This window comes from Arachis ipaensis, chromosome B1, assembly GCF_059453495.1.
Source record: "Arachis ipaensis isolate K30076 ecotype BB chromosome B1, ASM5945349v1, whole genome shotgun sequence".
Classification (NCBI taxonomy): Eukaryota; Viridiplantae; Streptophyta; class Magnoliopsida; order Fabales; family Fabaceae; genus Arachis; species Arachis ipaensis.
The window spans coordinates 119,187,117-119,259,205 of NC_142436.1; the positions used below are offsets into that span (position 1 = coordinate 119,187,117).

General features: G+C 37.3%; 3 protein-coding genes across 3 annotated transcripts; all 3 read left to right on the forward strand.

Annotated features, from left to right (window-relative positions):
* The first annotated feature begins 8,397 nt into the window (after positions 1 to 8,397).
* On the forward strand, positions 8,398 to 9,332 carry LOC148578112 (uncharacterized). The gene is made up of 2 exons (XM_088501293.1): positions 8,398 to 9,222; positions 9,294 to 9,332. Exons 1-2 carry the CDS (start codon positions 8,398 to 8,400, stop codon positions 9,330 to 9,332), a joined length of 864 nt encoding a protein of 287 aa, XP_088357419.1.
* Positions 9,333 to 15,948: 6,616 nt separating this feature from the next.
* Positions 15,949 to 16,883, forward strand: LOC148578113 (uncharacterized). The gene is made up of 2 exons (XM_088501281.1): positions 15,949 to 16,773; positions 16,845 to 16,883. Exons 1-2 carry the CDS (start codon positions 15,949 to 15,951, stop codon positions 16,881 to 16,883), a joined length of 864 nt encoding a protein of 287 aa, XP_088357407.1.
* A 6,616-nt stretch (positions 16,884 to 23,499) lies between these two features.
* On the forward strand, positions 23,500 to 24,434 carry LOC148578114 (uncharacterized). The gene is made up of 2 exons (XM_088501282.1): positions 23,500 to 24,324; positions 24,396 to 24,434. Exons 1-2 carry the CDS (start codon positions 23,500 to 23,502, stop codon positions 24,432 to 24,434), a joined length of 864 nt encoding a protein of 287 aa, XP_088357408.1.
* Positions 24,435 to 72,089: the final 47,655 nt, after the last annotated feature.

The window sequence follows — 72,089 nt, forward strand, 5'->3', positions numbered from 1 at the left end:
AAGATTAAACACCAGTTCACCTCGGTGGAAAATCCACAAGCAAATGGACAAGCCGAGGCAGCTAACAAGGTCATACTGGCAGGATTGAAGAAAAGGTTGCAAGATGCAAAAGGAGCTTGGGCTGAGGAGCTCCCCCAAGTATTGTGGGCTTATTGTTCAACGCCACAATCGTCCACAGGGGAAACACCCTTCCGACTTGTCTATGGCGTGGAAGCCATGATACTAGTAGAAATCAACGAGCAAAGTCCAAGGGTGATCTTCCATGATGTGGTCAGGAACATACAGGGGCACAAAGAGGAACTTAAACTACTCCCTGAAATCCGAGAGCAAGCCCAGATAAGAGAGGCGGCATTGAAGCAAAGGATGACTACCAGATACAACAAAAAAGTTATTAGGAGGAGTTTCACCCCAGACGACTTGGTCTTAATTAGAAACGACATTGGAGTCAACAAATCTGGGGAAGGGAAGCTCACTGCTAATTGGAAGGGACCATACAAAATTAGTGAGGTCTTAGGAAAAGGTTATTATAAGGTGACTGACTTGAATGGCACCGAGTCACCAAGGTTGTGGCATGCTTGTAACATGAAAAGGTACTACAGTTAAAAGCGAACTCTACTCCCTAATGTACTCTTTTCCCAACTTCATGGTTTTTTCCAAAAAAAAAAAAGGGTTTTCATGAAGGGGGGTTTTTAATGAGGCATCAAAGTAGAGACTAAGGGGCTACAAATTATCAAAAACCCTTAGTAGCAATAAAGTACCTTTGTAAATAAATAAAGATCTTTTACAATATCTCTTATAAATTCCTTTTCACCTTTTTCTATGAAACGCACCGACTTAAGATTGACAAAGCATGAAAATCCCATGAACCGACCTAGATGGTTGTCAGGATAAAACGACGAGGTACAAGTCGGTGTAAAGAGGTTGCATATCATAACAACTTGGAAATTGGCCGACGTAGATGTCGGAAAACCAATGACAGATGAAATACATCGCAAAAATAACCTAAGTCAGGAAAACTCAATGAAATCCAAAATTGAGTATAAAGAACAACCCAAAAAGAGATAAGAAAATACATCAAAAACCAATAGGCAGAAACTGTCTTAAAAACTTTGGAAAAAAGTTCAAGTTAAAAAGCCTTTTCAAAAAATGAAAAAAGGTTTTCAAAAAAACAAAAAAGATCAAAAGAGGTTTCCAAAAACCTAAGAAGTAAGCATGCAGGCCAAACATGAAAGATAACCTAAAACCCTTATCCAAAAAGGGGTATTTTTAATCTTGTTTATGGAAAAAAAAAGGCCACCAAATTGTCAGCAAATCACCACCATAAATAAAAATATAAAAATTATTTAAAAAAGGGGGGACCCACATGCCGGGCCCCCATATAGCCAGCATAGTTTAATTGGAAGAAGGAAGGTCACCACCAGAAGTCGGAGCAGTAGGAGTCGGAGCAGCGTCAGAAAAAGTCGGAACAGGCTGGTCGGGAACTTCAGGAGGAACCCCCGAAGAACTCGGAATGTCACCCCGAGGAGGAAACTCCATTATTCTCTGCCCCCGAGTTTTCAACTCGGAGTCAGTTTCATGTCGGGGAGGGGAGATAATCGTGCCATTTACTACAATTTTATCAGGATCTAAGGGAGAAAGGTCCAGGTCGGGAGCAATGACCCCAATCTGTTCCTTAAAGATCCTCCACGCCTCCTCCGCTCCCTCAGCAATGGAGTCCTCCAAGTCTTGGAAAGCATCCCGGCAACCAGAGAGCTCCTTTTTCAGGTCCAAATTCTTCGTAAAAAGCCTGACATAATTCTGCTCCGCCTTCTCCTTAAGGCCCTCCGCCATGGCACACTGGCCCATAAGCTTCTTCTCCCTCTCCCGAATCTTATCCTTCTCCTCCTTTAATTTGGTAATCTCCTCCTTCAACCTCTTCTCCTCCTCCTGATATAAAGAAATCCTCCCCTCAAGTTCCTCAATTCTTAGGATGGAACCCAAAGAACTGAGGGGAGTATGTTCAAAAATATCCAGGAGCTTGGTACAAACCCCAGCCGCCCAAACGCTTCCCTGAAATATAAGATTTAGATGGTTCCGAACCATAGCATCATCCATACTAATAGTTGAATAAGGAAAAAGATGGGTTCGGACAAACTGAGGACCATCAAAACCAGCCCCGAAAGAAGAGCCAGAAGTTTTTCGTTTCTTCTTCTCGAGTTCAGGGGAAGGTTGGGGCAGAGGAGGAGGAGAAGGAAGAGAAGAAGTAGAGGAAGAGGATACCATAATGGGACGGGAGGAAGTTCCCAAATTATGAGGAGGAGAAGGAGGAGGGGGAAGATCGCCAGTAGCCCTTGCAGCGTCCACCCGCGCCCGAGATCTTTTTTGGCTTCCTGAACTTTCTGGTAGGAGGAGGCAGAAGCTTTCTTCACCATTTCTGAAAAGAAAACAAAAATTCAATTCACAAAGAAGTCGGAATTTCAGAATTAGAAAATAGGTCGGAACAAATCAAAAAGAAACTATATCTACCTAATTGAGTCTGCACAAAGGTCGGAGACCCCTAGAGGAACTTTTTTGTATCCAAATAAGGGGTCCTCCCCCAAACTTCTCGGAGGAACCCGACAACAGCCTCCTCGACCTCATTTAGGTCATCCAAACCATACTTCTTCACAGGAGAAGCCTCCAGCCAGTATAAAGGAAAGCGGGGAGCAGAATTTTCGTCCAGAAAAAAGGGGTGGTGACCCTCTACAGCTAGAACTTTAAAAAAAAATTTTGAAGTCGTGAAAGGATTCATCAAAAAGGTTGAAAACTCTCCGACCTTGGATAGCCCGGAAAGACACCCATTGTTGTTTATTGTTCTGCCCACTAAAGGGCTTAGTCATATGAAAAAGATAAAATAAAATCCTCAGAGAAGTCGGAAAATCTAAGGCCTCACTGATAAGTTGATAAACTTTCAAAAAACCCCAAGAGTTAGGGTGAAGTTGAGTATGAGCGACACGGCAGTGACGTAAAACAGAAACCGCAAAAGCAGAAAAGGGTAGAAACACTCCCAGTCGAGTGAAAAAACTCTCATACATAAAAAAGAAATGGGGGTCCTCGTCAGAAGCCATCCCAAAGCAAACCCGGTCTTCCAGAACGGGGCAACCAACTCATATTTTGGCTCATCCTCATCAAGAGCACAGATCCTATGACGCGTGCGAAGATCAGTGATGTAGTCAGTATCTACCAAAGGTTCTTCCCCAAGAACTGTGACATCCACCCACTGAGCCAGGGACTCTAGAGAAGACATTCTTTTCCTATATAAAAGTAGCGAAACCTACAAAGGAAAAAGGAAAAAGGATCAAAAAATAGGGTGTCTGAGGGGTCTGGGACCAAATCCTCAAACAAAACAGAGTCGTTAAGCCTATAGCCAACTCTCTTCTCAAAATAAAAGCATGCCAACAAAAGCATTTTCGTAAAAAAGAGAGCAGAGAAAAGAACTAACCTTTGCTTGAAAAAGGGATGGGCAGTGGCGGCTCAGAGAAAGGAGAAGGCTCAGAGGAAATCTCGCGAATAAAGTTTTTCTTTTTCCTTTGAATAAGGAAGGCAAATACGAAGGTTTTCAGAAATGAAATAAAGAAAGAGAGGGAAAGTATTTATAAATACGTTAGGGGCATAATGGTAAAAACGGGGGCCGTCATTCAAGAGGTGCACCGTTACCAATGTAACTGATCCCCGCGTATGAATACACAAATTCCTAACCGACGCGACGTTTGATTAGACACGGCTGTTGGGTAACCTTGAAACACGACGGTTCCAAAAAATCACGTCGGTTCCTCAGCAAGTCGGTTACAAACCCGAGTTGAGATACTCGACCCCACCTCTTAAAAAGAGATTGGACTCGAGTAGGGGCACTGTTCATACTCTGGCCCAACGCCAGGGCCCAGGAGCAAATAAGAGGCCCAATCCAAAGGATCGACTCTCATCCTTCACCGACCTTCCCCTCAAGAAGTCGGGGACGAAGATTAGCTGGCAGATAACACTCACTCAAATAAGTAACTGCCCCTAAAATCTCTCAACTCATTTTCAGGAGCCATATCCCAACTTTCCTAAGATAAAGGGACGGTTATTCCCCTCCAAAGGTGGAACTACTCCAACGGTGGTTATTGGTTCACCACTATAAATACACTGACACCCCTCAGGTATTATTAAGTCCCAATACTCTCTAGACCTGCTTACACCCTTGCTGACTTAGGCATCGGAGCGTCTTTGCAGGTACCACCCCCTATTCTCTCACACTCACAAGTCGGACGGAGGTCCCAAAGACCCGAACCCGCTCGAAGGCTTCCTTCACTACAACAAATATGGGCTTTAGCAACGCCAAATTTGGCAACGCCTTAAAACCGTTCTCTTAGATAGTTTTAGACAACGATTTTTTATAGTGTTACTGTTGAATTCAATTTTTCATTATTTTATAGCAACAAATTAAAACCGTTCTCTTTGACTATTTTAAAGAACGGTTTTATAACCGTTACCATGATTTATTTTTAAGCAACGGTTTTTTATTGTTGTTTAAATAATTATACAAAAGAAACGCATAAAAACCGTTTCCAAAATGCTACACTTTAAAACCGTTCTATTAGATGGCCTTAGACAACGGTTTTTACAGTGTTGTTGAAATTCAATTTTTCATTACGTTATAGCAACAAAATAAAACTTTCTTTTTGACTATTTTAAGGAATGATTTTATAACCATTACAACAATTTTTTATCGAACAATAATTTTCTAATATTATTTAAATAATTATACAAATTAAAAGATACATATAAAAATAATTATAAATAATTATACAAATTTAAATAATTTTTTTTATAAATACTAAATTTATAGAACACTTAAAAATTATTGTTATAAACATATAACCCAATATTATTTATAAAAGAAATAAATTTAAAATAAATTTATAACAAATATTATATATTTTTATTTCATTTTCATTCTAAAATTTAACATAATATATTTTTAACACCTCAAAAAAATTTTAACAATCTTTCTTCAAAACAAAATATCAATCTTTATTACATTATTTGTAATTTTAAATAAAAATAATTACTTAAGCTTAATTTATAAATTAAGCAATAAATATTTTTATATATTCCTAAAATAATTTTATTATAATAAATTTAATTATAAATTATTATTCTACTTTATAATTTTGTTAAAATCTTGGTACTATCTTTACCTTTATCTTTTTATAAAATTTCTTACTCTATAATCCCTAATTATTTTCCCTAATTGCTATCCCTAGACACATGCACACTAAACAAAGTGAGAGAGACGGAGAGTGCAAGAAGAAGGGAATGGAGGAGAGGACGGCGCCGGCAGAGCTTAGAGACACCATTGCTGTCGCTGCTCGCAAGGAAGAGAGGGAGACCGATCATAAGAGAGAGCGACGCGAGGGAAAGAGAAAGAGAGAGAGAGAGACAGAGCGACGCGAGAGGGAGATGATGCCTCATCGCCATCGTGCTTCCGCCGTTGTCGCTGCAAGGGCTCGTTGTGGGTAGCGCTGTCGTCGCGGGTAGTGTGGCCGTTGCAGTAGAGGAAGCCCAGAGAGAGACGAACGAGGAGCCGAAGGACACGTCGGTGGGTGTTTCTCTTGCCGCCGAAAGTGTGGGCCGTTTGCCGTCGAACCATACGCCTCTGCCAGCTTGCTCTCCATTGGTTACGCCACTACCGGGGCTGCTGCTGCTCCATCGTTCTGTTTTTTCATAGCTGCAGTGAGTTCCTGATCTAAAACCTTTATTGTTATTGTTGTGTTATATGCTTGTTAAGGGTTTTGGGTGTTAACATTTCAGCGTTGAACCACTGTAACTATGAAGCTGTGTTTGATGGTGTTGTTGCTGCAGGAAGTTGTCAGTGTGGCTAATGCCGCTGCTATTTGTTCGGTTCAAGACTGTTACTGCTGCTGCTGCTGTGAGTTAAGACGAAGGGGTCAGGCTTAATTTCTTTGGATTTCGACACGTTGAGGTAGGGGATTCGTTTCCAAACTAAAGATTTTAAATCATGAATGCCAATAAAGTTTATCGAATAATTGCAAATAATTTATGATTGTCTAGAATTACTAAATGATGAGTTTGAGTTGGGTTTGTAACAGTGAAAGTGACTGAATTTGATGAATATGTGATTGATTTACTTATTGTTTGGGAATGTTGAAATTCTTATTGTTAGCTGATTGTAATGAGAATTTGTTTAGTTTGTGGCTATGAATGGTGATGGATTTGGAATTATTTGTTAAATTAAAATATGATAAGTTGATTTTGAAAAAGTTGTTGGTAATTGTTAAAAAGAAGATTGGTGGATTGTTAAGATAAAGGGACCCTTAAGGGTGGTTAAGTCCACTTTTAGGGGAGGTTATGTCCGAATTTTTATAAAAATATAAAAATTTAGTTATTGATCAAGATTTTAGCTTTAGTACTTAGAGACAATTTAATTAGTTGAATTCATAAGTTACAAAAGAGCTAAAGCCAAATGAAGTAATGTTCAAAAATTCCCTAAGATAAACTAATCCCTTCTTAATTTTAATTTAGTACTGCTTCATTACTAAGTTAAGCCCCTCATTTATGGCAAAGATGAAAACTCTTTTAAGATTCTTCTAGAAGCATAAAACTCAATTTAGGATCTACATTCTTAAGATAATCCATGGTTATACTAATAATTTCCTAAGCGATAGAAATTCACATGCCAAAGAATTTGTATTGTTACTATTATTATACTTTTATTAAGGTTCAAGCGCTTGGTATCTTGGTAGTTACGTTGAAATGCTGGTTGTTTTATTTTTGCTTGGTGTTTTGATCAGGCAAGTCAAAGCAGAGGTCTTTACTCCCTTTGTGAGAACATCCAGAGAAAGCTCCTGAGCTTGAGTTAGTACCTGACTGCTTAGATTCAACCGTCAAAACTGAACTCTAGCATCATGCTAATCCAAACTGATCTTTGGTAATAATTTTGTTGTTAGTTGTTTTAACACTTATCTTTATCTTTAAAAAATTAGTTTGGAAGTGTTATTATTTTAATTAGTTCTGTTTTAGAATTAGGTATACACAGTAGCTATACTTTGAGATTGTGGGAGATGGTGCTAGACTTTTATATTAAGTTAGTAGAAATCATAGTGAATCTATATGCTTGAATTGAATATGCCACTCATGTCCTTTGAGATTGTGGGGGATGGTGCTAGACTTTTATAGTACGTTATTACTTATAAACATGCTTGCATTGCATAAGTAATATACTTTTTGCTAAATAAAAATATTACAAAAATATTACTCAAATTAAAAAGGACTTTAGTTAACGTTGGTGTTTTCCTATGTGCATAAAAACAGACTCTACAGTGAAATCAAACAATTTCAATTAAGATGCTAAACTGAAATAAACTTGTTGCATTGTATTTTACAAGTTAAATATTATTTCTTAGCATATTAAATCACAACCATGTCAATGGTGTCAAAAAATCTCTAGTTAGCATACATTCTAGTATGATGTGTAACAGCCCAGACCACCCGCTAGCACGATATTGTCCGCTTTGGCACACAAGGCCTCACGGTTTTGCTTTTGACGATAGGGATGCTAGCCGAAGCCCCCCACACTCACTCGTCAAAACGCGTCATGCTAGGGAGAGGTATCCACACCCTTATAAGGCATGCTTCGTTCCCCTCCCCAACCGATGTGGGCCTTACAATCCACCCCCCTAAGGGAGTCCAGCGCCCTCGCTGGCACATCGATCCGGGTTCCGGCTCTGATACCATCTGTAACAGCCCAGACCACCCGCTAGCACGATATTGTCCGCTTTGGCACACAAGGCCTCACGGTTTTGCTTTTGACGATAGGGATGCTAGCCGAAGCCCCCCACACTCACTCGTCAAAACGCGTCATGCTAGGGAGAGGTATCCACACCCTTATAAGGCATGCTTCGTTCCCCTCCCCAACCGATGTGGGCCTTACAGATGTAAGACCCAGAACTTTTGAAAAGTCTTATTATGATCAAGTCTCAAATCCTACAGTAATTTATAGCCTTAATTTCAGAGATTATTTTATTAAAGATAATTAAGGCAAGTTTTGATTTATTGGATTTGAGATGAGTTATAATTATTATCCAATTTTATAATTATTGGATTATTTTCTATATTTAAAGTATAAGATTGATAGTTATGAAATAATAAGGATTTTATATGATTTGGATTAGATAAATAATATTTTAAATATTATTACTGCTATTTTGGAAAATGAAGAAATTAAGTATACTATTTCTAATTTTTAGATTTGGGCATTTTATTGAAAATAATTTGTGAAATTGGTGAGCAAATAGTATTTTCTATATATAACTAGTGTTGGATTTAATTTGGGTTTCAATTACTATATTATTCCCAATTTTATGTGAAATTACCATAATGCCCTTAACCCTAATTTTCAAAAGTAAAACCCTAACCCTGAAACCCTACCCGGTTACCCGTTGTTGCCCATACCCCAGCAGCCACAATACGCACGGTTTCCTTTCTCCTTTTCATGAAAGGAAGGAAACAGAAGCAGAAAGTGAAATTGAGGGAGAAGGAATGAGGGGTCGCCGGCGTGAAGGGGGAAGGGAAGGGAGTTCACCGCGCCGCCATCGTCCTCAGCCGCCTCACTGCGAGCTATGCTTCGTGGCCCACACCCACACGGCTTCCCTTTACCATGAAAGAAAGAAATTGAGGCAGAGAGGGAGAGGGAGCTTGAGAAGGGAGATCGCGCAGAGAGGGAAGGGCTGCGCTGTGATCGCCGCCCAGCCGTCGCACCGTCTTGGGGTCCGCCGTCAGGTCCGAGTCGAAGGAAGGAAGAAGCCGCTCTGTCAGTGTCGCGCAGAGAGGGACTCGCCGCCAGCTCCGTCGTCCTCACTGCTGCGCCATCGTCGGGTCCGCAATCGTGGAGGAAGCACAGCGCCGCCGTGGGTCCCTTTTTGTCGAACTCGAAGGAGAAGGAAGGCCGAGAATGGGCGACGCTGGGAGAGAAGGAGACGCGAGCTGGAGGAGTTGCGTCCAGTCGCCGCCGACGCGCCACTGCCGAGGGTCCCTTTTCCTGCTAGATCTGCCGCCGTGAAACCCCGCAGTGCCTCTGGTTGCCGGAAAACGGTGGTGGATGTTGGTGCTGGGATAACGCCGCCACTGCTGCTGGCCGTTTCGAGCTGCTCCGCCATCTCTGCCGCCGGAGAACGCAGTTTAGTCGCCGGAAAACCACTGCCGGTAAGGGTCCTTGCATTTGGTCTTCATTCCTTTCTATTCCTGGGTTTTATCGCTATGACGTTGTTGTGCAGCCGCGGTTGTCGGAGTCTTTCATCGCCGCTGCCGCTTGAGGTGGCTGACGGAGTCGCTGCCGGGTTGATATGGAGCTGCGGCTGCTTCGTTTCGCTAGCTCAGTAAGTAAATTATGTTTCAAAAAGCCTCGCGTTGGTATTCGGTTGTGTTTGATTAATGAATATGAGTTTTGGGTAATGTGGGGTCGAGTCCTGATTATTATATGTTGCGAATAGTGTTGCGATGGTTGTTGCGAACGTGACTGGGAGCTGAGATTTTAGTTGCCGTCAGTTCGGGTTGAGGTGGAAAGGACTCTGTGACATGTTTGAGTTATGGATTTGCGTTTTGAGGTAGGGGCGCTTTCCAAAAACTATAGTTTATTATTGGAATTATTACATATGGATACTGGTGCGAGATATTGTGTATTTGGTGATTGTATCTGCCTTATGTATTATTTGATTGACTCGAATGACTATGGATGTTGGTTTGGTTGAATTGTGGTACGGCTTTGTGAAATGTAATGTCTGAAGTCGATTCTTTAAAGATTTGAAATATGAGTTTAATCCGTTGAGGATTAGTTTGAATTGAGTCAATTATTTTGATGATGTGAAAGATAGAATACTCTTGAAAGTCAGCCTGGGTCGCTTTAATTGATTTGGTTTTGATAAATGATTTAATGCTGAACCGATTCTTTAAAGCTTTAGAAATGAGTTAAATCGGTTGATATTGAGTTGATATTTGAAATGGTTTCCTTGAGATATGCCACTGAGGCGATTGTTGGATTTAGCTTGCTTTTGAATTGATTTCTGGTTTTGAGCTGTTGAAAAGGAATGAGAAACGGTTTAGTTGGGACCCGAACCGGGTGGCAAAAGTCCAAGTTTTAGGGGAGGTGCTGCCGAAATTTCTATAGAATCCGAGTCCTTATTTGAAATGTTAATTGGGGAATTTTAAGTTTAATGCCTTTCCTATCTATTTTGAGGATTGTGAAATTATGGCTTCTTTTATTACCTTTACTTAGAACAATTAAGAAAGCAATGAAGTTATGCGTTGAAAGAATTATTGAAAAGAGAATCATGATTTCTCCTTATTTTCCAAGAAGAACAGTATGTCTTTGGGGACAAGTCATTCGAAAGAGAATTTTGCTTTGAGGCTGTTTTAAAAGGTAAAACGGGTTTATGTTTTTCTCTATTAAACACAAAGATTGTCCCTTGGGAGAGTTTTCGTGATTTTAAAAGGAATTGGATTTCGAGTGATGAGCCTCATTATTTCGACGTTTTAAATAAGATTCAAAGTATCTTTTGAACTCTAAGTTTAACACAACAAAAATGATTCTCTTATCAGTTTGAAACGCTTCAGATTTAATTATGGAATTGAAGCCGGTTTTGTTTAAGTAAAGGAAATGGTTTTGAAAGAAGTAAAGATTACGTGACTCGGTTTGGCTTAGATCCTATTTTCTTACTCAAATCAGAAAGCCAATGTTTTAATGATTTTAAATGAATTTGGTGAAATGAGATATGTTATTCTCCCCTAAAGACTTGGGACTATGTCGAGAAACTTTGTTATAAAATCCCATTGTTGAATGGATGATTTTGAATGTTTCAAAATAAATCTTTAACTTGCCATGGTTATGGAAGTTTGGAAAGAGGATGCCGAGAGTGGCATTGTTTTCAAAGGGGAATTTACCTTGAGTAAAAGTGGCTTATGAGCCTAAGATGATTTGAGAAATGAGATCTTTAAAGCCAAGGCTGAAAAGAGTTGAAACTCGATTTCAAAGTGAAATGAATTGAGAAAATAATTTATGGCTTAAATGCCGACTTTATGAATTTAATGATGTTGAATGGTGGAAGTGCTGTTTTGTTGTGAGCCGGAATGGCTGTGTATGATTATACATATTGGTTGGTTTTGGATTGAACCGTGAGCCGGAATGGCTGTGTATGATATGAATATTGGCTGGTTCTGGACTGAACCGTGAGCCGGATGGCTGAGATGGATGTTGATCCATGGATGAGATTGAATGCATGTTTATGCTGAATCATTGATATATATGAATGTTGCACTTCCACTATCTGAGATACGAGTTTCCCTAGGTAGTAGCAGTGGCTAGCCACCACGTGCTCCAGGTCGAGACTTGATACTCTGTTGACCCTATGTCGTAAGTGTGGCCGGGCACTGTGAAAGGCCCGGATGAGCTCGCCCCCATAAATATTCACCAGTGATGGTGATGGATAAATATTCACCAGTGAGGGTGATGGATATGGATCATGATTATGATCAAGTTTATGATGAGTATAACTCGAGTTGGGGATGCACGACAGAGGGACAGTCCAATGGTTAGCTACCAGGACTTGTCGGGTTGGCTCTATAACCGACAGATGATATCATCAGCCACTAGGGACAGGCATGCATCATATGCATTTGTGTGACATTGGTTGGGTGTGCATATTATACTTGGTTTGCCTATGTGATTAATTGCTAACTGTTTTACTTGTAATAACTGTTTGTTTGTGCTTGAACTTCCTATCTGTGTTTGCATCTGGGACTCTGTTGGATTGTGGTGATTGGTTGCTGGTTGGATTGTTTGGGCCTAGGGCCGTGGTTGGAATAAGATGAACTGATGGTTGATTTCGGTTTTGTGTTTCTGGTTTGGAATAAAATATGAAAGGCTACTTTGGTTCAGCATAGATAAACCGTTTTGAAAGGCTTTTGAGTTTTTGAGAATTGAACTGTTCCTCTTTCAGAAAAGATTTCCGATTCCTCTTTTATTGTAAACTGTTGTTTTTGAAAAGAGGCATAAGACGGTTATTAATCACTGGTGCGATTATCTTCATGTATCCTATTACAGTAATTCCCAAAAACCCTCTAATGAGAACCCTTTCGAGGATGATGTTCTCACCCCCCTACATTTTTCCCCTTTCAGGATATGGGCGCAGAAGTTACGAAGAGCTTATTTAATTGTTGTTATGATGCTCTATATTGTTTTAGTTATGGTTTATTGTACCCTCGCCTTTATCTCGATATAATCTGTAAGAGGGATAGGAATTGTATTGTATTATGTTTGTAATATTATTTATATATATTTATGTATATATATATATGGATGTACTCTGTATGAGTTGTTGTAAGTTGAATGGTATTTATGGATGTACGTTATCGAATGAAAGTATCTTTGGGAGCGGTATTGCGGTTTAAAGTTTTAAACAGGCTCATATTTTAGTATTAAATAATATAAGTGTCGTCGTAATGTCCGAGCTATCAGAGTCGCACAGCCGGAAGTGCGAGCTTTGGTAGTTAGGGTGTTACATTATGGTATCAGAGCAGTTCTTCCTGTAGAGCCTGAGGAATGGACTGACTATGCTTCAGTTGCATACTCTGAGCGTTCGTCATGTATTAGGTCTTGTCGAATGACGAGAATTAGAGCTTTATGCACATGACAGTCTATTGATTAACGCTGTTAGTCTTGCATTGCATAATTCCTGATATTAAGTTCGGCCGGCTTAATACTAGTGAAATATGTATATGAAAGCACCGATGGGTTATCATAGATGAAATCCTAGTTTTGAGTAAAGCGAATTGCGGGTTTTGGAAAAGTTGGAAACTACTTCTCGAGGCTATTCAGTTGTGTGTCTTGAATTCTGTTCGAGTTGACATGTTCTTTCATATCCTAACTTGAAGTTCTTATTTGCTAGACCTTTTGAAGAGTAATTTGATGTCTTCACTCTATTCCTCTATCCATATGTATTCTTGTTTGACCTTAAGTGCATATGCTGGTTTAAGATCTTTGTTGCATCTATCTTCCTCTGTTTGAGTTCTTCTTGATTCAAGTATTCTTTGATATAGCCTTGAACCTGTCTTAATGTGCTGTGACTTTTAACTCCGGATTCTGAGTCCATTCTTTGAGAAATTGTTGATTCAGTTTTTCTCTTACTTGACAGTGATTACAGCTAATTTTGAGATTTTATAAATTGCTGTTGATTAGATATATGCTTTTCTATATATGAGACTTTGAAATTATTTATACAGTTTAACAACTATTTCTTTCTAATACTTTGCCTGTACTTTTACTGGTTTACGCAATTGTACTTATTTTAAAAGTAAATTTTGACCTTCTAGTAATTTTACTATAGTTCCAATGGACATCTTTATTTGATTGTGTATTTGGATATTTTCTGAAATACTGGAAAGAAAGAATTTTTCGCTTTCATTCCGGTTGAGTTTCATTTGATAAGCTTTACTTAACTTATTTTGAATTGAGTTTGGTTTAGCATACTACATAGTTTATGCCATTGTTGTTCTTTTGAAAATGTTGGATTCATAGCTTTCTTCTTATGAACGGACTGGTTCCTTCTTAAGCTTTTCACCTCTATGAATGTCATACGTGATTCTGTTTTTAACTAATCTTTTACATCTTGTGAACATTACCATTGATCTTGGTTTGTCCCCTCTTGTGAATCTCATCCTTATGTGGGTCAGTTTGATTCGTTTCAGGATAGTACATTGTTTATTCTCCCATTATCTCTACAAGAGTTTTTAGTTAAAGATTTATCATTGAAAAATTACAAATGATTGAGTTGTCTTTTCTATGACTTTTGTATTCTTTTGGATCAATTTAAAACTTGTTTGATATTTCATGCTTAGTGGATCTTGTTTGAACTACTCTAATTTAAGATCCTTTCTTGCAAGGCTTGACTCCTTTTTAGTACATCTTAAACTTCTTGAATGTTCTTATGAGAAGGGGATTTCAAGAACACTTTTGGTTTTGGAATTTTTAAAGAAGTTTTGAATTCTCTTGTAAGAAGTTTTAAACGGAATTTATTTTCTGTTTCTTGATTTAGATTGAAACCATTGTTCAATATTGATGAAGTTAATTTAAAAATCGGCATGCGCTATTTTAAATGAGGTTTTGGAAAGTTTCCTTGTTTAGTGGAAATCGGTTTGTTTGTAACGCACCACTTATTTCCTTACCAGATTGTAAGCAAATTTTATCTCGGAGTTTCTTTTCTAAAAAGAGTTTAACTTCCTCTTTCGTACTTGCTATAAATGTTATACATGCTTGTTTGAATATGAAATTTTGAGAATTTTGAACAAGCATCTGATTATTTCCGAGTTTTTATGAACTGCTTTTGGTTAAGTTGTGCATTTAATTATCTTTCTAAAATATTTGAGGAAATATTTTAGCTCTTAGCCAAAGTTGTGTGCATTTGTTTTTGGAACTCTACAAAATCTACTTCAACATGGAATTGTATTGAAGTAAAGCCACATTTATGCTTTTGTTACTCTCTTGAAGGACATTTGTTGTTTAACTTCTCTTTCAGACTGCGAAGTGATATTTTTACAAGTTTTCGATTCTTTTAAGAACAATGTATTCAGAAGTATTTTTAATCATGCCCTTGAGTTTTGTGAGCTTTGCCTTGGGTTTGAGATATTCTCCTCTATAAACTTCATACTTCATCGACTCAGTTTGAGTTTGTTTCAAGCTGATGCGCTGGTTATCTTCTTGTTGATCCTATTGAACTTCTTTGATCTAAGGGTTATCTTTGAAGTTGTCAATTGAATTATGTCTAGCAAACTTTATTGCTTGAACATCCATGTTTATCTGGGATTGGATATATTCTTTCAAATCTATGACTATTGTCTTTGACATCCGTCTCTCCTTTCTAAGATCTCATATTCTTCTGAGTAGACTCGAGAATTGTTTTGGTATCACGTGCGACTTATAGACGTAGTAACGCGATGCGTTAGTTCTTTAAGACGTGATATGTATATATGGAAGGTAAAGCGGTAGGTGTGTAACGTTATGATGAGTTGTGGGTGTTTTATCCCTTGCAAACGAGCTTGCGGGTGTTAGGCTTATGTTTGGCTATGAGGTTGAAAAGTGTTTGACGGAGTTGGAAAGTTGAAGCCTTGAGGTGGATATGAGATTAGTGTGCGGAGGTTGAGCACGTCGTTTTAACTCCATCCTGTTTGATAGCCTTTGATGCCTTGCCCTTCTATCACATGATTGACCCATGTTATCTTTTGCATTGAGCCTACCTTGTAACGTTTGCTTTGCAATCACACTCCTACCTTCACATCCTTATGCTTATGACAGTCAAAGTATTTGAAAATCGTATATATGATTATATTTTGAGATATTTTTGCTTCTTCCTTAAATGTGTTTAAGGATGAACTGTTATGAGATTTCTTTCGTTTTGTATCAATTTTCGAGGGCGAAAATTTTTATAAGGTGGGTAGGATGTAAGACCCAGAACTTTTGAAAAGTCTTATTATGATCAAGTCTCAAATCCTACAGTATTTATAGCCTTAATTTCAGAGATTATTTTATTAAAGATAATTAAGGCAAGTTTTGATTTATTGGATTTGAGATGAGTTATAATTATTATCCAATTTTATAATTATTGGATTATTTTCTATATTTAAAGTATAAGATTGATAGTTATGAAATAATAAGGATTTTATATGATTTGGATTAGATAAATAATATTTTAAATATTATTACTGCTATTTTGGAAAATGAAGAAATTAAGTATACTATTTCTAATTTTTAGATTTGGGCATTTTATTGAAAATAATTTGTGAAATTGGTGAGCAAATAGTATTTTCTATATATAACTAGTGTTGGATTTAATTTGGGTTTCAATTACTATATTATTCCCAATTTTATGTGAAATTACCATAATGCCCTTAACCCTAATTTTCAAAAGTAAAACCCTAACCCTGAAACCCTACCCGGTTACCCGTTGTTGCCCATACCCCAGTAGCCACAATACGCACGGTTTCCTTTCTCCTTTTCATGAAAGGAAGGAAACAGAAGCAGAAAGTGAAATTGAGGGAGAAGGAATGAGGGGTCGCCGGCGTGAAGGGGGAAGGGAAGGGAGTTCACCGCGCCGCCATCGTCCTCAGCCGCCTCACTGCGAGCTGTGCTTCGTGGCCCACACCCACACGGCTTCCCTTTACCATGAAAGAAAGAAATTGAGGCAGAGAGGGAGAGGGAGCTTGAGAAGGGAGATCGCGCAGAGAGGGAAGGGCTGCGCTGTGATCGCCGCCCAGCCGTCGCGCCGTCTTGGGGTCCGCCGTCAGGTCCGAGTCGAAGGAAGGAAGAAGCCGCTCTGTCAGTGTCGCGCAGAGAGGGACTCGCCGCCAGCTCCGTCGTCCTCACTGCTGCGCCATCGTCGGGTCCGCAATCGTGGAGGAAGCACAGCGCCGCCGTGGGTCCCTTTTTGTCGAACTCGAAGGAGGAGGAAGGCCGAGAATGGGCGACGCTGGGAGAGAAGGAGACGCGAGCTGGAGGAGTTGCGTCCAGTCGCCGCCGACGCGCCACTGCCGAGGGTCCCTTTTCCTGCTAGATCTGCCGCCGTGAAACCCCGCAGTGCCTCTGGTTGCCGGAAAACGGTGGTGGATGTTGGTGCTGGGATAACGCCGCCACTGCTGCTGGCCGTTTCGAGCTGCTCCGCCATCTCTGCCGCCGGAGAACGCAGTTTAGTCGCCGGAAAACCACTGCCGGTAAGGGTCCTTGCATTTGGTCTTCATTCCTTTCTATTCCTGGGTTTTATCGCTATGACGTTGTTGTGCAGCCGCGGTTGTCGGAGTCTTTCATCGCCGCTGCCGCTTGAGGTGGCTGACGGAGTCGCTGCCGGGTTGATATGGAGCTGCGGCTGCTTCGTTTCGCTAGCTCAGTAAGTAAATTATGTTTCAAAAAGCCTCGCGTTGGTATTCGGTTGTGTTTGATTAATGAATATGAGTTTTGGGTAATGTGGGGTCGAGTCCTGATTATTATATGTTGCGAATAGTGTTGCGATGGTTGTTGCGAACGTGACTGGGAGCTGAGATTTTAGTTGCCGTCAGTTCGGGTTGAGGCGGAAAGGACTCTGTGACATGTTTGAGTTATGGATTTGCGTTTCGAGGTAGGGGCGCTTTCCAAAAACTATAGTTTATTATTGGAATTATTACATATGGATACTGGTGCGAGATATTGTGTATTTGGTGATTGTATCTGCCTTATGTATTATTTGATTGACTCGAATGACTATGGATGTTGGTTTGGTTGAATTGTGGTGCGGCTTTGTGAAATGTAATGTCTGAAGTCGATTCTTTAAAGATTTGAAATATGAGTTTAATCCGTTGAGGATTAGTTTGAATTGAGTCAATTATTTTGATGATGTGAAAGATAGAATACTCTTGAAAGTCAGCCTGGGTCGCTTTAATTGATTTGGTTTTGATAAATGATTTAATGCTGAACCGATTCTTTAAAGCTTTAGAAATGAGTTAAATCGGTTGATATTGAGTTGATATTTGAAATGGTTTCCTTGAGATATGCCACTGAGGCGATTGTTGGATTTAGCTTGCTTTTGAATTGATTTCTGGTTTTGAGCTGTTGAAAAGGAATGAGAAACGGTTTAGTTGGGACCCGAACCGGGTGGCAAAAGTCCAAGTTTTAGGGGAGGTGCTGCCGAAATTTCTATAGAATCCGAGTCCTTATTTGAAATGTTAATTGGGGAATTTTAAGTTTAATGCCTTTCCTATCTATTTTGAGGATTGTGAAATTATGGCTTCTTTTATTACCTTTACTTAGAACAATTAAGAAAGCAATGAAGTTATGCGTTGAAAGAATTATTGAAAAGAGAATCATGATTTCTCCTTATTTTCCAAGAAGAACAGTATGTCTTTGGGGACAAGTCATTCGAAAGAGAATTTTGCTTTGAGGCTGTTTTAAAAGGTAAAACGGGTTTATGTTTTTCTCTATTAAACACAAAGATTGTCCCTTGGGAGAGTTTTCGTGATTTTAAAAGGAATTGGATTTCGAGTGATGAGCCTCATTATTTCGACGTTTTAAATAAGATTCAAAGTATCTTTTGAACTCTAAGTTTAACACAACAAAAATGATTCTCTTATCAGTTTGAAACGCTTCAGATTTAATTATGGAATTGAAGCCGGTTTTGTTTAAGTAAAGGAAATGGTTTTGAAAGAAGTAAAGATTACGTGACTCGGTTTGGCTTAGATCCTATTTTCTTACTCAAATCAGAAAGCCAATGTTTTAATGATTTTAAATGAATTTGGTGAAATGAGATATGTTATTCTCCCCTAAAGACTTGGGACTATGTCGAGAAACTTTGTTATAAAATCCCATTGTTGAATGGATGATTTTGAATGTTTCAAAATAAATCTTTAACTTGCCATGGTTATGGAAGTTTGGAAAGAGGATGCCGAGAGTGGCATTGTTTTCAAAGGGGAATTTACCTTGAGTAAAAGTGGCTTATGAGCCTAAGATGATTTGAGAAATGAGATCTTTAAAGCCAAGGCTGAAAAGAGTTGAAACTCGATTTCAAAGTGAAATGAATTGAGAAAATAATTTATGGCTTAAATGCCGACTTTATGAATTTAATGATGTTGAATGGTGGAAGTGCTGTTTTGTTGTGAGCCGGAATGGCTGTGTATGATTATACATATTGGTTGGTTTTGGATTGAACCGTGAGCCGGAATGGCTGTGTATGATATGAATATTGGCTGGTTCTGGACTGAACCGTGAGCCGGATGGCTGAGATGGATGTTGATCCATGGATGAGATTGAATGCATGTTTATGCTGAATCATTGATATATATGAATGTTGCACTTCCACTATCTGAGATACGAGTTTCCCTGGGTAGTAGCAGTGGCTAGCCACCACGTGCTCCAGGTCGAGACTTGATACTCTGTTGACCCTATGTCGTAAGTGTGGTCGGGCACTGTGAAAGGCCCGGATGAGCTCGCCCCCATAAATATTCACCAGTGATGGTGATGGATAAATATTCACCAGTGAGGGTGATGGATATGGATCATGATTATGATCAAGTTTATGATGAGTATAACTCGAGTTGGGGATGCACGACAGAGGGACAGTCCAATGGTTAGCTACCAGGACTTGTCGGGTTGGCTCTATAACCGACAGATGATATCATCAGCCACTAGGGACAGGCATGCATCATATGCATTTGTGTGACATTGGTTGGGTGTGCATATTATACTTGGTTTGCCTATGTGATTAATTGCTAACTGTTTTACTTGTAATAACTGTTTGTTTGTGGTTGAACTTCCTATCTGTGTTTGCATCTGGGACTCTGTTGGATTGTGGTGATTGGTTGCTGGTTGGATTGTTTGGGCCTAGGGCCGTGGTTGGAATAAGATGAACTGATGGTTGATTTCGGTTTTGTGTTTTTGGTTTGGAATAAAATATGAAAGGCTACTTTGGTTCAGCATAGATAAACCGTTTTGAAAGGCTTTTGAGTTTTTGAGAATTGAACTGTTCCTCTTTCAGAAAAGATTTCCGATTCCTCTTTTATTGTAAACCGTTGTTTTTGAAAAGAGGCATAAGACGGTTATTAATCACTGGTGCGATTATCTTCATGTATCCTATTACAGTAATTCCCAAAAACCCTCTACTGAGAACCCTTTCGAGGATGATGTTCTCACCCCCCTACATTTTTCCCCTTTCAGGATATGGGCGCAGAAGTTACGAAGAGCTTATTTAATTGTTGTTATGATGCTCTATATTGTTTTAGTTATGGTTTATTGTACCCTCGCCTTTATCTCGATATAATCTGTAAGAGGGATAGGAATTGTATTGTATTATGTTTGTAATATTATTTATATATATTTATGTATATATATATATGGATGTACTCTGTATGAGTTGTTGTAAGTTGAATGGTATTTATGGATGTACGTTATCGAATGAAAGTATCTTTGGGAGCGGTATTGCGGTTTAAAGTTTTAAACAGGCTCATATTTTAGTATTAAATAATATAAGTGTCGTCGTAATGTCCGAGCTATCAGAGTCGCACAGCCGGAAGTGCGAGCTTTGGTAGTTAGGGTGTTACATTATGGTATCAGAGCAGTTCTTCCTGTAGAGCCTGAGGAATGGACTGACTATGCTTCAGTTGCATACTCTGAGCGTTCGTCATGTATTAGGTCTTGTCGAATGACGAGAATTAGAGCTTTATGCACATGACAGTCTATTGATTAACGCTGTTAGTCTTGCATTGCATAATTCCTGATATTAAGTTCGGCCGGCTTAATACTAGTGAAATATGTATATGAAAGCACCGATGGGTTATCATAGATGAAATCCTAGTTTTGAGTAAAGCGAATTGCGGGTTTTGGAAAAGTTGGAAACTACTTCTCGAGGCTATTCAGTTGTGTGTCTTGAATTCTGTTCGAGTTGACATGTTCTTTCATATCCTAACTTGAAGTTCTTATTTGCTAGACCTTTTGAAGAGTAATTTGATGTCTTCACTCTATTCCTCTATCCATATGTATTCTTGTTTGACCTTAAGTGCATATGCTGGTTTAAGATCTTTGTTGCATCTATCTTCCTCTGTTTGAGTTCTTCTTGATTCAAGTATTCTTTGATATAGCCTTGAACCTGTCTTAATGTGCTGTGACTTTTAACTCCGGATTCTGAGTCCATTCTTTGAGAAATTGTTGATTCAGTTTTTCTCTTACTTGACAGTGATTACAGCTAATTTTGAGATTTTATAAATTGCTGTTGATTAGATATATGCTTTTCTATATATGAGACTTTGAAATTATTTATACAGTTTAACAACTATTTCTTTCTAATACTTTGCCTGTACTTTTACTGGTTTACGCAATTGTACTTATTTTAAAAGTAAATTTTGACCTTCTAGTAATTTTACTATAGTTCCAATGGACATCTTTATTTGATTGTGTATTTGGATATTTTCTGAAATACTGGAAAGAAAGAATTTTTCGCTTTCATTCCGGTTGAGTTTCATTTGATAAGCTTTACTTAACTTATTTTGAATTGAGTTTGGTTTAGCATACTACATAGTTTATGCCATTGTTGCTCTTTTGAAAATGTTGGATTCATAGCTTTCTTCTTATGAACGGACTGGTTCCTTCTTAAGCTTTTCACCTCTATGAATGTCATACGTGATTCTGTTTTTAACTAATCTTTTACATCTTGTGAACATTACCATTGATCTTGGTTTGTCCCCTCTTGTGAATCTCATCCTTATGTGGGTCAGTTTGATTCGTTTCAGGATAGTACATTGTTTATTCTCCCATTATCTCTACAAGAGTTTTTAGTTAAAGATTTATCATTGAAAAATTACAAATGATTGAGTTGTCTTTTCTATGACTTTTGTATTCTTTTGGATCAATTTAAAACTTGTTTGATATTTCATGCTTAGTGGATCTTGTTTGAACTACTCTAATTTAAGATCCTTTCTTGCAAGGCTTGACTCCTTTTTAGTACATCTTAAACTTCTTGAATGTTCTTATGAGAAGGGGATTTCAAGAACACTTTTGGTTTTGGAATTTTTAAAGAAGTTTTGAATTCTCTTGTAAGAAGTTTTAAACGGAATTTATTTTCTGTTTCTTGATTTAGATTGAAACCATTGTTCAATATTGATGAAGTTAATTTAAAAATCGGCATGCGCTATTTTAAATGAGGTTTTGGAAAGTTTCCTTGTTTAGTGGAAATCGGTTTGTTTGTAACGCACCACTTATTTCCTTACCAGATTGTAAGCAAATTTTATCTCGGAGTTTCTTTTCTAAAAAGAGTTTAACTTCCTCTTTCGTACTTGCTATAAATGTTATACATGCTTGTTTGAATATGAAATTTTGAGAATTTTGAACAAGCATCTGATTATTTCCGAGTTTTTATGAACTGCTTTTGGTTAAGTTGTGCATTTAATTATCTTTCTAAAATATTTGAGGAAATATTTTAGCTCTTAGCCAAAGTTGTGTGCATTTGTTTTTGGAACTCTACAAAATCTACTTCAACATGGAATTGTATTGAAGTAAAGCCACATTTATGCTTTTGTTACTCTCTTGAAGGACATTTGTTGTTTAACTTCTCTTTCAGACTGCGAAGTGATATTTTTACAAGTTTTCGATTCTTTTAAGAACAATGTATTCAGAAGTATTTTTAATCATGCCCTTGAGTTTTGTGAGCTTTGCCTTGGGTTTGAGATATTCTCCTCTATAAACTTCATACTTCATCGACTCAGTTTGAGTTTGTTTCAAGCTGATGCGCTGGTTATCTTCTTGTTGATCCTATTGAACTTCTTTGATCTAAGGGTTATCTTTGAAGTTGTCAATTGAATTATGTCTAGCAAACTTTATTGCTTGAACATCCATGTTTATCTGGGATTGGATATATTCTTTCAAATCTATGACTATTGTCTTTGACATCCGTCTCTCCTTTCTAAGATCTCATATTCTTCTGAGTAGACTCGAGAATTGTTTTGGTATCACGTGCGACTTATAGACGTAGTAACGCGATGCGTTAGTTCTTTAAGACGTGATATGTATATATGGAAGGTAAAGCGGTAGGTGTGTAACGTTATGATGAGTTGTGGGTGTTTTATCCCTTGCAAACGAGCTTGCGGGTGTTAGGCTTATGTTTGGCTATGAGGTTGAAAAGTGTTTGACGGAGTTGGAAAGTTGAAGCCTTGAGGTGGATATGAGATTAGTGTGCGGAGGTTGAGCACGTCGTTTTAACTCCATCCTGTTTGATAGCCTTTGATGCCTTGCCCTTCTATCACATGATTGACCCATGTTATCTTTTGCATTGAGCCTACCTTGTAACGTTTGCTTTGCAATCACACTCCTACCTTCACATCCTTATGCTTATGACAGTCAAAGTATTTGAAAATCGTATATATGATTATATTTTGAGATATTTTTGCTTCTTCCTTAAATGTGTTTAAGGATGAACTGTTATGAGATTTCTTTCGTTTTGTATCAATTTTCGAGGGCGAAAATTTTTATAAGGTGGGTAGGATGTAAGACCCAGAACTTTTGAAAAGTCTTATTATGATCAAGTCTCAAATCCTACAGTATTTATAGCCTTAATTTCAGAGATTATTTTATTAAAGATAATTAAGGCAAGTTTTGATTTATTGGATTTGAGATGAGTTATAATTATTATCCAATTTTATAATTATTGGATTATTTTCTATATTTAAAGTATAAGATTGATAGTTATGAAATAATAAGGATTTTATATGATTTGGATTAGATAAATAATATTTTAAATATTATTACTGCTATTTTGGAAAATGAAGAAATTAAGTATACTATTTCTAATTTTTAGATTTGGGCATTTTATTGAAAATAATTTGTGAAATTGGTGAGCAAATAGTATTTTCTATATATAACTAGTGTTGGATTTAATTTGGGTTTCAATTACTATATTATTCCCAATTTTATGTGAAATTACCATAATGCCCTTAACCCTAATTTTCAAAAGTAAAACCCTAACCCTGAAACCCTACCCGGTTACCCGTTGTTGCCCATACCCCAGTAGCCACAATACGCACGGTTTCCTTTCTCCTTTTCATGAAAGGAAGGAAACAGAAGCAGAAAGTGAAATTGAGGGAGAAGGAATGAGGGGTCGCCGGCGTGAAGGGGGAAGGGAAGGGAGTTCACCGCGCCGCCATCGTCCTCAGCCGCCTCACTGCGAGCTGTGCTTCGTGGCCCACACCCACACGGCTTCCCTTTACCATGAAAGAAAGAAATTGAGGCAGAGAGGGAGAGGGAGCTTGAGAAGGGAGATCGCGCAGAGAGGGAAGGGCTGCGCTGTGATCGCCGCCCAGCCGTCGCGCCGTCTTGGGGTCCGCCGTCAGGTCCGAGTCGAAGGAAGGAAGAAGCCGCTCTGTCAGTGTCGCGCAGAGAGGGACTCGCCGCCAGCTCCGTCGTCCTCACTGCTGCGCCATCGTCGGGTCCGCAATCGTGGAGGAAGCACAGCGCCGCCGTGGGTCCCTTTTTGTCGAACTCGAAGGAGGAGGAAGGCCGAGAATGGGCGACGCTGGGAGAGAAGGAGACGCGAGCTGGAGGAGTTGCGTCCAGTCGCCGCCGACGCGCCACTGCCGAGGGTCCCTTTTCCTGCTAGATCTGCCGCCGTGAAACCCCGCAGTGCCTCTGGTTGCCGGAAAACGGTGGTGGATGTTGGTGCTGGGATAACGCCGCCACTGCTGCTGGCCGTTTCGAGCTGCTCCGCCATCTCTGCCGCCGGAGAACGCAGTTTAGTCGCCGGAAAACCACTGCCGGTAAGGGTCCTTGCATTTGGTCTTCATTCCTTTCTATTCCTGGGTTTTATCGCTATGACGTTGTTGTGCAGCCGCGGTTGTCGGAGTCTTTCATCGCCGCTGCCGCTTGAGGTGGCTGACGGAGTCGCTGCCGGGTTGATATGGAGCTGCGGCTGCTTCGTTTCGCTAGCTCAGTAAGTAAATTATGTTTCAAAAAGCCTCGCGTTGGTATTCGGTTGTGTTTGATTAATGAATATGAGTTTTGGGTAATGTGGGGTCGAGTCCTGATTATTATATGTTGCGAATAGTGTTGCGATGGTTGTTGCGAACGTGACTGGGAGCTGAGATTTTAGTTGCCGTCAGTTCGGGTTGAGGCGGAAAGGACTCTGTGACATGTTTGAGTTATGGATTTGCGTTTCGAGGTAGGGGCGCTTTCCAAAAACTATAGTTTATTATTGGAATTATTACATATGGATACTGGTGCGAGATATTGTGTATTTGGTGATTGTATCTGCCTTATGTATTATTTGATTGACTCGAATGACTATGGATGTTGGTTTGGTTGAATTGTGGTGCGGCTTTGTGAAATGTAATGTCTGAAGTCGATTCTTTAAAGATTTGAAATATGAGTTTAATCCGTTGAGGATTAGTTTGAATTGAGTCAATTATTTTGATGATGTGAAAGATAGAATACTCTTGAAAGTCAGCCTGGGTCGCTTTAATTGATTTGGTTTTGATAAATGATTTAATGCTGAACCGATTCTTTAAAGCTTTAGAAATGAGTTAAATCGGTTGATATTGAGTTGATATTTGAAATGGTTTCCTTGAGATATGCCACTGAGGCGATTGTTGGATTTAGCTTGCTTTTGAATTGATTTCTGGTTTTGAGCTGTTGAAAAGGAATGAGAAACGGTTTAGTTGGGACCCGAACCGGGTGGCAAAAGTCCAAGTTTTAGGGGAGGTGCTGCCGAAATTTCTATAGAATCCGAGTCCTTATTTGAAATGTTAATTGGGGAATTTTAAGTTTAATGCCTTTCCTATCTATTTTGAGGATTGTGAAATTATGGCTTCTTTTATTACCTTTACTTAGAACAATTAAGAAAGCAATGAAGTTATGCGTTGAAAGAATTATTGAAAAGAGAATCATGATTTCTCCTTATTTTCCAAGAAGAACAGTATGTCTTTGGGGACAAGTCATTCGAAAGAGAATTTTGCTTTGAGGCTGTTTTAAAAGGTAAAACGGGTTTATGTTTTTCTCTATTAAACACAAAGATTGTCCCTTGGGAGAGTTTTCGTGATTTTAAAAGGAATTGGATTTCGAGTGATGAGCCTCATTATTTCGACGTTTTAAATAAGATTCAAAGTATCTTTTGAACTCTAAGTTTAACACAACAAAAATGATTCTCTTATCAGTTTGAAACGCTTCAGATTTAATTATGGAATTGAAGCCGGTTTTGTTTAAGTAAAGGAAATGGTTTTGAAAGAAGTAAAGATTACGTGACTCGGTTTGGCTTAGATCCTATTTTCTTACTCAAATCAGAAAGCCAATGTTTTAATGATTTTAAATGAATTTGGTGAAATGAGATATGTTATTCTCCCCTAAAGACTTGGGACTATGTCGAGAAACTTTGTTATAAAATCCCATTGTTGAATGGATGATTTTGAATGTTTCAAAATAAATCTTTAACTTGCCATGGTTATGGAAGTTTGGAAAGAGGATGCCGAGAGTGGCATTGTTTTCAAAGGGGAATTTACCTTGAGTAAAAGTGGCTTATGAGCCTAAGATGATTTGAGAAATGAGATCTTTAAAGCCAAGGCTGAAAAGAGTTGAAACTCGATTTCAAAGTGAAATGAATTGAGAAAATAATTTATGGCTTAAATGCCGACTTTATGAATTTAATGATGTTGAATGGTGGAAGTGCTGTTTTGTTGTGAGCCGGAATGGCTGTGTATGATTATACATATTGGTTGGTTTTGGATTGAACCGTGAGCCGGAATGGCTGTGTATGATATGAATATTGGCTGGTTCTGGACTGAACCGTGAGCCGGATGGCTGAGATGGATGTTGATCCATGGATGAGATTGAATGCATGTTTATGCTGAATCATTGATATATATGAATGTTGCACTTCCACTATCTGAGATACGAGTTTCCCTGGGTAGTAGCAGTGGCTAGCCACCACGTGCTCCAGGTCGAGACTTGATACTCTGTTGACCCTATGTCGTAAGTGTGGCCGGGCACTGTGAAAGGCCCGGATGAGCTCGCCCCCATAAATATTCACCAGTGATGGTGATGGATAAATATTCACCAGTGAGGGTGATGGATATGGATCATGATTATGATCAAGTTTATGATGAGTATAACTCGAGTTGGGGATGCACGACAGAGGGACAGTCCAATGGTTAGCTACCAGGACTTGTCGGGTTGGCTCTATAACCGACAGATGATATCATCAGCCACTAGGGACAGGCATGCATCATATGCATTTGTGTGACATTGGTTGGGTGTGCATATTATACTTGGTTTGCCTATGTGATTAATTGCTAACTGTTTTACTTGTAATAACTGTTTGTTTGTGGTTGAACTTCCTATCTGTGTTTGCATCTGGGACTCTGTTGGATTGTGGTGATTGGTTGCTGGTTGGATTGTTTGGGCCTAGGGCCGTGGTTGGAATAAGATGAACTGATGGTTGATTTCGGTTTTGTGTTTTTGGTTTGGAATAAAATATGAAAGGCTACTTTGGTTCAGCATAGATAAACCGTTTTGAAAGGCTTTTGAGTTTTTGAGAATTGAACTGTTCCTCTTTCAGAAAAGATTTCCGATTCCTCTTTTATTGTAAACCGTTGTTTTTGAAAAGAGGCATAAGACGGTTATTAATCACTGGTGTGATTATCTTCATGTATCCTATTACAGTAATTCCCAAAAACCCTCTACTGAGAACCCTTTCGAGGATGATGTTCTCACCCCCCTACATTTTTCCCCTTTCAGGATATGGGCGCAGAAGTTACGAAGAGCTTATTTAATTGTTGTTATGATGCTCTATATTGTTTTAGTTATGGTTTATTGTACCCTCGCCTTTATCTCGATATAATCTGTAAGAGGGATAGGAATTGTATTGTATTATGTTTGTAATATTATTTATATATATTTATGTATATATATATATGGATGTACTCTGTATGAGTTGTTGTAAGTTGAATGGTATTTATGGATGTACGTTATCGAATGAAAGTATCTTTAGGAGCGGTATTGCGGTTTAAAGTTTTAAACAGGCTCATATTTTAGTATTAAATAATATAAGTGTCGTCGTAATGTCCGAGCTATCAGAGTCGCACAGCCGGAAGTGCGAGCTTTGGTAGTTAGGGTGTTACATGATGTGCTATTGCAGTGTTTTAAGTATAAATTTTAGGCATCAAGTTAATCAATATCTGATCTTTTAGGCTTTTACAAGTTGCTGGTGGTAAGATTAATTCAAGAGAATATGGTAATAAATTTTTCAAAAACTAATTATAAAATTAAATTTAATTTTATTCTTCAAGAATCATTGCATAATCAACTCATTAATATTCTAATTAGTACTTACTATCTTTTAATTTTGTATAATTGTTTCTTTAGGATCTTCATAGTTATATAAGATTATGTCGAGATCTTCAGCAATCAGTTCCATATGACTATGGTTGCTTGATCCTTTTGATGCCTTCAGCAGTCAAAAATTTTTGCTGCCAGCATTAATAAAACTCTTTAGAAGAAGATTGAATTCCTTTCTAGGGTTGGGGTTTCTGAAGTTTATCTCCCTGGGGTAATAAAAAAATATCTGAAATTATTTGTAACCGACACTGATAACACTATACTACATTTGGAATTTTTTTGTTCACTAAGTATATAATTGTTTATTTTTTTATGGTAAATGTTCAATTACATTTCGTTAGTAATTTGATTCAAATAGTTAAAGTTATTTATTGATACGGACTTTAAAAATAATTGGAACTAATTACAATGCAACATGAAAAAATTATTGTAAATAAAGAATTATATAATTAAAAAAAACTGTTGTAAAAAGTCACAAAAGGCAATGGTATTAAAATCGTTGTCAAAAGCAGCTATAAAATGACAATGGTATTAAAACCGTTCCAAAAAGAAAAACAACACCAAAGGCAACGCTTTTAAACTGTTGTCTTTGTGAATAACAAAACTACAACAGCTTAAAATCGTTGCCTATCCAGTTATGGTTTTAAACCTACGTCATGAAAGAGAACGGTTTTAAACCGTTGCCAATCCAGTAACGGTTCTAAACCGTTCCTTAAAAATTGTCATCAAAACTGTTGTCTATGCCAGTAACTATGGCAACGGTTTTTTGGTTGCCGTTTCCTTAGGTAAAAAACCATTGCCTTTGAGCATTGGCAACGGCCGCATATACCACAGGTCAAAAACCGTTGCCAAAGCGTTGCCTAAAGTTTTAGGAACGGTTTTTTGATCTATGGCAACGGTTTTCAACAGTTGCGAAAACCCTTATTTGTTGTAGTGCTTCCTCAGACGATTGGGCCAACCCAATTAGTCCAGCCCATTAATCTCCAGTTACCCATCGTAACAGGTCTCAACTAAGTCATTTCTCAAATCCTTTTCAAGTATCAAATCATTTTCAATAATCACACCGTTCAAAATATCAAATAAGTTTTCAATAATCAAATCGTTTTCTTCAAAGTTAAGCCTCTTTCTGTTTCAATAAAATTCAGCTCTCTTTTAAATCTTTTGATATTAAAACCAAAAGAAAAAGTCGCACGTTCTTTCAAACTTTACAAAATCTCCCGACCATATTCTTTATACATTTAACATTAACCAAAACTACATGTTCGTTTATTTTTACAAGAATTCAGACAAAACCTTCCCTTAAAATTAGGCTTCATCACCACCCTTATGGGCCCCTCACTTTCATATTTCCTCAATTCATATGTCATTTAACTAAGGAGTAAACATAACATATTTCCAGCCACAATTCAAACAATCAATAATTCAAACACGTTCATCAAACTCAATCATTCTCATAGTCAACACTTATTCATCGAATTCAATCAGTCCAGAGAATCACAATTTATTTGTAATTATTCAATAATTTTTTTGGCATTCTTAAATTAAAAACTATTAATTTTAAAATAAAATTTCCTACCTCCATGTGAAATCAAAACAACGGAAGTTTCGGAGAAATTTTTTGATCGAACTGCTGAAGAGAAAAACGTCAAAAATCGTCTATGCCTTCTAGAACTTCAATTGGCCGAGTTCAAGAAAAAAAGGAGTTACATCACCATTAACTTCTACCGAACAAAAGTAACGTTAACGTATAAAAAAAATGTACAAACACTTTTATCAAATTAGACTTTTTATTAAAATTACGGATCGCAAAAAATCGAAGTAAAAAAGTTGGAGGTTTTGACGGTTTCCCTCCCTCGCATGGTCACTCCTCTTTCCCTTATTTCCTTTCTTTTGGTTCGGTGATAAAAGAAAAAAGCAAATAAAGCGTACCGTGATATTAATGATGATCATAGTGTTTAATGGAAATAAAGAACATGTGTCACGTTAAACATATATATCTATACATATATAAGCCACTTTTGGCACCTTTTTTTTTTCTTTTACTATTTTTTTAATGGCTTCGACAACTAAGGATAATAATAATAATATACTAATGATATTATAGTAATAATAATAATAATAACAATAATAATAATAATAATATTTATAAAAAACTATTTAAATTTTTTTATTAAAATAGTTTTTAATAAATAATTTAAATTAATAAAATAAGTTATAATTAAATTAAACTTAAAAAATTATAAAATTTTATTTAATTATTTTTGTTAAAAAATAATTATTTTAAAAAACAAAATCTCAATATAATATAATAACTCATAAATAATTAATTATTTAATTTTAAAAAATTTAGGGTGTTACATCCTATCCCATTTATAAAAATTTTCATCTTCAAAAATTAGCATATTACACAAAACACTATATAGTTTTAATACTTTACTTTTTAAAATACTTTACGGAAAAAGTAAAAAGTCTCAACTCATATAGATACATATACAATTTCAAATACTTGAGTTTTCATATGACATAAAGATGATAAGGTAGAAGTATGATTGCAAAGCAGAAGTTACAAGGTAAGCTTGATATCTCAGAAAAAGTGGATATCTCAGGAAATTCAAGCAAACATATGTAGTTAAAAGATCGAAGGAAAAATGCATATGAACAAAGAATAGGATTGGAGAATAATTAGTTCACTTTTCTAAGAAAGAAACCTCAGACAAAACTTCAAGACAAACTATGGAGGGACAAGATACGTAACCGAGCAACTTCGAGACGCAACTGCTAATGCTTCCAAAACCCACGGTTTGTGTTACCTATTACTTCTATTTCGTCCATGATAACCCATTAGAGTTATCGTATACACAAATCATCAGTATTAACTTGGCCAGATCTAATACCATGAGAAATGCAACGGTCAACTAACAGCATTAATCAATAGACAGTCATGCATCTAAAACTCAAACTTTTGTCATTAGGACAAGTCCTATTGTATGACAGACACTCAGGGTATGCAGTGAAGAATAGTCAGTCCATTCCCAAGGCTCTAACAGGAAAGAACTGCTCTGATACCATAATGTAACACCCTAACTTTTAGCACCCCATGACCGTACTAAAAGTCCGAGCGCTACTCAACTCTAAACCTTTTTTATTTTATACTAATTCTATTTAATATTGAGCTTTCGCGAATACGAGCTGAAATTTTAATCAAGAAAACGAAAGGTTTTTACTTGAAACCTCTTAATCACAAAATATGTTTATTCACATAGCAATATATATATAGATTTATTCTAAAACTCTCAAATACAAGTTCTACCCCTTTGAAATTCAAAGACAATAAATGGTGAGAGAAAAATCAAGGACAACACCGAATATAGGAGATACGAATACGTATGTACATAAAGTTCTGATGTTCAGTCGCGGCTCTGCGCCAAGGATTCCTGAACCTGCTGCTGAAAGGAAATCTGTAGGGGGTGAGAACGTCGTCCTCACATGTTCTCAGTAGGATAAGTGAATGCCGTAAGAATATAGAATAAAATACAAATAATTAATTCACGTCCCAAAAACAGTTATCTCTATTAAATCCTTGAAATTTTTTCTAGGTCTTACCTAAAATCGTTTAAAGTCCTTTCTTTAAATCACACTACTTAAATAAAGTCTCGGTCACATTAACAGTTCATCAACCACAGGCAGCATTCATCAATACATTACTAAATTTGCAACATCAACAAAATATCTAGTAAAGCACACAAGCAGGTCAACAAGGCAAACAATACAATCACAGGAAAATTGAATAAACAACCACAATCAAATGCAAGTGCGCAAACAATATGATGCATGTCTGCCCTTATTTCCTTTCTTTTGGTTCGGTGATAAAGAAAAAAGCAAATAAAGCATACCGTGATATTAATGACGATAATGGTGTTTAATGGAAGTAAAGAACATGTGTCACGTTAAACATATATATCTATACATATATAAGCCACGTTTGGCACCTTTTTTATTCTTTTACTATTTCCTTAATGGCTTTGGCAACTAATAATAATAATAATAATAATAATAATAATAATAATAATAATAATTAATTTAAATTTTTTCTATCAAAATAATTTTTAATAAATAATTTAAATTAATAGAATAAGTCATAATTAAATTAAATTTTAAAAATTATAAAATTTTATTTAATTATTTTTGTTAAAAAATACTTTTTTTTAAAATAAAATTTTAATATAATATAATAATTTATAAATAACTAATTATTTAATTTTTATAAATTCGGGGTGTTACACGTTACAGACTTAGCACCTCTTTTAGACTTACAGGGCCAATCATGTGCTACGGTTTGATATCGTTCCAGACCCAAGACCGTCACAATTGTACTTAGAGTAGTGGTATGAGCATGGGCGGAGGTTCTTGTCACTGAAGTTCTTCCTCAGTGACCCCAGAGTAGTTGCCATATTTACTGTATAAGTTGGTCCCATCAATACTAACTAGTAGCTTACAATGCCTAAATTCCCCGATACACAGTGGAAACGACAAAAAAAACCCAGTGAAAATAAGGTGATGACTCGTCAACCTGGCCTCCAAGTCGATTACGATTCATCTTCAATACTGCAATACTACCTGGCATCGTTATCTAGACACCAAGCAAGTACCCATCTTGGCAACTCATTATAGGACTCTTCCTAATCCCCATAAATCTGCATGATGGCCTTCTGCTTAACCAACCAAACCCTCTTCTATATCGGTCTAAATCCAAAATGTGCCTCTATCGCATTCTGCAAAACCTTGATCGACTTAGCCGCATCAGCTTTGATCATAGGAAGGATGAAAGTAGATATCACATGAGAATAAAGTTTCATGTGATCGCTAGAGATCAATGTGGCCAGACATGTGTGAAGTCCATTATACCGTCTTACCTCCCAAATACCCTTCCACTAGCGAAGAGTGATCTAAATCAACCATCTGCAACCATTTTTAAACTCCTTACACTTTTCATAGTACTTGACATGATCTGATTCTAGTGTAACACCCTACCATACAGAGTCTTATGCTTAAGTCATAATTCAGAGATGGCAAGGTATTACGACCTCTAAAACAAAAAAATTTAGTACGTATAGTAGTATGAATAATTGATTATAACTAGGAGCCTTTATAGAAAAAGGGGTAAACAAAAACCGTAACTCGAAAGCGCAACACTCCAATCAATAACGTAACGAACAGGGATAAGCTGACGCGAGATCATATATATAAAGAGTGTCAAAAACAGGAATATCAAGACTCAAAATCTGGCTGCGAAGATAACCGGTCCGAGCATAGCAATATATACATATAATAAAATAAGGAAAACCCCAAGGAAAATCCAAAGGGACACAAATACAGAAACCTATTCTCCAAAACCTCCTATAAGAGGAGTCATCACAGTTTGTATTATTTAATGGAGATAAAAGTATCTAAACAAGATATATAACCCGAAACAGAGTCCCGAGAACAAGGATCTTCGCTAATTCAGAAGTCCCCAGAATGCCTTAACGAGAAGCCTCGCGTCCTGCATCTGAAAACCACAAAATCCGCATGGGTGAGAACCAGAGGTCCCCAACACGGTAACAGCTTCCACATATATAATACATAATAATAGAGGAAAGCCGAAGGCAATCCTAGGACTTCCTCCAGATAATATCAAAGCTTATAAACAAACTAAACCGTAAGTGGCAACTGACTAAAGATCCTTCAGTCTAACTAATACTTTCCTTTCCAATTCCTTCAAACCTCCCAACCACCAACAGGAGTATAATATAACAAACACAGTTATATCAGACAAGAGATTTACAAATAGGAACAGATAAGGCATTTAGACAATTAGCAAGTAATATGCAGTCAAATAGGCAATCTCAAACAATTCATGTAGTATGCTTATGATGCATGCCTGTCCCTAGTGGCTGATGATATCATCTGTCGGTTATAGAGCCAACCCGACAAGTCCTGGTAGTTAACCATTGGACTGTCCCTCTGTCGCGCATCCCCAACTCGAGTTATACTCATCATAAACGTGATCATAATCATGATCCATATCCATCACCCTCACTGGTGAATATTTACGGGGGCGAGCTCATCCGGGCCTTTCACAGTGCCCGGCCACACTTACGACATAGGGTCAAAAGAGTTTTGAGTCTCAACCTGGAGCACGTGGTGGCTAGCCACTACTTCCTCCCAGGGAAACCCTCATCTCCGGTGGTGGAAGTGCAACATTCACAATTTATTCAACAGCATATATCCATTTATACATAGCCATAATCATGGCTCCGCCGTAACACGGTAATAATCCAGCCATCCGGCTCACGGTTAAATCCATAACCAGCCATTCATTAACAATTACGGCCTTTCGGCCCATGGCGTAACAAGCACTTCCACCGCCATTCTCCGCATCTCACATAATCATCTTTGATCCTCATTGATCATTCATTTTTCCCTTGCTTCACTCGCAAGTTACCACATTCACTAGCCCTTTTCCTCATGCTAGGCATATCATAATGATTTAAGATATAAGTGGTGAGATCGGAGACTTAGAAGTATGAAATTTGGCTTTTAAAACTCAAAAATCAACTTTGGGATGAAAACAGGGCCACGCGTACGCGCACTCCACGCGCACGCGTGGATGGCCAAAAACTCATCGACGCGCAAGCGTCATACGTGCGAACGCGCGGGTTGAAAAATATCCAAACGGCGCGCAAGCGTCAGCCACGCGTGCGCGTGAGTGCTCTTGCGTCCAGGCACAAAACTGGCACAATTCTGGCACAACTCTCTGCAAAATAGCTGGGCATATGGCGCAGCGCATCGACGCGCCCGCGCACACCACGCGCACGCGTGGATGGTGCTTCCTGGAAGAATGGCGCGCACGCGGCAAGTGCGCTACGCGCGGAGGGTTATTCTGCTAAAAATTTTCTAAGTTAAAAGCTGTAGAATTCACAGATTCAACCCCCAATCTTCCGACGGTCATAACTCTCTCATTTTAAATCATTTTTCACCCGTTCTTCGAACGACATAGACATCCCGGATCCAATTTCATTTCTAAACAGATTTGGCACAAATCAGAGATCCGTAGTCCAGGTTATGTCCCGTCAAAATATGCCCAAAAACCATGTTTTCATACAAAACCACAAAGTGCCATTTTCAAAACAAGCCACTTTCAACTCTTTTCAAAATCAATCAAAACATGCCAATTTCAACCCTTTTCTTTGAAATCATTCAAAATGTACCAAAATCAACAACAAACCATCCTCAACTCACACATTGACATTTTACCAAGGTTTCCAAAACCACATCCAACCATTTTAACACTTCTCAATCAAATGGCTAAAGGACAAACACAATATCATGTCATACATCTTTCTTCATCCCAATTTCTAATAATTCCATTTCCAATCAACCATCATTATACATAATCATCATCATACTCACCATCAACATGGTACCACCCATCAATTCAACCTCAATCATCCATCAAGCATATATCACAACATGCATTTCTCATATATCACACAATCAAGGCATCAATATTTATAATCGCATATATGATCACATCATATATCTCAACCATTCAACAACATCAACAATTCAATGCCTATCTTAGGGCCTCTAGCCTAAGTATTTCCTACCACATTACATATTAGATACGAGAAACCGAAACCATACCTTAGCCGATTACCCAAGCTCAACCGGAACACTTCCAAACCACTTGTCCACAAGCTCTCAAGGTCTCAACACCTCCAAGAATAGATTTTGTCACACAAAACCCTCTTCCAAGCTTTCCAAAATCACCAATCAAGCTCCAATATTCACATATACACAACCTAAGCCACAATCACCATACCCATACACAACATCTCAATACCCAAACATCATAGAACAACAAATCACACTAGGGTTGAGAATCTTACCACACCCAAGGTCCAAGGAGATAAGATTAACCTTCTCCTTCAAGAGAGTTGGGTCCTATAACATCAAAGAACCCAAAATCTCAACATTTTTGCTCATGAAACTCGAAATCAAGGCTGGAAATTCAAAGAGCAAAATGTGGCTTACCTTAAGATTGATTGTATGGGTTTTGTAGAGCTCTCCGCGGTGAACGCGTGGCCGCAAATGGTGTGACAATCAGAGCTCTAGATCAAAAGTTATGGTGGTTTGAAGATCAAGTGAGAGATAGAACTTGAGAGAGTGTTCTTCCCTTCCTCTCCACCATTTCAGCGTGAATGAGAGTGTTGTGAGGAGAGAGAGTGCTGAAAACTAGGGTTTTGGTTTAGTTTAGTTGGGCCAAGGGCCCACTTTGGGTCCGGTTGGACCGGTTTGGCCCGTTCGGTCCAATCTTGGTCCGATTTCTATAAAATTGGTACCGAAATTCTCGTCTCAATCTCCTCTATCATATTAAGCCATAAAAATAACATTTTTGGCTTTCTAGAATAAATTCTCATTTATGGGTTAATTAGCCGTTAATTAATCGGGTCTTACATCCTACCCACCTAATTGGGAATTTTGCCCACAAAATTCAAATCCAATTACCTGAGAATAAGTGCGGATAATCCGTTCGCATCTCCAATTCAAGTTCCCAAGTGTGTTCCTCAACACCGTCTCAACTCCATGCCACTTTGACCAATGAAACCTCTTTTCCAGGCAACCGTTTGATACTAGTATCATCAATTCTGACTGGAGCCACTGGAAGCGTCAAATCTTCCCTTAACTGAACCGATTCAGGTTCTAACACATGGCTAGCATCAGGAGTGTACTTCCGAAGCTGCGACACGTGAAACACATCGTGCAGGTTCGAAAGATGAGGTGGTAAAGCCACCCGATACGCCACCGGCCCAATCCTCTCCAGGATCTAAAATGGACCAATGTATTGAGGATTCAACTTCTTTGCTTTAATCGCTCTACCTACTCCTGTGGTCGGAGTAACCTTAAGGAAAACATGATCTCCTTCCTCAAATTCCAAGGGCTTCCGCCTCTGATCGGCGTAACTCTTCTGGCGACTCTGCGCCGTAAGCATCCTATCTCGGATTTTTTTAACTTGTTCAGTGGTCTCAGCTATCATTTCCGGCCCCAACAAGCCTTTCTCTCCAACTTCATACCAACATAGCGGAGATTGACATTTCCTCCCATACAATGCCTCATACGGAGCCATTCCAATGCTCGCATGGTAACTATTATTGTATGCAAACTCTACTAACGGCATATACCGATCCCAACTCACCGGTTGGTCCAAAACACAAGCTCTCAACATATCCTCTAGGGTTTGGATCGTCCTCTCGGATTGACCATCGGTTTGAGGATGGTACGCTGTACTCAAGCTTAATCGGGTTCCAAAAGCTTTCTGAAATGCACCCCAGAATCTCGAAGTGAAACGAGGATCTCTATCAGAGATTATAGTAGTAGGTACACCATGGAGTCTCACAATCTCCTTTATGTATAACCGTGCTAGATCCTCAAGGGTGTAAGTCATCCGAATGGGCAAAAAGTGAGCTAACTTCATTAGTCGGTCCACAATCACTCAGATAGCATCAAAACCAGTCCTAGTCCTTGGCAATCCTGACACAAAGTCCATTGCAATACTTTCCCATTTCCATTGCGGAACCTCTAAAGGTTGCAACATCCCCGAAGGTCTTTGATGTTCAATCTTTACCTTTTGACAAGTTAAACACTTTGAAACATATTCCGCCACATCATTCTTCATACCCGGCCACCAAAACATCGCCTTTAAATCATGGTACATCTTAGTACTTCCCGGGTGCATGGAGAATCCACTTTTGTGTGCCTCCTTTAAGATATCTTGCCTCAAAGTACCAACATCCGGCATAATGATCCTACCCTTGAATCTCCATAACCCATCTTTTTCTTCCAACACTCTCCACTGTTTTCCTTGCTCGATAGCTGGTAACACCTTCCATAACGCTTCATCATTTTCATGAGTCTTTAGGAGTTCGGACTTAAAGTCACTCGAGATTTCTAATCGGCTCAAACACAAGGTTCCAGATACTTCTCGAACACCAATTTTTAGACTCTCGAATCCCTTGAGCAACTTCTCCTCTTGAAGGATCATCCAAGCCGCATATAACGACTTCCGACTTAACGCATCCGCCACTATATTCGCCTTTCCCGGATGGTAATTCAACTCAAAGTCGTAGTCTTTCAATAATTCCATCCACCTCCTTTGCCTCATATTAAGCTCTTTCTGATCAAAGAGATATTTCAAGCTCTTGTGATCGGAGAAGACTTGGAACTTAACCCCATAGAGATAATGCCTCCATACCTTCAAGGCAAACACGACCGCAGCGAGTTCCAGATCGTGCGTAGGGTAACTAACTTCATGAGGTCTCAACTGTCGTGAGGCATACGCCACCACATTATGATGCTGCATCAGCACGCATCCTAGACCCTTTAGTGAGGCATCACAGTACACCTCAAATGGTTTGTTCGGCTCAGGTAACACCAACACAGGTGCAGTGGTCAACTTTTCCTTCAATGCCTGAAAGCTCTCCTCGCACTCAGGAGTCCAAACAAACGGAGTGTCTTTGTGAGTTAACTTTGTCAATGACAAGGCCAATTGCGAAAAGCCTTTGATGAATCTTCGGTAATAGCCAGCTAAACCCAGAAAACTCCTTATCTCAGTTACTGTGGTTGGTTGCTTCCAATCCATCACAGCTTCTACCTTGGTTGGATCTACGGCTATTCCCTTCTTACTCACCACGTGACCCAAAAACTTCACCTCACTCTTCCAGAACTCACACTTAGACAGTTTTGCATAGAGTTTCTTCTCCTTTAAAATCTGCAACACGGTCCTCAAGTGTTCCGCATGCTCTTCTTCAGTCTTGGAGTAAATCAGGATATCGTCAATGAAGACAACAACGAATTTATCCAGAAACGGACAGAACACTCTATTCATGTAATCCATAAACACTACAGGAGCGTTCGTCAACCCAAAAGATATTACAGTATACTCGTAATGACCATAACGAGTCCTGAAAGCAGTCTTAGGGATATCCTCACCCCTCACCCTTATCTGGTGATAACCGGATCGCAAATCGATCTTAGAGAAAACCCCAGCTCCTTGTAACTGATCCATGAGATCATCAATTCTCGGTAATGGGTACTTATTCTTTATGGTGACCTTGTTCAGCTGCCTGTAATCCACACAGAGTCGCATACTTCCATCTTTTTTTCTTTACTAGTAACACTGGAGCACCCCACGGGGAAACACTTGGTCGGATAAAGTTCTTACCCAACAATTCCTCTAACTGAGACTTTAGCTCGGCCATCTCTAACGGTGACATCCTATAAGGAGCACTTGAGATTGGTCCCGCCCCAGGCACCAATTCAATAGCAAACTCGACCTCTCGGTTAGGTGGAAATTCCTCAATATCATCGGGAAACACTTCCGGAAACTCACACACTACCGGAATCTGATCCAACCTTTGGTCATCACCCGAAACACCAGCGGTTAACAACAGGATACCCTGACATTCGATTCCGGAACAGTTCACCATCATCGAATTCAAGTAATAATTATTCACCACGACCGGCCCGTCTGTATCTTCTGGCATAAAGTACACTGACTTTGTAGAACAATCAAGCAAGACATGGTTCTTAGATAATCAGTCCAATCCCAAGATAAGATCAAGACCGATCATCGGTAAGCAGATTAAATTATGGACAAAATCACGCTGCTTGAACCTAAACGAAACTTTTGGGCATCCTAGCCTAGTTACCATGGCTTCATGGGTAGCATTATACACTTTTAAGTCATAACCTAGGGTTACGATCTTCAATCCTAACTCATGGGCTTTCTCAAATGCAATGAATGAATGCGATGCTCCCGAATCAAATAAAGCATTTAAAGTTTGACTAGCCATTTCACAGTTACCTCGAATGAGTGTCTCAGATCTCTCGGCACCTATAGCTGAGGTGGTGAATACCCGACTAGTCTGTTGTACTTTCCCAGCACCTTGTTTCTGCTTCTCCGGACAACTTGCGGCTTTATGCCCCGCCTTTCCACAATTGTAGCACAAACCCCATCCGGCCTTGCATGGTACTCTCGGATGGTGACTTCCACACCTAGTACAAGCTTGATCATTCTGAGGCTGCTTCCCAAACCTTTTCCCTTGGGATTTGTTGTTGTTGGGCCTCCTAAAAGAACCTTCCCTTTTAAAAGGCGAACCTCTAGGTGCAAAACTCTTCCCTCGGTTCTATGAAAATGATCCTTTGTGACTTCCTTTCTCAGTGGCTGCCCTCTTCACACACTCTTCAGCAACCCTACACTTTTTCACCAACTCGGAGAAAGTCCTAATCTCCATTGGTCCCACTGAACTGAAAATATCGCTCCGGAGTCCTCCTTCGTACTTAACACACTTCCATTCTTCATATTCCACCGGAGTCCCTTGACACATACGAGAGAATCTGAACAGCTCCTCAAACTTGTCAGTATACTCAGATACGGACATAGTACCCTGCTTCAGTTGCAACAATTCAAGCTCCTTGGCCGTCCTAGCAGAAGTCGGAAAGTACTTCTTATAGAACTCCTCTTGGAAGACATTCCAGGTGATATAATCATCACCCTGCTGTAGGAGGCGTCGGATACCTTGCCACCAATGCGACGCTTCACCAGTGAGCAAATAGGTAGCAAACTCAACACGCTGCCCTTCAGGTACCACCTGCGCTTGCAGTGCTCGTTCCATAGCTTGAAACCATGTATCGGCCTCAGTCGGGCTAGTAGTTCCCTTGAACTTCGGGGGATTAACCTTCAAAAAGTTCGCCAGTGTCATCGGGCCTTGAACTCCACCTCCGTCATTACCGTGGTTGTTCATCTGTTGGCCAAGAGCCTCAGTAGTGGCTTGCATAGCAGCAGCCATGTTCTCCAACGCAGTCATAAAATTCACCGGGTCATTAGGGTTAATCCCTGGCGCACGAGCATTCATATGACCTCTCCCACGGCCTCTACCGCATCCACGAGGCGCCATCTGGTTCCTATACACACCAAACAATCGATATTAAGTTGATCAGTCTCAATATCGGAAGTCTAATGCTTCAAAGTCCCAAATGCATGCTCATGAACGTTTATGCCAATTATATCAAGCAGATATACTAATAGCACATGACACATATACAGAGAATGCAAAGAAGCATAGTCAGTCCATTCCTCAGGCTGTACAGGAACGAACTGCTCTGATACCATAATGTAACACCCTACCATACAGAGTCTTATGCTTAAGTCATAATTCAGAGATGGCAAGGTATTATGACCTCTAAAACAAAAAAACTTAGTACGTATAGTAGTATGAATAATTGATTATAACTAGGAGCTTTTATAGAAAAAGGGGTAAACAAAAACCGTAACTCGAAAGCGCAACACTCCGATCGATAACGTAACGAACAGGGATAAGCTGACGCGAGATCATATATATAAAGAGTGTCAAAAACAGGAATATCAAGACTCAAAATCCGGCTGCGAAGATAACCGGTCCGAGCATAGCAATATATACATATAATAAAATAAGGAAAACCCCAAGGAAAACCCAAAGGGACACAAATACAGAAACCTATTCTCCAAAACCTCCTATAAGAGGAGTCATCACAGTTTGTATTATTTAATGGAGATAAAAGTATCTAAACAAGATATATAACCCAAAACAGAATCCCGAGAACAAGGATCTTCGCTAATCCAGAAGTCCCCAGCATGCCTTAACGAGAAGCCTCGCGTCCTGCATCTGAAAACCACAAAATCCGCATGGGTGAGAACCAGAGGTCCCCAGCACGGTAACAGCTTCCACATATATAATACATAATAATAGAGGAAAGCCGAAGGCAATCCTAGGACTTCCTCCAGATAATATCAAAGCTTATAAACAAACTAAACCGTAAGTGGCAACTGACTAAAGATCCTTCAGTCTAACTAATACTTTCCTTTCCAATTCCTTCAAACCTCCCAACCACCAACAGGAGTATAATATAACAAACATAGTTATATCAGACAAGAGATTTACAAATAGGAACAGATAAGGTATTTAGACAATTAGCAAGTAATATGCAGTCAAATAGGCAATCTCAAACAATTCATGTAGTATGCTTATGATGCATGCCTGTCCCTAGTGGCTGATGATATCATCTGTCGGTTATAAAGCCAACCCGACAAGTCCTGGTAGTTAACCATTGGACTGTCCCTCTGTCGCGCATCCCCAACTCGAGTTATACTCATCATAAACGTGATCATAATCATGATCCATATCCATCACCCTCACTGGTGAATATTTACGGGGGCGAACTTATCCGGGCCTTTCACAGTGCCCGGCCACACTTACGACATAGGGTCAAAAGAGTTTCGAGTCTCAACCTGGAGCACGTGGTGGCTAGCCACTGCTTCCTCCCAGGGAAACCCTCATCTCCGGTGGTGGAAGTGCAACATTCACAATTTATTCAACAGCATATATGCATTTATACATAGCCATAATCATGGCTCCGCCGTAACACGGCAATAATCCAGCCATCCGGCTCATGGTTAAATCCATAACCAGCCATTCATTAACAATTACGGCCTTTCGGCCCATGGCGTAACAAGCACTTCCACCGCCATTCTCCGCATCTCACATAATCATCTTTGATCCTCATTGATAATTCATTTTTCCCTTGCTTCACTCGCAAGTTACCACATTCACTAGCCTTTTTCCTCATGCTAGGCATATCATAATGATTTAAGATATAAGTGGTGAGATCGGAGGCTTAAAAGTATGAAATTTGGCTTTTAAAACTCAAAAATCAACTTTGGGATGAAAACAGGGCCACGCGTACGCGCACTCCACGCGCACGTGCAGATGGCCAAAAACTCATCGACGCGCAAGCGTCATACGTGCGAACGCGCAGGTTGAAAAATATCCAAACGGCGCGCAAGCGTCAGCCACGCGTGCGCGTGGGTGCTCTTGCGTCCAGGCACAAAACTGGCACAATTCTGGCACAACTCTCTGCAAAATAGCTGGGCATATGGCGCAGCGCATCGACGCGCCCGCGCACACCACGCGCACGCGTAGATGGTGCTTCCTGGAAGAATGGCGCGCACGCGGCAAGTGCGCCTACGCGCGGAGGGTTATTCTGCTAAAAATTTTCTAAGTTAAAAGCTGCAGAATTCACAGATTCAACCCCCAATCTTCCGACGGTCATAACTCTCTCATTTTAAATCATTTTTCACCCGTTCTTCGAACGGCATGGACATCCCGGATCCAATTTCATTTCTAAACAGATTTGGCACAAATCAGAGATCTGTAGTCCAGGTTATGTCCCGTCAAAGTATGCCCAAAAACCATGTTTTCATACAAAACCACAAAGTGCCATTTTCAAAACAAGCCACTTTCAACTCTTTTCAAAATCAATCAAAACATGCCAATTTCAACCCTTTTCTTTGAAATCATTCAAAATGTACCAAAATCAACAACAAGCCATCCTCAACTCACACATTGACATTTTACCAAGGTTTCCAAAATCACATCCAACCATTTTAACACTTCTCAATCAAATGGCTAAAGGACAAACACAATATCATGTCATACATCCTTCCTCATCCCAATTTCCAATAATTCCATTTCCAATCAACCATCATTATACATAATCATCATCATACTCACCATCAACATGGTACCACCCATCAATTCAACCTCAATCATCCATCAAGCATATATCACAACATGCATTTCTCATATATCACATAATCAAGGCATCAATATTTATAATCGCATATATGATCACATCATATATCTCAACCATTCAACAATATCAACAATTCAATGCCTATCTTAGGGCTTCTAGCCTAAGTATTTCCTACCACATTACATATTAGATACGGGAAACCGAAACCATACCTTAGCCGATTACCCAAGCTCAACCGGAACACTTCCAAACCACTTGTCCACAAGCTCTCAAGGTCTCAACACCTCTAAGAACAGATTTTGTCACACAAAACCCTCTTCCAAGCTTTCCAAAATCACCAATCAAGCTCCAATATTCACATATACACAACCTAAGCCACAATCACCATACCCATACACAACATCTCAATACCCAAACATCATAGAACAACAAATCACACTAGGGTTGAGAATCTTACCACACCCAAGGTCCAAGGAGACAATATTAACCTTCTCCTTCAAGAGAGTTGGGTCCTATAACATCAAAGAACCCAAAATCTCAACATTTTTGCTCATGAAACTCGAAATCAAGGCTGGAAATTAGAAGAGAAAAACGTAGCTTACCTCAAGATTGATTATATGGGTTTTGTAGAGCTCTCCACGATGAACGCGTGGCCGTAAACGGTGCGACAATCGGAGCTCTAGATCAAAAGTTATGGTGGTTTGAAGATCAAGTGAGAGATAGAACTTGAGAGAGTGTTCTTCCCCTTCCTCTCCACCATTTCAGCGTGAATGAGAGTGTTGTGAGGAGAGAGAGTGCTGAAAACTAGGGTTTTGGTTTAGTTTAGTTGGGCCAAGGGCCCACTTTGGGTCCGGTTGGACCAGTTTGGCCCGTTTGTCCAATCTTGGTCCGATTTCTATAAAATTGGTACCGAAATTCTCGTCTCAATCTCCTCTATCATATTAATCTATAAAAATAACATTTTTGGCTTTCTAGAATAAATTCTCATTTATGGGTTAATTATTCGTTAATTAACCGGGTCTTACATCTAGCACTTTGTACTCAACCCCACAGTGAATGCTATAAGTATTCACACATAAGATGACTTTCCCTTTATTCTAAAACTATTGACTAACTTGAAACTTAGCTAGACCTACTGCATCCTGTGTATCTCTAGCCCTATATCCGGATTCTACATCCGGGAACCCATGCTGTGTTATGTCCTCAAAGTCTAAAGTCAAAAAGTGCCAGGGGTATTGATGAGTTTTCGAACTCGATGCTCCACCACCCCCAGGTGGAATACTCATCCCTACATCATCATCGCTATCCTCATCAATCATGATAGGCTCCACATCATCGTCATCCCACAGTACATCTTCCATGGCATCTGATTCTCCGACCTTCCCAGAAACTGGGATCATAACAGGAGTATCTGCCATCACAATAGCAAGCTCACTGAAAGACCGATCATCACCTATTTCTCCATTGTCATCGCGGTTTGATCAGTTGCAAAGGACGGATATGCCACCAAAACTATCGCAGGTGCAATTATAGGCAAAGATAAAAAAGCCAACAACAGGGGATGAACTAGAGGTTGCTACCATTGCTACTAATTGATGATTTCGATTCGATCCTCCTGAACTAGAGATCACATCCCCAAACTTAGCCAATAGTTCGTAGGTTCTCACCTCATAAAAAAGGCGAGGATAGTGAAACAAAACTTACAAATCATTGTCATTGTCTATTACAAGGGAGTCGTACTTCACCCTATCTCGAACAACAAAAATCAGAATATTATAAAATAACTTCTCCGCCCGTTTCATGCCATGCAGTCCCAATTTCTGAATTATAGCATTCTAAAACTCAATCTCATATTTCTTTTAAATCATCTACAATTTCTTTTAAGAAATAACAAATTAGTCTTTAATTTTTGTTAAAATAATACGTTATTATTTAAAGGTTTAGTTATTTTGATAGTTTCTATAGTTTTACCAAATTTGCAATTAGGTTCCTATATATACTTTTTTAATTAGGTCCTTACACTACTTTTAATTTTGTAATTAGGTCCTTTCAGTGTCAAAAATATTAAAATTAACAGAGTATTCCTCCCTAAAAACATATCGTCAAAGAACCTAACCCTAAAAACATGTGGTCAAAGAGGATCTTTGACCGCATGTCACTACAAGAAATTACTAGAATAGCAGCCGATTTTAGCGACGAACAAAATTGGTCACTAATGGCGACCGATTTAGCTATGGATAGGGGTTTTCTACGACAAAAAAATATTCATCACTAAATCAATTGCTAAATTTTATTTAGTGACTGATTTTAGTGACCAACATAATCGATTGCTAATAGCTACCAATTTGACAATGGATAATTTTTTTCTATGACTAAAATAAAGTTGGTCGCTAAATTCGGTCGTTATTTTTTAATTTAGTGACCAAATTAGCAACCAAAACAAAAAATTAGTCTTTGAATCTATTGGTCACAAAATCAATAGCTATTTTTTTAATTTAGACCGATTTTGCAACCAACATAAAAATAGGTTGATAAAAGGTCAATCGCTAATTCGGTTGCTAAGTATGTGGTTTGCTTAATTAGTTGCTAAGTATTAAGATAGCGACCAACTTAAAAATGCTAATTTTAAGGAAGTCTGTCGTTGAATCGATCGCTATTTTTTTAGTAACCAAATTAGCTACAAACATTAAAATAGACTGAAAAATGATTGGTCAATAATTTTTTTGTTAAGGAGGTGGTTGCTAAATCGGTTGCTAAGGATTAATATAGAGACCAATTTTAGTAACTAACTATAAAATCCTGGTTTTACAGCACTTGGTCGCTAAATCAATCGCTATTTGCAACCAACTGAAAAATAATGTTATAAACTAATTAGTTGCTAAATCGGTCATTATTTTAAATACATTTCAAAATAAATTAAAAAGAATAAACTTAAATTTTTCAACCCTAATTTTTCATTATCTCTCTCTCGCTACCATACTCACTTTTCAGTATAGTGGAGAGAGAAGTCACTTTCCGTCGATTCTTTGTCGGCACCATTCTCGTCCATCTCGTCTACTCAAGTCCTCATCACCATTTGCCCCTCACCGCATTATGCCCGCCGTCTTCCTTTGCTCACTACTTTGTCGCAAATCATTGTATTTCCGTCCAGATCACTCTTTGCTCGTCGTTGCATTGTTATTTTCTCATCCTTCTCTGGTCATGCTGTCTTCTCTGCTCACTCCTTTGTCACAGATCATCGCATCACCGTCCAAATCTTTCTTTCTCGTCATCGCGCCATTCTTTTCTCACCGTTACTTTCTCTGGTCATGCCGCCTCCTCTATTATCTATGTGAGTTTTCATCTTAGATTTATAGCCTTTGTTTTGTTTTTCTTCCTCTTCACCTAGATTCTTAGTGCTCTAATGTTGTTTGGAGTTTATACTATGCATTATGTAATTAACAAGATTGGTTTTCTCCTTATAGGTTGAGAGTGAAGTCAGAAAACTTTAGCAGTTTAAATCAACAAAAATGAAAGAACTTATGCTTACAAAGAAATTGGAGTTGGAAGAAATATGTAGGAGTTCACATTTGATTGGTGAATCCTCCTAGTAAGAATTTCTATTAAGTGTTTTATATTTTTATTGCATACATCATTCTCTATCAGTTACATTGTTTATTCTACTGTTAGCACAATTTTAAATGTAAACATCTTTTGAGCACATAGCTTATAAGTAGCCAACATATATTCCAGATAAAATTTGTCTATTGATGGATCATAATAAACAGAAGAATAAAGATATGGCTAATTTAATCTTATTGATTTTTATTCTCTGCTACTCATATAGCTGTTACAAAACTTTAGTTTTTTAATTCCTTCCTAGTTCATTTTTTTAATTGCTTAACAAAATATTCTTGGATCTTATTTGTTGATTTGTTCTCTCACCTATTTTTAAAATTATTCTATAAAATCTATACTATGAACATATGTTCCAACATATTAAGCACCAAATAAAAATGGTAAAGAAGGAAGCTTTCAGTCGAAAGAAAATTCTTGAAAAAGTTGAGAAGTGAATAAAAGACATTTTCTTCTTTTTATTGACTGATGACCAGTGATGAACCTAAAAAAATTTTTATAATGGAGACAAAAATACATTAAAATAAATTTTGTTAAATATTAATATATTTATAATTTGAAACTAAAATTATATATATATATATATATATATATATATATATATATATATATAAACTAATAATTTTACTTATATTTGTAAGAGTTAAAATAAAAAATATGAATTAGAATTTAATTAAAAAATTTATTCTTTTCAACTAATTTCAATCAATATTAATCAATTTTGTTAAAATTATGTTATTTATCTTAAAATTTAAACGCTCAAGTCTCTAAAAATTGAAAATTTTTATAATTAAAAAATAATTAATGTTGGATAACTAAAAGTCAGCTTCTTATAGTTTTTTTATTATTTAATATATAAATAGTATTTTTTTTAAAAACTAAAAATTTTATTTATATTTAAAAAACTAAGCATCAGTTTAGTAATTAATTAATGAACTATTTTAAAAAGAACATTATCACTATTTATTTTTTTTTTATTTTTAGTTTTGATACTAAATTAAATTTAATGTGATATATATAATTGCATATTAAATTTAATAAAATATTTTTTTAATAAAATTCTCAAAAAAATAATTTATAATTTAGTATAGAAACAAAAATAATATAATAATATAATAATAAAATTAAATATATTCATTTATATATAATTATTATTAATTTTTTATCACCTATTTATATGTAACTACTATTAATTTTTCATCACCCAGCGAGACAAGTGCCCCTCTCTCCCTAACCTAAGTCCATCCTGCCGATGACATCATTAATATTAGTTAGTAATTAAGTCATTTTGGATAATTAAGTCATCAGTTTTGTAAACATCTCTTTTGTTTATTAGTTAGGTAGACATTGTAAATGTTACTTAGTTGAATAGACGGACCTATCTTTAATTATTTTAATTTTTTAAATTATAATTATATATGGAAATCGTTGAAATTTAGTAAAAATGTATAATTTAAAGAATTATTGTCTACAACTAATTTAGCGACCAAAACTATAACGATAGATTTAATCATCAAAAAATGGTCGCTATTAAAAAAATAATTTTTTTATGTAATTAGAGACTGATTTAGCAACCAAAAGATCGGTCTCTAATTAGCAACTAATTTCGCAATCAATGCGTTAGTCACTATTTAGCGACTGATTTCTACAGCGACTAAAAAAATAGTTGCTATTTAGCGACTGATTTTGTTAAGGATCAATATCACTTTTTACTGGTTTGGTAGCCTTATTTGAAAATCGGTTGCTAACGATAAGCGACCGATATCAATTGTTATTTCAAATTTTGCGACCACCCAAATCGGTTGCTAAATCAGTCTCTAAGGGTTTAGCAATCATTTTTTTGTCACTAAATCAGTCGCTATTCTGATAATTTTTTGTAGTATGTTTTTAGAAAAAAAAATTTCTGTTAATTTTAATATTTTTTATGCGAAAAGGATATAATTGCAAAATTAAAAGATGCGTAAAGATTCAATTAAGAAAAAAAAGTATAAGAACTTAATTGTAAATTTGGTGAAACTATAAAAATTAACAAAATAATTAAACCTTGAAAGTAATAACATATTAGTTTTTTAACAAAATTTAAAGACTAATTTGTTATTCCTTAAAAAATTTGTAGATGATTTAAAAGAAATATGAGATTGATTTGTTTTTTGTTGAAGAATAAAGTTATTTAAGAATTTAATTTTAATGCATTGTCAATATAAATTAATTTTGTAACGTCCTAATTTTTCGTAATTAATTAAATAACGTTTTAATTTTTTTAGTAATTAATTTTATTTAGTCATTTTTGAGTTCTGCAAATAAAATAAATGATAATATAATTTTATTATTATATTATTATTTTTTTATATGCCATAGTTATAATAAAATTTAGATAATAATAATATTTTTATTATTATTCTTATCGAATTCGATATCTGTCGATATAAGTAAATATCGGTACTCTTTAATGAACTTAGAGTTGCTAATGCTCCATTATGTACTTTTTATCATTAAATTATCAATGTCATTTATATTAGTAACTCATATATATTTAATCTTTTATATATATTATTACTTGTGTTTATATATATCTAATTTTCGTAATTATCCGTTTAAGATACTTATAACTTGAATCGCTGACTCAATAGTTGATATGCATGACATCTAGCCCCCTTCCATGTGTCACCGAACCAACTTAATAATCATTATTACCCTTAATCATCATGATTCTCATTTCATTTCAGCCGAACCATTAAGAAAGAAAAAGAGAAAGAACCAAGAGAGAAGAGCGTGACATGACCGTGGTGCTTTTAATCTTAATTTTTTGAGATCTGTAACTCCAATAAATAAATTTAATCCGATTAAAGTGTTTGTATCTTCCTCCTCTTCACGTTGACGTCACTTTTGTTCGGGAGAAGTAGACAGTAAAGCTGCTGCCCCTCCATGCATGTTCGGCGAATTGAGCCCAGAAGTGGAATAGCCGATCTTTGACGTTTTTTTCTCAGATTTTTCGGTCAGAGAGTTTCTCCAGTACTTCGGTTGTGAGGATAGCGAGCTAGAGATAGGGTTTAGTAATTTTGCACCGATTAAATGTGAATGTGATAAATGAATGTTGGTTTGATTGATTATTGTTTGAGTTTGATTGAGTTTATGTTGAATTTTTGTTGAATTATTATTGTTGGCTTGTGATTTGTTGGTTCGGCCATGTGGAACAGTCCAGTTGGGGGTGATTTGATGATTTTGTGGCTGCTGTGAATGAGAATTATTATTGAGGATTGATGGCCGAGAAATTAACTGAAAAATTGTGAAAAATCGGTAATCTTAAAGTTCGAAAACAAATTAAAAAAATCATATATATTTTCAAACAGATTACAAAAAAGAATTTTTGGGTTTTAAAAATTGTGTTTGTCACCAATATAACATTATTATTTTGAGAATAAAATTATATTTTGATAAAAAAATGAGGTTGATTTTATAATTTTATAAATAAATAAGTCTAGGGGTATTTTGAGTAACCAGTAAACGTTCAGGTGTGAACAAGTATTTTATAAAATTCTGGGTTATTTTTATAAATATTAATATATGAGAGAGTTAATTAGTAATTTTCTAAAAATATTGGGTGAAAAATAAAATACTTAAAAGTTTAAGGTTTAAAGTATAATTTCTAAAAATTTAGGAATAAAGCTTTAATAAAACTAGTTTTTGGTATATCAAAATAGAAATATTAAATATTAAGGTAAAGTATTAAATTGGTCCTCTATATTTAGGCCTAATCATGATTTAGTCCCTAAAGTTTGAAGTGTCATATTTGAATCCAAAAGAGTTTCATTTAGTTTCAATATAGTCCTGCCGATAAGTCAATGTTAAACAATTAATGTCACTATTCTATCAAACTTTAATGTCATTCTCTGAAGAAGAGGTACAAACTTGAGAGGCACATGATCAACAACGGATGCATCACCGTAAGCCACTGGCCTTGGTTCAAGCACGTGGAGAACATCTTCGAGAACCCGCTTTTTGCGGAAAAATTCGCCGGTGGCGACGAGGACAAGGCCATCGTCACCTCTACCGCAAGGGACTTCCCTTGGCAACTGAAGAGTTTGGCTATATAAGTTTTCCATATCTAAAAATCGATTTTCGTTAATATTTAGCATTGACTTCACGTAGGACTACATTGAATCTAAATAAAACTTTTTCATATTCAAATAGGACACTTTAAACCTTAAGGACTAAAACAGTATTAAACCCAAACATAGGGACCAATTTAGTATTTTACCCTAAATATTAATACTCCCTTAATATTATTTTACTTATATCAATTTAATTAATATATATTTTTATTTATTTATTTTTACTAAAACCAATATTTTTATTAAATAAAAAAAAATAAAATAATAAGACTTTCTAAAAGTATTTGAAACATAGAGTTATATTAAGAATTTTATAATTCTCTTTTCATAAGACATTTAGGAAAAGACGAGTGAATAGTGGGAACATGATTTGATATTTTGAGATTTATAAAGTAAAAGACTGAAAAAAGAAAAGAAAATAAAGAGAATAAAGAGGACAGGAGGAGAAATATTTGAAGCTGAATACGAGCTGAGTTGACTATCTGTCGCTGGAAGCGAGTAAAGATATGATGGTAATTTCACTGAAATAGTTGATTTCCAAGGATACAACGAATAGTTTGTAGTGATGGTCGTACTTGTAAGGTAGTATCCTTATAGAAGTTTATCATGACATACAACAATTAGAGTTGCTTACAGAGGTTATGTTCGGCATCCAATGATTAGGAAGAGCCACACCTGTAAGGCGAGGTTGCTTATAGAGGTCAATGCCAACTGAAAAGCCATATTCAGGACTAGTACCCGGTAGTGTTGGGAGAGGGTAGAAATTGACAGATAAGCTCATTACCTACACTAGGAATAGACATGTATCATAATTGTTTGTGCATATTTCCTGTGAACTTTTTTTTTCTGCGATTGTGTGCTGTACTTGATTTTCTACGTTTTTTAGTTATTATGCTTTGTTGTCTTTATTGGTTATTGCTGTTGACTGGGTATAGTATTAAAACGAACTTAACTAACTACCCCGATCCTACTAAGGACTTCTCAGTTCTTATCCCTTTACCTTCCGTTTCAGATGGAAACAAGGATTCTATTTTATGAGTTAGATCACCACTATATCTATGAGGTCTCGGTGCATCATAGTTTCTATATAGTAGCCGCCAAGTCTCGAGTACACGAGTATATGTGTTACAAGATCATCTCTTCCATCATTCGATCAACACTCATTTCTTTGACTCTGGCGCCCCCTACGAGTTTCCTTTATATTGGCTTCATCCGGATGCTCGCCACATTATCCGTTTTCTGATGGATCTGGACATTCTCATCCTGTACAGTCCGAGGACCAGGTTGTTCCTCTACCAGATTCAGTTGAGCAGTAAGTGCTTGAGCTTGTACCGAAATCTGTACTTGAGTGGAATATTCTTCTAGAGCTGATTTTATCACCCTCGTCTGACGTACAGACTGGAGAGTTGTCTGGATCTTCTGTGGATACTTCTGATACGACACTTGTGAACGAACCTATGTTCACTGATAGACCTGCATATATGAATCTAAACAGTGATAACATTATCAAAGAGATTTTAGAGGTTATAGAAATCTCTGATGATGATAATGAGAATTTTGAGGAGTATCCAGATGTGATAGAGATTTTATCTTCAAATAGTGACGACTGATGATTTGAGCTTGATAGCATGTCTCGAGAACTTTTCAGCTTAGCATAGATTTTATATTATAGTCTCTCACTTTTAAGATAGATCCGTGAGAAATTAAGAATGGTATAGCTATACTAAATTAGTTCGGGTGTTAAACTAAGGGTTTTTTTTATGGATCAGGATCTAAAGTGATACATATAACCATTGAAATCTGCGAGAAAAAATAAAATTTATAAAAAAAATCATTGAAATTAAATCTTTACGGGGCTCGCCACATAGTATGATGAGTCTCACAGTCGCTACTCATGTTCATTGGTAATATATAGTCAATGAGTCTCGAAATAAAAGAAAAGGTAGTTTTAAATGACGCCATGCAAGGGAAAACAAAAGAACATTTAATTTTGTTTAGATGTTCATAAAGCCAATTGCTATGTCTCTCTGATTATTTAATGCGAGTTTATTACTATATATATATATATATATACCAGTTCAATAAATTCATACGTAGGATATAACAATTAATTTGATCCTAAATTTTTATTCAAAAATATTTATGAGATACTAAAAAATTAACTAAATGGTGCAGCTGAAAATATTTTGTATTTTTTAATTATTGTTTACATTATTTCATATTCTTTAATTTTTGTTAAAATAATTAAATAATATTGGATATAACAAATATGTGACTATAAATATTATATAAATAAAATTATAAATATATTAAATTAAATAAGATAATTTTGAGTTATTATTGTATCTTTAATATTATTGATTTTTATTTTTGTTTAGTGAGATGTTGATTTAAACTGCTAAAATAATGTTTCCAAATTACAAACTTAGTATGGGACAAAATGTATATAATAAGACTAACCTGAGATTTGCAAGATTAAATTATCCTTTTTAACAACTTATATACTAAATAAATCATAAAACAAAAAGTAAAAGAGCAAATTAAGTATAATAATCTCATTATCTCTCATATAGTCACATCTCTCATGTAGACTGGCTGCTTGTCTTCAGTCCCAAAAGGAGAACAAATCCAAGTGAGTGAGTGAGTAAAAAGAAGGAACGTTTGGGTCGCTGCTTATATTTATTTGCAAATCTCTCTAATTGGCTCACACTTCATGTTACATGTCCCTCCACTAATTAGGAAAATTGCATGCATGTGCCTTTGTGTGTGTGGGATGGACATCAGGACATGGACATATAAGGGAAGGGTTTTATTATTAGTTATCATTATTATTCTTATTATTCTAAGATAAGCTTTTGTTTGGTTGTGTATTGGATAATTTGATAGAGATATACTCATATAATTCGATATTATTCTTCTTGTTTATTTAATTTGTGAAAATAAATGTTTTAACTAAGTACTTAATTCGGCCTTTGCTTCAGGAGCGGAGCTACGAAACTTTTTAAAATTACTAATATGAATAGAATTATTAATTAATTAATGTTTTATATCATTATTATTATCATTATTCAATCACACACTATTAAAAAGTAAATGTTAGAATAAAAAAAAGATTTAATATTTAGAGTTTAAAATTTAGAATTTAAATTTTAAAATTTAAAATTTGTTATTTTTGTTTATATTATGCTTTATTTTAAACTTAAATGTATTGATTTTTAGAAAGATGGATTTTGTAGTTTATTAAATGTAAGAATGAGAAAATATGAGTCATTAAATCTAAAGATGTGTTTCTTGCATTTATTTGGATGGATCTTAATAGTCATTGGTTGAATAAAGGCTAAATCTCATTGCATTACCTAATGCTAATTGTATCCCTTCTAGCATAACACTTAATGGCCATGTCATCGTACTAACATACTCGTTAGACAAGTTTTATTAACAGTTCACTCCCCTTGTTTTCTCAGATATATATTGAGTAGTTTGCAGACTTGCAGTATATAGTTTTTAAGGTTTTCCCGTCTAAAATGTTTAAAATTCAATTTTAGGTTTTTTCGTCTAAAAAGTTTAAAACTCAATTTTTATTAACCTTATAAAAAATAAAATTTAATATATGACAAACTTAAAAAAATCCAGTTCGAAAGAGATTTATATTAAAAAAAATATATATTACAAGTATAATTATATATTTTTTATTTTAAATTTTAAGATAAATAATTTTGTAATAAATCTTTTCATTCTCCCATGTGAGGATGGAACGTTGTTTTCGTTGAAACATAACGGAGTGAGAGATCAATTATTTTGTTTCATGTGGTCAATTACTATCGCTTCATCAATGTGATTCTTCCAAGTTCTAAATAATAACTGAGAATTGAAAAGCGTTTAGAAATTAGAAGGCCGTTAATTTTTTCTAGTTTATACTTTACAGGTAATTAGTGTAATAGTTGATATTAAAATATTTAGAAAAAATTTTATTCTTCTTTTCTAAGAGATATTATAAAATGATATATTTTTCTCTTCTCTATTTATAAAATATACACTTTTTTTTTTATAATTAAAAAAAATTCTCTTTAACCTATTTTAATTTTTTTGTGTTAATTATCGTTAAATTTATGCATTTTTTAAGAAAAAATAAATTATTTTTTTATAAAAATATCCTTAACAAAAGTTTAATTTTTTTTTTAGTTAAATTTTGTTTATCAAAATATCCTTTAACAATTTATTTTTCTAGTGACTACATTGTATTTTTATCAAAATATCCTTTAAAATATTTTTTGATGATTAAATTATTTTTTACTAAAATATCCTTCAATAATATTTTAATTACTAAATTATAATTTTATCAAAAAATTTTTTAACAATAATTTTTTTTGTATGTTTTACTCTTAATCTCATAATATCAATACATATTATTAAACATAATTTTACAAGTTCAGTTTAATATTTTTTATATTTTTCTATTAGCCTCGCAGAAAAGAATTTTTTAATTTAATATTAAAATAATATGTATTGATATCACAATTTAATCACTAGCTAGAAAAATAATATTAAAGGGTATCTTAGTAAAAATATAATTTAACCACTAAAAAAAATTTGTTAAAGAAGATTTTGGTATACAAAAATGAATTACAAAGATAAAATTTTTGCTAAAAGATATTTTTGTAAAAAATAATTTATTTTTTCTTAAAAAATGGATAAAGTTGACATTAGTTAACACAAATTTTAAAATGAGTTAAAAAAAAAAGAGATTTTTTATATTAAAATGAGTTAAAAAAAAAAGAGAGATTTTTTAAAAAATATAAAGGAGAAAAATATATAGTTCATAAATAGAGAGGAGGGGAGTGTTATTTTAATATCTCTTAAGAGAGAAAAGTAAAATTTTCTCAAATATTTATGAATATCATTAATAATGTAAATTATAATAAATATAAAATTAGTCTAGAGAGATGATAAATGATACCTAATATGAACTAGGAGATTTTAAATTTTTAATCTTATAAATAATAAGCGAATATATGTTGCTATTAGTTCTTTTAGGTTGCGTCTAGAAGCGAGATTAAGAGTGAGAAATAGAGATGGCGGGAAGATAAAAATTAAGAAACAGAAATTTAATTAAATCTTTGTATTGTGTTTTGTGTAAAATGTACAAAATTAAATTATGTTTCAATATTCTATTTGATTTAAGATAAATATCAAGATTAAAACAAATAAAAAATTATTTAAATACTCTTATTAATTAACGCACACAACCTACAACAACGACCACAATGAAAAAAATCACGGCATGTTCTTACAAGTCACACCCATTGTCATCTCTTCCCTACCCCCACAATCACAAGCCATTGCTGTCACACTCCTCTTCTCTACCCCTGCAACTACAAGTCATTGTTGTAGACAACGTAGGGCCCCAACCTTCATCAAGGTCCATTAGCCTAGAACCTAAAAATCCTCTTCATTCTCTCAAAACCTTCTCCTTAGTGCCTCCAAATCTCATGCCTAAGCCTCCTCGACCTCACCGAGGCTCCCAATGGCGCTACGACAAGTTCCTCAATGCTGTCAAGAAGGGCAAGGCCAAAGACGGCGCAGCTCTGCCCTCCAGCTCACTACCCTCAACGACCGCCATGCCACCGTACCGTCTTCATTCCCAATGACCCCGACCTCATCAAGGACACACTACAACAAATATGATATTTAGCAACATCAAATTTTGCAATGCCTTAAAACCGTCCTCTTAGATAGTTTTAGACAACGGTTTTTTTTATAGTGTTACTGTTGAATTCAATTTTTCATTATTTTATAGCAATAAATTAAAACCGTTCTCTTTGACTATCTTAAAGAACGGTTTTATAACTGTTACCATGATTTGTTTTTAAGCAACGATTTTTTTATTGTTGTTTAAATAATTGTACAAAAGAAACACATAAAAATCGTTGCCGAAATGCTACACTTTAAAACCGTTCTATTAGATGGTCTTAGACAACGGTTTTTATAAAGTTCAATTTTTCATTACGTTATAGCAACAACAAAAAATCGTTCTCTTTGACTATTTTAAAGAACGGTTTTATAACCGTTACAACAAACAATTGTTTATCAAACAATAATTTTCTAATATTATTTAAATAATTATACAAATTAAAAGATACATATAAAAATAATTATAAATAATCATACAAATTTAAACATTTTTTTATAAATACTAAATTTATAAAATATTCAAGAACTATTATTATAAATATATAACAAATATTTTTTTAGAAAAATAAATTAAAATAAATTTATAATAAATATTATATATTTTTGTTATAAATATATAACAAATATTATTTTTGGAAAAAATAAAGTTAAAGTAAATTTATAATAAGTATTATATATTTTTGTTATAAATATATAACAAATATTATTATAAAAAAATAAAATTAAAAAATAAATTTATAATAAATGTTATATATTTTTTGTTCCCTAAATTAAACTCTAACATAACCAAGGAATTCTCTTCAGAACAAAACAAGATCAGCGCGCGCAGTCTTCGTCTCTGCTCCCTCTACCATCAGCTCTAACCCACACCAACTCATCAGACTCAAAGCCAATCGCACAAATCAAACTTCCCATAACCTCACCATGCAGCCCTAACCCACTATCAAAGGAAGGAGTTCTCGGTGCGCCGTCTTGCATCTTCGAATCGTCACTACGTCTCTGGCCGTTTCTCCCCATCTTTGTGGCGTCGCTGCTTCTACCCTCTTAGCGGCGTCACTACTTCTCCTGGCGGTTGCTGCTTCTCCCGGCCGTCACTGCTTCTCCCCTTACCTCACCATGTTCGTTGCTACCTTGGTCTTTTGTGGGTTGCGCTTCTTTTGCTTCTGCTCCGCTGCTTCTGCTTCTATCGTTTATGAGTTGTCGCTACTTTTGTTGTGGTCATCGGCTTGGTCGTTTGTGGGTTGTCATTTGTGGTAACTGGTCTTTTTCTCTGATTTTGTTTTGGTTTTAATATTAATTTTAATGTTGATTTGGTATAATGTTGTTCTAATGTTTATTTGATAATTGATTCTTTGGAAATGTTGTTTTGATTTTATTTTGATTTAAATATTGATTTGGTATGTAACTGGTTCTCTGAAAATGCTGCTCTGATTTTGTTTTGATTTTAATATTAATTTGTTATAATGCTGTTGTGATTTTGATTTGGTAATTGGTTATCTGGAAATGTTGTTCTTATTTTGTTTTTATTTTAATATTGATTTTATATTCATTTGGTATAATGATGTTCTGATGTTGATTTGGTGATTGGTTCTTTGGAAATGCTGTTCAGATTTTATTTTTATTTTAATATTAATTTGGTATGTAACTAGTTCTTTGAAAATGTTGCTCTGATTTTGTTTTGATTTTAATATTAATTTGTTATAATGCTGTTATAATTTTGATTTGGTAATTGGTTCTTTGAAAATTTTTTCTGACTTTGTTTTGATTTTAATATTGATGTTATATTCATTTGGTATAATGCTGTTCTGATTTTGATTTGAAAATTGGTTCTCTGAAAATGCTATTCTTATTTTATTTTTATTTTAATATTCATTTTGTATAGTGTTATTCTGATTTTGATTTGGTAATTGGTTCTTTGGAAATGCTATTTTGATTTTGTTTTCATTTTAATATTGATTTTGGTCATTGCTCTGTTTTAGTCATTGATTTAAAATAGAAAAATATTACCATAATTATGCAGATTTGTATATGGTTGATTGGCTTGGTGGCTTTTACTCATGTGCTATTATTTTCAGTCTCTTTAAACTGTTCAATGTAAATAAATTTGATTTTGTTGTTAATTTTTGGATGTCAAAAATTAGAAGTATTTTGGTTCAATAAGTATATAATTGTTGATTCTCTGATTGGCTTGTTAAGAGATAGTGAATTCGGTCATTTGTGCTGGTAGATAGGTTGAAGGTGCTTTTGTTATGTAGTAACTAGTATCTTTGGTGGGTTTTGTTTGAATTTATAGGTGCTAGTGCTAGTGTGTAGTTATGGAAGTGATAGTAACATTAGTCTTAGGATTATGGTTATGAATTGCTTATATTTTTATTCTTTGTTATTGTAGTTTGTCTCTTTAAAACCAGAAAAAGCGAATCAAATAGTTTATCTCTCTGTAGCTGCCAACACTACAAGTAAATCATTTAATATGTTATATTTTTTAATTCGTTTGAAGATTTAATTGTTAAGAATATTTAGTGATTGATTGATTGCTTAATCTTCTTTGCATAGTTTGTTAGATGCAAATTGTTAGTTTCATGATTGGGTGAGATGTTATCTTTTGAACATTAGTGGTTGACTTCTAGAAATCCTTTAGAAGTAATAAGATCTTGATTCGAAAAATCACTTATCGTTAGTCTAAAACAGATGTCTATGTCTTTTATTTTAGTTGACAAAGTAATGGGCAAAAGATGGACTAGTTTACCAAGACATACTGAGGGGTACCAACATGGTGTTAATTCATTTTTGGATTTTGCCTTTTCTAAAGGTAGACAACAAGGACAAGAAATTCTTTGTCCTTGTTCTATACGTAACAACTTTAGTTGGGGGCGAAGGGATGAAGTTTATGATCATCTAATAAGTAAGGAATTTCAAAGAAGTTACACTGTGTGGGTTCATCATGGCGAAAGGATAACTCACGTGGATAGTGATTCCGATGAGGTTGAAGTCCATCAAGGATTTGTTGATGACATTGATGGGTTGCTGTTCACACCCTGGGTCGAGCTATCCAACCCGGGATGTTCAGTAACAAAGCGATCGACCTCTTCAGGTCAGACTATCCGACCTCTTCTCAAAAGAGCTCGGCCAAATCAACAGGAAAGCCCAGTAAAGGGCCCAAATAGAGGAACACGACCCAAATCCAAAGACAGTCCAAGCCTATAGAGATAAAGGCGGTTCCCTTAAAGATAAGCTGACCTCACCCAAAGATAAGATAAGATAAGATAAGATAAGATAACTAACTTATCTTATCTAAAAAGGTCACTCCACACTATTATAAATACACTCGAGTACCCAGGTATAACTCATACTCTGATTCTACTAAAAACCTGCTTAATACTCATGCTAACTTAAGCATCGGAGTCTCTTGCAGGTACCCCCCACCCTCCGATGACGAAGGATCAGCAGTGCAGCTAGATCAACATGTCGGACACGACAGCTCTAGCCGCCACTCACCAGCTGGACACGTTAGCACCGATCAATACAGAAGATCTCGTCCGAGATCGACCCCTAGTTTCAGGTAACCTCGGAACATTGGCGCCGTTGCCGGGGACCTAGAAGTCATCCCATCACCATGGTGGATGACCATGACAACGACCACGATTCAGATCTAGAGGATAGAACACCGTACAAAAACGCGGATACAATACTGAAAGACACCCCAGAATCTAACAGGGACAAAAACTCATCAAATCCGGGAGTGATAGAAGCGCTTCAAGATCGTTTAAAGAAACTTGAAAAAGAAAGCCAGCATCAACGAGAAGTTGGGAAAGATCTACAAAAGGAGGTAAGGCGACGCCGAGAATTAGAAGACAAACTTCTAAAACTCGAAACCGATCTCAAAGCCATAGCTACTCGATCCACTCCTGAGGACAACTCTCGCAAGGATCAAGATCCATTCACTAGGGAGATCATGAGGACCAAAATCCCTAAAGACTTCAAACTTCCGGATATGGCTTTGTACGATGGCGCTACAGATCCCAATCATCACCTCAGCAATTTCAGAAGTAGAATGTACCTCATTGATGCCTCAGATGCAGTTCACTGCAAAACTTTCCTAACAACTCTCACAAAAACAGCAATTAGATGGTTTGACAACCTACCTCTGAAGTCCATCTCAAGCTTTGACAACTTAGCCAAAAATTTCCTGGCCAGATTCTCCATCCAAAAAGATAAGGCTAAGCACGCCCCCAGTTTATTAGGAATCAAGCAAGGAGATTGGGAAAGTCTTCGCAACTACATGGAAATATTCAACAAAACATGCCTGGACATACAAAGCCTACCAACAGAGGCCGCCATCATGGGCCTCATCAATGGCCTACGAGAGGGACCTTTTAGCCAATCTATATCAAAGAAGTACCCCACATCTCTGGACAAAGTGCAAGAACAAGCGGAGAAATACATCAACATGGAAAAAAATTCTCGACTAGGAGAAACCTCAAAATCCGGATTCACCTACCGAGACAAAGATAAAGAGTCCAAAAAGAAGGAAGATCGACAAGGGGAAAAAATTAAAAAATATCATAATTACACCCCCTCTTCGGGTGTCCCTTGTGGATGTCTACAAAGAAGTCTGCCACACAGAAAAAATACCCCCAGCTCGACCATTCAAAGGCAAAAGAGGAGGAGGAAACCGGAATGAATATTGTGAATACCATCGAGTCCGTGGACATTCCACCAACGAATGCTTTGACTTAAAAAATGTCATAGAAAAATTAGTGAGAGAAGGAAAACTAGATCGGTATCTGGCCACCTGGGACGATGAGCAAAGAAAAAGGAGAAGGGACGAGGAGGTTGGACGAACCGAGCGATCACCTCGTACACCAGAAAGACATGTTCATATGATACACGGAGGGTTTGCAGGAGGAGGAATCTCCAAATCATCTCGCAAAAGATATCTCAAAGAAGTATATCATGTTGAAGGAAAGGAGGAAGCACCCGACATCCCTGCAATTACATTTACTAAAGAAGATGCATCCGGTATCATCTCAGGACACGACGATCCCATGGTCATCACCATTATACTGGCAAATGCAAATCTTCACCGCACACTAATAGACCAAGGGAGCTCCGCCGACATCTTATTCAAAACTGCCTTCGACAAGCTCGGCTTAGAAGAAAAAGAACTTAGAGCATATCCAAACAGCCTGTTCGGACTGGGAGACACTTCCGTGCAACCACTAGGATACGTCCCACTACACACAACCTTCGGAAAAGGAAACCAATCCAGAACACTCAAGATAGACTACATCGTGGTCGACGTGAGTTCAGCCTACAATGCCTTAATAGGTCGGACAACCTTAAATCAACTCGGTGCAATAGTCTCAACTCCACATCTATGCATTGAAATTCCCAACTGCAGAAGGGATTGCTACGATAAAAGCATATCAGAAGAGGGCACGCCGCTGTTATAACGAAAGTCTAAACCTCAGAGGTAGAGGAGAAGAATTCCACACAATCGAACTTGGTGGAGTTTAGAGGCGAGAAGAACTCCGTCCATAACCTGAAGGTGAAGTAGAGAAAGTCCAGATCAGAGACACATCGGACAAAACAACCAATATTGGCACGATTCTAAGAGGAGACATGAAAGAATCACTCATACATTTTTTACGAGATAACGTCGACCTCTTTGCATGGAAGGCTGTAGACATGCCAGGCATAGACCCTGAGTTAATGTGTCATAAGCTAGTAGTCTACCTTGGATCTCGGCCAGTACAACAGAGACGTAGAAAGCTCGGACCCGAACGATCCCAAGTTGTGGAAGAGCAGGTACAAGCTCTACTGGAGGCAGGATTCATAAGAGAAATCAAGTACCCACTATGGTTAGCTAACATCGTCTTGGTGAAAAAATCAAATGGGAAGTGGCGAATGTGCACCGACTACACTGATCTCAACAAAGCCTACCCAAAAGACCCTTATCCACTCCCAAGTATCGACGCTCTGGTAGATGCCTCCTCCGGATATAAATACCTCTCGTTTATGGATGCATATTCCGGATACAATCAAATCCCAATGCACCCACCTGATCAAGAAAAAACCTCGTTTCTAACACCAAAAGCAAACTACTGCTACATCGTAATGCCTTTTGGTCTCAAAAACGCGGGAGCTACTTATCAAAGGTTAATGAATAAAATCCTTTCAGATCATATCGGAAAAGTCATGGAAGTCTATGTGGACGACATGTTGATAAAGACACGAAGTGAAGAGACATTATTGTCCGACCTGGTCCAAGTGTTCGACACTATAAGGAAACATGGCATGCGACTCAATCCTGCAAAATGCACCTTTGTAGTAGAAGCTGGCAAGTTCTTAGGTTTTATGCTCATACAAAGAGGAATCGAGGAAAATCCAGATAAATGCAAGGCCATACTCAACATGAAGATCCCAACTTGTGTCAAAGAGGTACAACAACTCAACGGGAGATTGGCAGCCTTGTCCAGATTTCTAGCAGGATCAGCGATAAGATCTCTTCCCTTCTATGCTACTCTAAGGAAAGGAAAGAGGTTCGAATGGACAACAGAGTGCGAACAGGCCTTCCAAGATTTCAAAAGATTCCTAGGACAGCCACCTATCCTATCTCGGCCACGAGAAGGAGAACCACTCATATTATACCTCGCGGTAGGGAGTCGGGCAGTAGCTTCAGCGCTAGTTCGAGAAGACGACAGTGGGCAACAACCCGTATACTTCATCAGTAAAGCATTACAAGGATCCGAGCTGAACTACCAAAAAATAGAAAAATTTGCCTATGCTCTCATACTAACATCTCGACGACTTCGTCCGTACTTCCAAGCTCACACTATTAAGGTTCGGACCAACCAACCCATAAAAGGGATATTACAGAAAACAGACCTAGCAGGCAGAATCTTGCAATGGGCAGTCGAGTTGTCTGAATTCGACCTTCAGTACGAAGCTCGGACAGCCATCAAATCACAATACCTGGCCGACTTCATTGCAGAATTTACAGACACCCCGGAAATCCCCACAGAATGGAATCTCTACGTGGATGGCTCCTCAAATAAGACTGGAAGTGGCGCGGGTGTGATAATTGAAAGCAATCAAGGAACCCAAATCAAACTCTCTCTCAAATTCGGGTTCCCTTCCTCAAACAACCAAGCTGAATATGAGGCACTACTAGCTGGTTTGAAGCTGGCTAAAGAGGTTGGAGCTCAAAAACTCATCATCTTCAGCGACTCACAGGTGGTCACTTCGCAAATAGCAGGAAGCTACTAAGCCAAGGACCCCACCATGAAAAATTACTTGGATAAAACCAGGGAACAGCTCAGACAACTCAGGGAGTATGAGGTCCGTCACATACCCCGCGAACAAAATGTCCGGGCTGATGCACTCTCAAAACTAGCCAGCACCAAACCAGGGGGCAACAATAGAAACCTCATCCAGGAAATACTATATAACCCGTCAATCTCGGAAGAGGAAAAAGTCCTAGCCATAATAGGTCTAGATCAAGGATGGATGACTCCTATAATTAACTACCTCAAAACAGAAACACTTCCTACAGATGAGAAGGAGGCAAAAAGGTTAAAACGGAAGGCACAATACTACACTATCATAAACAATACTCTATACAAAAGAGGAATTTCAATACCATTATTAAAATGTGTACCAACTTCTAACACGAAGGAAGTTCTGGAAGAAGTACACAGTGGCATCTGTGGCAATCATCTTGGAGCACAAGCACTCACCAAAAAAGTACTTCGGGCAGGATTTTATTGGCCAACTCTACAAAAAGAAGCCATGGAGTTCGTCAAGACATGTCCACTATGTTAGAAACATGCCAACTTTCACATCGCCCCGCCAGAGGAACTCATCAGCGTGACCTCACCTTGGCCATTCGCAAAATGGGGACTCGACCTTCTCGGACCCTTTCCTCAGAGATTGGGACAAGTTAAATTTCTCATAGTAGGGGTAGACTATTTCACAAAGTGGATCGAGGCAGAACCTCTAGCCAACGCCACTGCTCAAAGAAGTCGAAAATTCCTATACAGGAACATTGTCACAAGATTCGGGATTCCATACTCCATCATCACAGACAATGGCACCCAATTCACAGATACAGGCTTCAGAAAGCTAGTAACCGACCTGAACATAAAACACCAATTCACTTCCGTAGAACATCCCCAAGCCAATGGACAAGCCGAGGCTGCCAACAAAGTCATATTGGCTGGGTTAAAACAGAGATTACAGGACGCAAAAGGAGCTTGGGCTGAAGAGTTTCCACAGGTCCTATGGACATATCGAACAACGCCACATTCCACCACAAAGGAATCACCCTTCCGATTAGCATACGGAATGGAGGAAATAATCCCAGTAAAGATTGAAGAAGGGTCGCCTAGAGTGATCCACTACAGACTGTCCAAACTTGAGGGGCGAGAGCTTCCCAGGTCGTGGCACGCCTGCAACCTAAGAAGGTACTATAGCTAGGGATGGTAAAGGATCTCATTATAGGATGCACTCTTTTTCCTGAAAAGGTTTTTTAATGAGGCACCAAGTAGAGATCCACAAATTATCCTACTTAAAAACTCCGCATGTACATATTTGCATTATCTTTTAAATAAAATATATTAGATGATTCTACAAGTTTTCAAGACGCATTAATCTGAAACATTCATCGGTAGAAAGTGAAAAATAAAATTGACTGCACGATCACGATAAAGACCAGCAGAGATGAAAACCAAATTCATCTAAAGGTCGACTAAAGGATTGAACTCACCTTCTACAAATCGGCAAAGATGAAAACGGAATAATGCAAGAAGTTTTCAAAAGTGATCCGGAGAAAGGACCTGACGAGGTCTTAATGGATTGCTAAATAATAACTTAAAGACTGGCCGACGTTAAGAAGTCGGACCAAGTCAACCCAAGTTATAAGTAAACCCTGGAAAGAGGTCTGGCCAACCCTATAAAAGAGGATTACTTTAACTTAGAAGGGCTCGACATGACGAAGTCGGCCCAAAACATAAAATTTATAAAAGTAATCCCTGAAAGAGACCTGAACAAGGTCCAAGAAAGAGGATTACAAAATAACTTAGAATGACCCGACATTACGAAGTCGGCCTCCTTTTGTATGCTAAATTTATAAAAAGTAATACCTGGCAGCGACCTCACAAAAGGCCCAAACAAAACAGGATTACTAGAAATAACTTCAGAAGCCTCAAAGGAATCAAAGCCACAAGCAGGAAACACAAGGGCAATCCAAAGAGGTCGAGCAACAAGGCTCCAGCACTACCAAAAACCTAAAATGGGTGCCAAGGTAGATAAAGACCGACATGATATTAAAAGACATGAAGTTATAATAAGAACAAGCTCAAAGAGGGTACCTAGGTTAGCTCCAAGGACTTGGAAGCTATTTTTTGTTTTTCAAAAAAGAAGTTGCTAAACAAGAAGCTAAAAGAGTGTCAACAGTCATCAAAATTCCATTTACAAAAATAAGAAGTTCAAAAGCCCGCAGACAGGGCCATAAACAAATATACCAAGAATAACTAAAGAGGATCCAGAGGTTTTCAAGAAGCTGCATCAACATGGGGGTGAAGGAGGACGAGTCTGGAGGGGTACAGCAATCACTGTCCCGTCATCTCGATTTAATATCTGACAATCAGGCTCTGGTTCGGGATGACTAACCCCAGCAGGAGGAGCTGAAGAAGTCGGCACAACAGTGGCTTTGGCAACCGGCACAGGTAGATGCTCAACATCGTCGTCATCAAGGTCATCAGGGACAATCTTGGCATCCTTTACGACATTGTCCAGGCTAAAGAGAGTAAGGTCGACCTCGGGAGCAAGAACTCGAACTTGCTTCTTCAGGTTCTCATAAGCAGCATTTACGCTGCCCACAAGGTGACTCTGGAGCTCGGCATAGTCAACCCGGGCAAATTCCAACTCTTCCCTAAGACGCATTACCTCACGGTAGGATGTGACATAGTTGTCCTTGTGCCTCAATGCCGTGTCTTCAGCCAACCTCACAGAAGCCGCCAAAGCAACAGAACTCGCCTTCTCACCCTCCAACTCCTTCTCCAGCTTGGCCACCTTCACTTGAAGCTCCTCCTTCAAACCTTTCATTCTGTTAAACTCCCGCTTAGCCATTCCATAAAGGCCTTGGTAGCATGAAGGGGAAGATCTTGGACAGTACGGTACATAGCAGCTCCCATATGTACTATTTTTATGTTGCTCCGAGTAATGAAGTCTAAATGGCGAAGAAGAGAGACATCGTCAGTAGGGATGGTACCATAAGGACCAATCTGCTGATCAACAAACTCAACCGCATCAAAATCAAGGGCGTCGAGGTTAAAAGGCTCAGTTGTCTTCTGTTTTTTGTTTGGAGGAGCACCAGAAGTAGCCACAGAAGCTTGCGGAGGATCGACCAAACGAACCCAGGGAGTAGGGATTACCTTTCTCGCCCCCGGTGAGCTCGGTATGGCCGACTTCGACTGAACCTGGGACGACCCCTCCCCGGTCGCCTTGGCCGAGACGTTTTGGGCTGCAGAAGCCTTCCTTGCCCTTTTAAAGGTCTTCATAGATTCATTATTTTTAATCATCTCTGCAAGCAAAACACAACAGTGAGGAACCAAGTCACAAATCAGAAAAGAGCTTGCAAAAAAAAATATGGGAGCAGACAAAAGAGGAGAATAAAAAACTGACCACTACCCAGCTCAATTCGGAGGAGAGAGGGGTTGGTTAAAAATTTCTTTGTGTCGAGATGGGGAGGCTACCCCCAGTTTTCTTCTAGAACAGTCACGAAAGCTTGCTCAGCCTCATCTAACATTTCCCACGTATATCTAGATACCCTCACATCCTTTTGCCATTCCAAGTGAAAAGCAAGCTCGTCATTTTCATCCAGAAAAAAGGGCCGAGCTCCTTCAACAGCTCGGACCTTAAAAAAGTAATTTTTAAAGTCACGGAAAGATTCATCAAACATGGAGAAAACTTTTTTTCCCTGGGAAGCTGGGAAAGAAACCCAAGCGTCTTTCTTCTTAACCACCCCAGGCTTTGTCAAAACAAAGAGATAAAAGAAGAGAGATTGTGAAGCAGAGATACCGAACTTATGGCACAACAACTGAAAGATTTTGATAAAACCCCAGGAATTGGGGTGAAGCTGGGATGGAGCTACATTACAAGACCACAATAGGTTGGTCTCAAAGGGGGTAAAAGGAAGAGTAATATTCATTTGACTAAAAAAGAAGTTGTACGCATAGAAAAAGGGGCGCTCTCCGACAACTCGGGTAGAAAAATAAACCCTTTCCTCAGAATCAGGAGGTACAAGCTCATAGTTCTTTTCCTCACTACCACTACTACAAACCCTATGAAATTGCCTAAGCTGCTGATAAAACTCAGAATCAACCAAAGAAACACACAAAAGAACCATCGAATCCACCCAATCAGCCATGCCCTCAGGGACTTGAGAAGATGTCTCAACAATGTTCTTGCGAGAAGACATGAGGTCAACTAGTCCTACAGCAAGAAAGAAGAAAATAGATTACTAACCCAAACATCTCGGACAAAGTCAAAATCAACTCATAGCAGAACATGATTCAACGCAGTATAAATAATAAAAGGAAACCCCAGGACCCACACCAAAAAGATCCAGGGGCATCCTTTGGAGGCAGTCAGCAGGACAGGGACTCAGAAAACCTACAAGCCTACATCTCGATACGTCCCAACAAGAAAACAATAAACACTTTGAGAAGAAAAGCTACGAGCCACAGATCATCAAAATAAACTACCTCCCAGATTCACTATCCCGGTTTTGATCAATGATTGAAGCTACTAAACAACAAAATATCATCAAAGACGCAACCTTTTCTTTAGAAAAATAAAATCTCCCTCCGAACAAACAAAGTAAATCAAAACAAAGCATCGATCATCTCTTACAAAGGTTCAGCAGCAAGGAAAGCTATCAACAGGGCAAAAATTAAGGGGCAATCTTTGCAAAAGTAAATAAATACAGTTTTCAAAGTATCAAAAAACAACCAGAAGCAACAAGCAGAACATGCAAAGCCCTAGAAAGCCTCAACAGAAATACCAGGAGTATGCATAAAGACGAAAAAGAAACCAGAAAAAATACATCACAGTAACAAGCAAACACAAGACTACAAAAAGGCTCAAGCTTTCCCAACGTACAGTAAGTCAGAATCAAAGCCTTGTCAAAAAAAGGGATGAGAACAATGAAAAGAAGAACCAACCTGAACAAAGGAAGAAGTTTCGTAGAAGATCGAAAACGGAGGGACAGAATCACCTTTCGATTAAAGAGAGACACCAAGAAATCACCAAATGACGTCGCAGGGAAGAAATGTGAAAATCGCAAACTTCAGGAAACAGAAAGGGAGAAAGAAAAGGGAAGTCACAAGTAAAAACGGAGAAGAGAAATCGTTTCTGTGTGTAAAGTTCAAAATAAAAAGCCAAGGGAAACGGGGCAATTAAAACCAATTAATGAAGGTATTAAACCCTCGCACGTTTCCAAGAACAGAGCGCTAATATAAAAGCGCGCGCTTTCAGAAGAAAACGTTCCACATTCAAAAAAGGAAAAATTCTACAAAGAAAGAAGTCGACAAATGCTCGAGTTCGGCTTCACCAGAGAAGAATCGAAGTCTTAAAGAACTAGGACTCGACCTCAAAAAAGAAAGACCGAGCTCAAGCAGGGGCACTGTTCACACCCTGGGTCGAGCTATCCGACCCGGGATGTTCAGTAACAAGGCGACTAACCTCTTTAGGTCAGACTATCCGACCTCTTCTCAAAAGAGCTCGGCCAAATTGACAGGAAAGTCCAGTAAAGGGCCCAAATAGAGGAACATGACCCAAATCCAAAGGCAGTCCAAGCCTATAGAGATAAAGGCGGTTCCCTTGAAGATAAGCTAACCTCACCCAAAGATAAGATAAGATAAGATAAGATAACTAACTTATCTTATCTAAAAAGGTCACTCCACACTATTATAAATACACTGGAGCACCCAAGTATAACTCATACTCTGATTCTACTAAAAACCTGCTTAATACCCATGCTAACTTAAGCATCGGAGTCTCTTGCAAGTACCCTCACCCTCCGGTGACGAAGGATCAGCAGTGCAGCTAGATCAACACGTCGGACACGACAGCTCCGGCCGCCACTCACCAGCCGGACACGTCAGCACCGATCAATACAGAAGATCTCGTCCGAGATCGACCCCTAGTTTCAGGTAACCCTCGGAACAGTTGCTAAACGAGACGTTTAGGCATGTGCTTGAAGGAGATAAAGATGATGATGGACCAAACGAAAATGCAAAAAAGTTTTATAAATTGCTTGAAGAAGAAAAACAAAATTTATATCTTGGTTGTAAAAAATTTTCGACATTATCATTCATTATCCAAATGTATATGTTAAAGACTCTTAATGGTTAGAGCAACACATTCTTTACTGTTCTACTTGAATTATTGAAAGAAGCGATTCCTCATTTGAGTATTCCTGGTTTTTTTAATAAAATCAAGGCCATAGTAAAAGATTTAGGACTTGGTTATAATAAAATTCATGCTTGTCCTAACGATTGTATTTTGTTTTGGGATACATATGAAGATGATGAATTTTGTCCAGTTTGTGGAGCTTCCAGGTACATAGAATATATTGAGGTAGATACGGAAGTTGATAAGTTGAAGAAAAACCAGTGTCTGCAAAGGTTTTGAGGTACTTTCCCTTGATTCCAAGGCTTAAGAAGCTGTTCATATGTTCAAAAGTAGTTGAACCATTAAGGTGGCACGATGAACATCGTTCAAAATATGGAAAGTTAAGACACCCCGCTGATGGCCAATCATGGAAAGACTTTGATAGGCTTCATCCTAATTTTGCTAAAGAATCTCGCAACATAAGACTAGGGTTAGCTAGTGATAGATTTAATCCATATAGAACCATGATCATCTCCCATAGTATATGGCCGGTAGTTTTGGTCGCATACAATCTTCCCCCATGGTGTTGCATGAAACCAGAGTGCTTGAAGATTCATGCAAGACAGTTAGAAGATAGAGAAGCAATTACACTAGATTTGAAGGAGAGGCAATTGGTTTTACTGATGAAGCTGTAAACAACTTGAGCAAATTTTTGGGTACAGTGGCAAGGAATTCAGATTTTTGTCCATTAATTAACACAAATTGGAAGGGGATTAAAGATAAAGAAGCTATTTGGGAATATATTCAAGTGAGAATATTAGTCTTGTTTCTTTTAGAAACTTAAGGACGTGTACATATATATTTTATTCTTACTAGAAAATAATATTTATATTTTGTTGGCTAAATTCATTATTCCAATTCAAGGAAAAAGGATGGTGCTTGCTCATATCAATGACAATTGGAGATAGTATAAGACCACAATCAAGCAAACTCATTTTTTGCCATATAAATGTGTTAATGAGATGCTGAAAAATCGTCCTAAAAGCATACCTGATAGTCATTTTCAAAGGTTAATTGCTTATTGGAGAACTGAGAAAGTTAAGGTAAGCTATGTGAAACCTAGTATAATTGTTTATGCAATTATGTTAGATACATTTATGAGTGAAATATGATGACTTTTTTATAACACTTGTCTTTTGTTATGTAAAAAATATCTGCGCAGAATAAGAAAAATAGGGCACAATAGAAATTTAGGCATCGAAAGGGACCAATAAATTTTGCAAGAATACGTGCAAGATTGGTACAATCTTTTAAACCTTGTTGTGCATTTGTATGTGTATATGTGGTGTGTGTCTTTGAGTATCAAGTATGTGTTAATTTTAGAAAATAAACTTATTTTAACTCTATATAAATGCTATTTGAACTGGACTTACAGGCTGCTTCTAAGAAAAATAATGAACCACCTACTCAAGCATAAGTGTTTGTTGAGACTCACCAAAGCACAAAGGGTGAATCATTGGATGAAGATACTTTGGATGTTATTGTAAGTATTGAGAGTTAATTTGGTTATAATAGGTTATGGATTTTTTGTGTCTTGGCAATTTATCCATCAGTTGTTGTTATGTTTACGGTCGCAGTTGAGTTAAAGAATCTTGATATTATTCTTAATTTCTATTATTTTCTTTCATGTTATCAAATATATGTTTAGT

Coding starts and splice junctions, on each gene's coding strand:
- LOC148578112 (XM_088501293.1), top strand. CDS start 8,398: ATGCCCTTAACCCTAATTTTCAAAAGTAAAACCCTAACCCTGAAACCC. Junction 9,223..9,293: donor TCGCCGGAAAACCACTGCCG/GTAAGGGTCCTT, acceptor GTTGTTGTGCAG/CCGCGGTTGTCGGAGTCTTT.
- LOC148578113 (XM_088501281.1), top strand. CDS start 15,949: ATGCCCTTAACCCTAATTTTCAAAAGTAAAACCCTAACCCTGAAACCC. Junction 16,774..16,844: donor TCGCCGGAAAACCACTGCCG/GTAAGGGTCCTT, acceptor GTTGTTGTGCAG/CCGCGGTTGTCGGAGTCTTT.
- LOC148578114 (XM_088501282.1), top strand. CDS start 23,500: ATGCCCTTAACCCTAATTTTCAAAAGTAAAACCCTAACCCTGAAACCC. Junction 24,325..24,395: donor TCGCCGGAAAACCACTGCCG/GTAAGGGTCCTT, acceptor GTTGTTGTGCAG/CCGCGGTTGTCGGAGTCTTT.